General features: G+C 35.7%; 5 gene segments (V, D, J or C); all 5 read left to right on the top strand.

Moving 5' to 3' along the window:
• Positions 1–26,777: 26,777 nt before the first annotated feature.
• LOC141281969 (immunoglobulin heavy variable 3-48-like) lies at positions 26,778–27,864 on the top strand. The segment is given in 2 exon segments: positions 26,778–26,850; positions 27,551–27,864. Coding segments are annotated over 2 exon segments (387 nt in total).
• A 16,542-nt stretch (positions 27,865–44,406) lies between these two features.
• Positions 44,407–45,714, top strand: LOC135771013 (immunoglobulin heavy variable 3-11-like). The segment is given in 3 exon segments: positions 44,407–44,422; positions 44,496–44,621; positions 45,401–45,714. Coding segments are annotated over 3 exon segments (456 nt in total).
• A 940-nt stretch (positions 45,715–46,654) lies between these two features.
• Positions 46,655–47,844, top strand: LOC141281968 (immunoglobulin heavy variable 4-59-like). The segment is given in 3 exon segments: positions 46,655–46,700; positions 46,802–46,957; positions 47,672–47,844. Coding segments are annotated over 3 exon segments (375 nt in total).
• A 7,311-nt stretch (positions 47,845–55,155) lies between these two features.
• On the top strand, positions 55,156–55,576 carry LOC141281967 (Ig heavy chain V region 914-like). The segment is given in 2 exon segments: positions 55,156–55,174; positions 55,266–55,576. Coding segments are annotated over 2 exon segments (330 nt in total).
• A 10,400-nt stretch (positions 55,577–65,976) lies between these two features.
• Positions 65,977–66,984, top strand: LOC141281966 (immunoglobulin heavy variable 3-21-like). The segment is given in 2 exon segments: positions 65,977–66,049; positions 66,671–66,984. Coding segments are annotated over 2 exon segments (387 nt in total).
• Positions 66,985–72,089: the final 5,105 nt, after the last annotated feature.

Genomic DNA, 72,089 nt, shown 5'->3' with positions numbered 1-72,089 from the left:
TTTATCTCTCTGTTACACAAGCAGACTTTCTGTTAGTGAAAAACATACTTGTTGACATAATAAAATACATGCATTTTTTATTTAACTATTTAAAAACATACCGCATCTATAAATATAAGCCTTGTTTGTATCATTGCATTGTAAAAATGGCATTTAGTACTTTTTGTTATTCCTGTAGACTTTGTAAATCAATAAACTATAAGTTTGAAATATTTATGGATTGCATGATCTGGGGTGAACATACAAGGTGGATGATTTATAAAGACCAAAAGAGGGCTCCCTTTCTCTTTGAGATGAACCTGTTGAACACACCCACATGAGCAAATGCATCCTCAATGCAAAACTCACTTCACTCTTCTATATAAATGACTTATGAATGATTGTTTAATCTAGTTTAGATAAGAGAAAGGGAGAAGCCATGTTATTCATAAACTTTTTTCTGCTTTCGGTAACTGTAAACTGTGAGTGTATTTATATATTTGTATATTTAAAAATCACCAGAGTTTGGGTTTGTTATTATGTTGAAATTACAAAAATTTTATGTTACATATAATCATGTTGATGTAAATGTGGTTAATTAGATAAAGCAGTGATATTTTATGTCTCTGTGTTTAGGCATTTACTCTCAGGTGCTCACACAATCTGAACAGTCAGTAGTTGTGACTCCAGGCGGATCACATAAACTGACCTGTGCCTGCAGTGGATTCAGTGTGAGTGGCACTAGCATGTACTGGATCCGTCAGGCACCTGGGAAAGGACTTGAATGGATCATTTATTATTATTCAGATTCAAGTAAGAGCTCAGCTCAAGCAGTTCAGGGCAGATTCACAGCATCTAAAGACAGCTCCAATTTCTATCTGCATATGAATCAACTGAAGACAGAAGACACTGCAGTTTATTATTGTGCAAGAGGTGCACTGTGAAAACTTTAATACAGACAGCTGTTCCAAAACCATGTCAGCTGTTTAGATGCTGAAAAGGGATCAATGTCACGTGATGTAAGGACTTAAATGTATATAAGGCTTTGACCATGCATAGAAATGCAATAAACATGCCATTACTGTACTGTATGTAAATATCAGATACATTATTTGTTGCTCTTTATAACCTTTTTTATATTATACAATCAAGTAATGGACTGAGTTCTTTTCTTTCTAACAGAAGTCTGTTACATAATTATGATTTTATACTAAATTAGGGCTTCATCACAGTCATGTTCATTTATTTGATTAAAAATGCAATTATTTGATTTGTTAGTATGGCAAAGTTACGGATAAGGACACAGATTATTATAGACAAACAGACATTTTGATATCTTTTGCAGTTTTTAAGTTTTGAAAGATCATACAAAATATAATAAAGTTCATATCTCCTTACCAATTGCACAATCCACAAGAGAGCATCCAAGTCGTTGCCCAATATTTCAATATAAATGCAGGATTGTACAAATTCATTTTCCTTTAAATACTTATTAGTCCTATCATCAGTGATGTATCTCTGCACAAATCAACATCTCCACAATAATTAAGGCTAGCAATATGGAACATAATATCTTGGAATTTACAATAATGTGGTTGCTCAAAGTATGTTTTGAGTTTTAATTCTTAGCATATAATCTACACATCTACATAACTGGTTTAAACATTTTTATTTTGCAGATTGTTGGTGTCAGTCATTGATTCAGTCAGGAAAATCACACACATTGACCTGTACAGTGCAGAGTCGGCGCCAGACCATAACTAACATGGGGGCATGCGGCTTCCAATAGGGGGCACGTAATCAGAAACAATAACGTGCAAAAACAAGGCATAAAACATCAAATACAGTGCAAGCAAATATTCATACAACTGGTAGACTGTCAACTCATTCCCGTATAAAGTGCAGAAGATCACAAACTAATCAGTATATTACCATAATCACGTCGCAATTGCTGTTCATGGTCTATAGCCACACTTCACATTTAAGCTTACGTATATTAAAACAACGCTAACTTACCTTTTAAAAAAGCTGAAGGCTGCATGTGCAAACATTAAACTTCCTTAAAAGAGTGTCCTGTCCAGTAGATTTGAAAATTCCTCCTCAACCTTGTTGGATCAAATATCTGAGTTTGAGCCAACCGGTGTTTGCATGAAGTCAGATGGAGCAGGCAGTGCTGGTTCGTTCTAAATGTTCTAATATCCATATTTTACAAGATGCATAAAATTCCGCAAAAAACACGTTGCTAGTATCAAGTCACAATAATATGCTAAAGACGTAATGATGTACGAGACGCCGCAATGCAACCAATCAGAGAAACTGGTCTATTTTAATTTCAAAAAGCATATATCAACTATATTTTCCTTATTTGATAACATTAAAAGTCATGAAACATTCAATGTTTAATTTATTTAAATTATTCTTGATATATATATATTTAATTAATAAAAAACTGTGTAGGGGGGCACAAAAACCTCTTTAGGGGGGCATGGCCCACGAATGCCCCCCCTTGACGCCGGCCCTGCTGTACAGCCTCTGGCTTAGACTTTGATGACTGCTGGTTGGGCTGGAACAGACAAACATCAGGAAAAGGGCTGGAATGGGTTGCAGCTCTCAGAACAAATTTTACTCCAGTGTTGTTAAAGGAAGGTTCACCATCTTAAGAGACAACAGTAAAACGAAGGTGTATCTGCATATGATCAGTTTAAAGACCCACAGTGACTAAAGAGACTGCAGTGTTGTGCAAAAGCAATGCATGATCAACACACAATCTAAAGAAAATTACTGAAAAGGTGAAAATGATATTTAGAAGCCTCAGAGTAATAGAATCCTTTTTCGTGCAATGTATAAAAAATGTAGCCTATAAACTTGTGAAAAGTCAATTAGTCACATTATAATCTAAAAATAATTCATATATTGTACTACCATCTCTGTGCCTGTAACCATTACATATTTTCATTACATATTAAAGTCAAAAGGCACTAGATTAACCACAGAGAAAACGTTCACACTCCATGGTCTTAAAGAGTTTCGTTTAGAAAATATAGGTACAACCCTAACATAAAACTAACAGAAAAAACACTTGCATAGTGCCTGGCGTCACATGGGTTGGGTGAATTTGGCCCTTAATCTTTCAACATTTTTAAGGCTGATAATGGCTGCATAATGTTTTTAAAACATTGTATTTTATTTTGTGCTCGGCTATATTTTAAATAAGTAAGAAGGCACCATGTTTAAATAAATGCAGATGATAAACACTCTTCTTATCACTGTATGTAAAGCCATATTTTCCACAGAAATGTGTTTTTATCTGTGTCTGAGTAATGAAAGTGATGCCTCACTTGGTGTGTGTTTATAAAAGACAATTAGCTCATGCAGATGGGAGGAGAGATAAATGCAAAACTGTGATGTATTTTCTTCATAAGCCACAAAAGACGTTGATTTGTGTTTGCGCTTACTGACTATCAACAATGACAGCAATAATAAAGGCATTCTTGCTAACATTACTTTTACATGGTCAGTAAGAATTTGTTGAGCAATTTATATTTGCTCTGAAATTGCAATATTTTAATGTTTTTATTTGCTTATTTATTTTAATTCTGTTTTCATTCTTATTATCTTTTCAAACAGAGATTGATTGTCAAACCTACACTCAGTCTCAAGCTGTGGTTAAAAGACCTGATGAATCTTTTAAACTGATCTGCACCGCCTCAGGATTTACATTCAGCAGCAGCTGGGCAGCTGTGGTTAGACAGGCTCCTGGTAAAGGACTGGAATGGGTTGCAACTATTGGTACATCCAGCTCTCCAATCTATTATTCCCAGTCAGTTCAGGGAAGATTCACAGTGACCAGAGACGACTCCAGCAGTCAATTGTATCTACAGATGAACAGTCTAAAGACTGAAGACACAGCTGTGTATTACTGTACCAGAGACTCACAGTGAATGAGTTTAACGTCAAAGCAATACAAAAACCACTTCCTCATTTCAGAATAAAAATGCTGAAATACTATTTGAATAACAATAAAATTATTGGAAAACTAACTATATTTAATCTTTCACTTTTGGACTTCAGAGCTTGTGTCTGTTTTTAATTAAACTTTTATAGTCACTATGAGCTAAACATTTTCAATGCTTGATCTTCATTCTCCATATACTGCTATATTTCCATGGGGTGGCACTCTTGTCAAATAGTTGAAATTTTGGCTCTCTGAAGAGTCTCTGCGAACAGTGGCGGAGCTAGACTTTTAAAACTCGGGTGGCAAGGTATAATTTTAGGGGGTCAATATACAAAGTGTTCAATTACACTAAAAATAAATTATTTTCCACAAAATGTATATAGATTAAATTAAAGTTGTTTATTTTCCTAAATGTACACAATTATAGCCTATATGTATTAAGTATACAGCAAAATTAGAACAACTGGGATCTGTTTGGCCCTGATTTGCACCTGACTTTTGCTTCTTTAGAAAGAAGTTGGTAATATTGTTTTTCCTCTTCATTTTGTTGTCCCTAAAGGAAAACTTGGTTACACACCTCATGAAGAAACCAAAATTTCGAACAATTTGCTTGTTTTTATTTACCATAAGTACAACGTTACTAATCATACACATACACAGATCTGAGTATATTGAGGTCTATTTGACAACACAAGGAAAATTGCTTAAAGACATCTAGACATGTTATGTTAAGGGAGGAGGGAACGAGTTTCCGTAAACTTAAATGTAATGATGTAAATAGACTTCTGTCCCTAACATTAACTTAATGTTAGGGTTAGGGATGCACCGGTTGACCGGCCAGAGATTTTATAAGCTATGGAATGGCTTCAGATGACTTTTTGAAATTATAATCCAACCCTCTCAGACCCAAGTCACCCAAACTGACGTGAAAAAAGCGCGAGGCACCGAAAAGCGCGCTGTTACATCCCTGTACTATCTCCACGGTGGTTTTATTAAGTTGAATATGCTGCATTACACATGACAATATGAATAAGAATCCCTATGTCTGTGATTGTTGCTGAACATTTGCTAACGACATGTTTTTTATTGTTTTAAGCATCTTCACACAGGCGTGACAGTACTAGTCAGTTTCACAAGACTAGTAATGCTCATTGCAGCGTCTCCCTTACTTCCCGTTAAAACAGTACTATGTTTAATTTAATACCAATAAAAGCCGTACATACCAGCAAAACGCTTTTCATTGATCCTGTGTGTGCTGCTGGGTTATGTTTTGGAGCATAAAGGAGCTGCGTGTCAGCTTAACCAATAGGCTTGTTCGACTTCAAGCGGCACCTCAAGAATCGACAGCCGGATTACGTCAAAGTACCGTGAGAGCGATTCGCAAAATCATACGGAGGAGTTTGCTTTTAAGTCGCTCTCGTGGAACTTTGACTTCACCGGCTGTCGGTTCTTGCAGCGCCACATGAAGTCGAACAAGCAAGTGTAGCAGCGCATTCACGTCCGCAGGGAGATTTGAGAAATGTTCGTAAAAAGCAAACAGTGTAATGTTTTCAGCGGGGCAACAGGGGTGGCAAGGACTTTGTCTGGGGTGGCAACTCCGCCACTTTCTGCGAATTAATTTAGACTTTCTTGAGCAAAAATGTTTACAGTTTACAGTGACTTTTCAATCTGCATATTTAAATGAAATGTCTAAAAAACCATCTTAAGACACTTTAGAGTGTCTGTTCTCAGATCAGCTTATAAAATATGCTCTTACTTTACGCATAATTTAGCTTCTGTCATTTACAAGTCAATGTTTGTGTTTCTGGATGCCTTTGGTAAAATGCCAGAATTTGAAAGATCAAATAGGTGTTGTTTATCTCAAGGCCATTAATACATCATAGGCTTTATTTGTGTATTTTTAAAATAATTATTTGTTTCTGCACTGTGATCTGTAAATGATTCATATATGCTAAACTGTAAATAACAAACAATGGAATTCTTTATGTTCTTTAAAAGGTGTCAAAGATAAACAAAGAGAAAATCATTTCTTGATGGTTTCTCTGCAAGAAAAAACTGCATTATTGACCTTTACGGGAAACTTTAATTAGCTAATATAAAACTACACAACTATGCAAATGTCCTTAATTCTGTCATGTAAATTGAGGCCCAAAGCTACAGTATAATAAAGAGGTCTTAACACAACAGTTTACTGTTCAGAGTCACAGGACCCACTGGAGAGACTACTATAAGGATCATGTATATTATTGTGTTACTGATGATATTAGCTATTGCACCCAGTGAGTATATAAACACACATGTCTGTATATGAAGAGTTTGGTTCCAAAACGCAATAAATCCATTTTGACAAATTTCGGTAAAAACGTGTTTTCTATACCAAGAAAGTGACAAGATGAAAACCACTATTTTCTGTTACAAACTTTCACATAGCATCTTTAGGTTATAAAAACATAAGAAATTCAAATCCATAACTTGATTTTCAAAGATTTATTATAAAAACTAATTATTTTTTCCATAAAATGCAATAAATCCATGACAGTTTTTTTATTTCAAAATGCTATAAATCTATTAAATCAATGTATAAATGTGCATTCATCTTTACCATTTTATATTTATTTAGTTGACTAGTGGTATACAATGATTAAAAAATAAACATTAATGGCCTTAACCAAAACACTTACTTTGTTATATTAAGAACACATTGCTGCGGTTATATTTGACGTCGTCTCTTTACATTTTCACAGCGATCAGCTGTAAAATGTTTTGGTCCCGCTCGATTTTCGTTGACTTTGAGTAAAATAATGTAAAGTTTTCATAAGATCCTCTGGGGTCAATGTTTTAGCATGAGAAGCTTGATGCTGTCTGGAGAACAAGCAGCCGAGTGCCTCTCGCGGAAATTATTGGATGTTGATGGCTTACGTTTCTTTCCCGTCACAGAAAACCATCACAGGTTTAGCAATGCTATTAAAGTATTATTTTGTTTTGTTTGTGGATCACGAAGTACAAAGTAGATGAGGAAAAGTTAGGATTCCGTGTACTCAGCGGGCCGCCATGTTTGTTTACATTGCGTGAATGGTCCGCTGTAATATCAGGAATGGATTTATTGCGTTCTGTAAAAAAGGAGGAGTGGCGTTTGTCGCATTTTGGGAACAAAGGGAGAAAAGATGACAGAATATCACGGCGGGTATTGGATTTTGCGTAAAATTTATTATTTACTTTTAACTACTGACCTGATATAATACTGATTTTGGCAGTAACTCATTTTTTTCAAAAATGGCGTTTATTGCGTTTTGGAACCAAACTCTTCATATATATTGTATAATCAATAATACTGCAGTTCCACTTAATATAAACAGGGTTTTGAAGCAACAATGTATAATTCCTTTCACTTTCATAACTTATTTTATTAATGACAAGTTTTTAATTATTGTAGGTGCTAATTGTATTGAGTTGAATCAGCCTGCTGGCGTGATGGTGAAGCCTGGGGAATCGTTTTCTATCTCCTGTAAGATAACTGGATATTCTGCATCAGGAGGTGGCTGTACCAATTGGATTCGACATTCAACTGGAAAAGCATTGGAATGGATTGGCTGGTTCTGTAGCTCTGGCGATAGAGGCACCAGTGACACAATGAAGAATAAAATCAGTTTCACTGCTGATGTTTCAAGTAATACAGTGATCCTACAAGGCAAAAATTTTCAGACTGAGGACACAGCTGTATATTATTGTGCTCGTAACACACAGTGCCACAGACTGTCAAGGGACCTATACAATAATCCATACATTATCTGCACTGACAATTTAGAAGTGCACAAACTTAAATAAACCCATTGAAGAAACTAAACATGCTATCCCTACTGAACATAAAAACTAATTTTGGACAATTATATTTCTATAAATCCTGTGAAATATGTAATAGCTCACAAATCACTTTTACATTCGCAGAGGATCTTTTAAACTTGTACTATAGGTGAAAATGACCATTTATAAATATTTTCATTCTCTTTAAAATTCTAATCTTTAACATTTTAAAAGCTGGTGATCTGATAAATTATCCAAAATACTGACTTTTTACATATTTTACGTGCTCTGTTTTATTGTTTTTATAAATTAGTGAGGAGGCAGCGTGTTTCATGAATGCAGATGATAAACCATTTTGTTATCATTGTATATGAAGCAATATTTTCCAAATAAATGTGTTTCTATCTGTGTCTGAGTAAAAGATGTGATGCTTGGGTGTTTATAAAGGACAGTTAGATTATGCAGATGGGAGGAGGGTTTCATGCAAAACTGTAATGTATTTGTTTCATAAAAGTCACCAAATGTGTTTGTGCTTACTGACTTGTGGTTACTGTACAAGGTTTAACAATCAACAATGACAGTAATAATAAAGGCATTCTTGCTAACATTAATTTTACATGGTCAGTAAAAATGCCATATGCTGATCAGATTGTCTTTTGGAATGATTCTTGCTTTGCTTTATACTTCAGTGTTTTAATTTTATTCTGTTTATCTTTTCACACAGAGATTGATTGTCAAACCTACACTCAGTCTCAAGCTGTGGTTAAAAAACCCGGTGAATCCTTCAGATTGATCTGCACTGCCTCAGGATTTACATTCAGAGATTATCCCGCAAATGTGGTTCGACAGGCTCCTGGTAAAGGACTGGAGTGGATTGCATTCATCCATACAGGCAGCACTTCAATCTACTATTCCCAGTCAGTTCAGGGAAGATTCACAGTGACCAGAGACGACTCCAGCAGTCAACTGTATCTACAGATGAACGGACTAAAGGCTGAAGACACAGCTGTGTATTACTGTACTGTGAGTCACAGTGAATCAGTCCAATGTCAGTATAATACAAAAACAGTTCCCCATTCATGATGCAGATACTGCAAGACAAATATATAACTTATATTATATTGTAACATGGCTTAAATAGAAATAAAAAACCCATTTTATTTTATTACAGATTACATTTTGTATGTGTGCTTAAATGTTTCCTATCAGTATCATGGTCAGTACCAATTAAAATGCCATCATTTATATGCAGTGGGTCCTCAGATATACTGTTATTTTCCCATATGGTGACCCTCTTGTTAGTCAAACCACACCGGTTGTCAAAATAGTTAAGTCTAATAAAACACACACAACATAAACTTTTTCAGATTAACGCATTAATGCATGTATAGGACCTTATTGAAAATTTGTCTCAATAAAGCCAGTAAAAATCATAAATGCAGTGAATATAGAAACTTAACTGCACAAGGCAACGATAAATACAAATATACAAATAAAATCTGTTGTGAACGTGTCAATCAGAGACCACATGACCTATGACAATCTGGTCTTATTAATACTATGTCTTCTTAAATAATCCTCTATTTAAAATAATGCCAATGTCCTCTTCTATGCCAACAATAACTGATAATCAATAAAATTATCAAATACAATTAAATACTGTAGCTAAAGTAGTTGTGAATACTTGTGTTCAACGTCCTGGACAGCGAATATGGTTTGTATGCAAATTCTCCACCTGCTCTTTGTACAAAAGCAAAGTCTATGGGTCAGTAGGAGAAAGAAAAACTTCAAACATGTTCATCTCATCGGCTCTACTACTGCTGGCAGCAGCTACTTCCTGTGAGCTTCATTTGTGCTTTTAACATAATATTAATTTCATAACTGTTAACAGAGATTATTATTAATAACACATTCATTCGTTGTTTTTCACAGGTGGGGTTTTCTGTGTTGAGCTCACTCAACCTCCAGCTATGGTTGTAAAACCCCAAGAATCTTTCTCCATCTCCTGCACGATAACAGAATCAAGCTACTGCATTCACTGGATAAGACAACCAGCTGGAAAAGCACTGGAGTGGCTTGGATGGATCTGTAGTGGTGGTGGCACTATAATTAAAGATTCAGTAAAAAACAAGATCAGTTTTACACAGGACACTTCAAAAAACACAGTGTTTTTACAAGGAAGAAATTTTCAGCCAGAGGACACAGCTGTGTATTACTGTGCAAGATATTCACAGTGACAAAACAAACCACAGCTCAGTGCAAAAACATCTCATGATCACCTATCACTCTGTCCATCTGTTTATTCACTCAAAAAATGCTTATCTAGAGATTCTGTGGATATAATTTTTATCATTGCGTTTGCATACATATCTTTGAAGGAATTTACACAATTAATTTTGTTGTTTTGTTATAGGAGTTAATGAGAAATCTCCTATAAACCAAACGTGTTTTTTTATTTTGTAAAATAAAATGAGTCCACTGGCTCTTTCGGCAAGCATGACAAAATAATACCTTGAAAAAAATTCCCATTTCCATTTACTGTACAGTTTAATTTATAATAAATTAACTGTATATTTGCATGTACTGTATACTTAACCATTCTTTAAGGGGTAACAAAATAAAATCTGCGTGCAAAAAAACATTGTTTTGCATCTCTGCAAATCTCCACCCTTTCTCAAGTAAACATGAACACACAGTCATAATAAAAGGCTGTCTGAGTAAGAAGAGAAATAACAAACACATCCATAATCATGTGCTGTTTATCAGTATTGCTGATTCTGGCAGCTCTATTCTGTGAGTATAAAACTGAACATAATATACACATCATGACTAAGGTGTGATTCATTTAATTTCAGTGATATTTCTGTTTGTTCACAGCTGTTGAGTGCACTCAACTGGATCAACCTGCAGTCATTGTTATTAAACCTGGGGAAACATTTTCCATCCCCTGTAAGATTACTGGATATTCAGCCTCAGGTGGTGGCTACACAAACTGGATACGACACTCAAGCGGCAGATCGGTGGAATGGATCGGATGGTTTCATACTTCTAGTAGCAATGGTGTCAAAGATTCATTGAAGATTAAGATCAGTTTCTAAGCTGAATCCTCCAGCAACACAGTGTCCTTAACAGGAAAAAACTTAAAACAGCTGTGTATTATTGTGTTCGACACACACAGTGCCACAAACACACACAGAACCCATACATTAATCTCTCTGTTACACAAGCAACCTTTCTGTTAGTGAAAAACATACTTGTTGACATAATAAAAGACATGCATTTTTTTACTATTAAACTATATCAAAACATACTCTACTATCTATAAATATATAAAAACCTAGATGTTTGTATCATTGCATTGTAAAAATGGCATTGAGTATTATTCCTGTAGACTTTGTAAATCAATAAACTATAAGTTTGAAATATTTATGGATTGCATGATCTGGGGTGAACATCATACAAGGTGAATGATTTATAAACACCAAAAGAGGGCTCCCTTTCTCTTTGAGATGAACCAGTTTTGTTGAACACACCCACACGAGCAAATGCATCCTCAATGCAAAACTCACTTCACTCTTCTATATAAATGACTTATGAATGATTGTTTAATCTAGTTTAGATAAGAGAAAGGGAGAAGCCATGTTATTCATAAAGTTGTGTCTGCTTTCGGTAACTGTAAACTGTGAGTGTATTTATTTATTTGTATATTTAAAAATCACCAGAGATTGGGTTTGTTATTATGTTGAAATTACTAAAATGTTATGTAACATATAATCATGCTGATATAAATGTGGTTAATCAGATAAAGCAGTGATATTTTATGTCTCTGTGTTTAGGCATTTACTCTCAGGTGCTCACACAATCTGAACAGTCAGTAGTTGTGTCTCCAGGTGGATCACATAAACTGACCTGTGCCTGCAGTGGATTCAGTGTGAGTAGCTATAGGATGCACTGGATCCGTCAGGCACCTGGAAAAGGACTTGAATGGATTATGCATCATTATACAGACTCTGACAAAGGCTCAGCTCAGTCAGTTCAAGGCAGATTCACAGCATCTAAAGACAGCTCCAATTTTTATCTGCATATGAATCAACTGAAGACAGAAGACACTGCAGTTTATTATTGTGCAAGACACTCACTGTGCTTGATGTCTTACAGCCATTCTAACAAAAACCTGCAGTGAGATAAAGGGGCAAATGTCATTTTGTTTAAAATTTGGTATAATGGTATTTTTAAGTTTTATTTTATTTAATGCATTAGATTGTAAATCTGCTTTCTTTGTATTTCTTTTTATATTAAGTGTTAAATATATTTGGATTTCTTGTGCTGATTTTTTCCATACAGATGATGAATTAGACCGGAATAAATAAAAAACAAATGTTGGAATTTAAAATCCTAATACATTTTTTTTTATTGAAGAAACAATTATGCATCATTGTATTAAATTAATTTATTAATGTATTTTTAACTACATTTTAATGATTAAATAAATTATTTTTATTTGTACAGTGATTTATTATTGTATAATATAATATGATTAGTATAATAATTTCCTTGTTTGAAAAAACATCAATCATCCATAATAATGCTGAAGTTAAAGTCATACTAACAATCATTTCCCCAAATAAACACTAGCCTAATCCTAATAAAGGTAACACTTTACAAGCTAACATGAAGTAACAATGAACAATACTACTGCATTTATCTTAGTTCATGTTAATTTTAACATTTACAAAAAAGTATTAAAATCAAGCATTGTAACTGTTGACATTAATTAATGCACCATGAACTAACATGAACAATTGTATTAACATTAACTAACTTTAGTTAGTCTGCATTTTATAACATAAAATATGTTTGTATTTTTTTTTTAAAAAATTAATGCTTTAATAGTCAAATACTAAGTCACACAGTCCCTTTTGGTATTAAAATCTAAAAGGAAAAATAAATCTCAATTCAGTTGTTGGGTACATCAATGGACAAAAACAGGCCACATTTGCAGACAGGCAAACAGCTTAATAATACCTTATCTAGAGACCTCTTTCTGAACAAAACATTGCAGACAAAGAGTTTGTAGACTGAAACAGCTTTCCATCGCTTTGTCCTGCAAAAACAAGAAATACTGACATAAGAACGCTCTATTATAATTGATATGGTATACATCATTTGACACTGACAAAAATGTTCACTTTAAATGTGCTACATGTGACATTACTCACAGTTAAAATATCATTGGCATCAATCTGTTACAGATCATGCTGGTCAACCAGCTTTAGTTTTCATGGTTTACCAGCTAAACCAGAAGAAAACCAATTGAATAAGCAAAAACCAGACTGGGCCACCATTAACATTTAGGCAGGTTTAAGCTAGTCTCTCAAAAAGGCAGGCTTTCTATGCAAATGAACCTGACTTCCTTGTCATATTAGCACAACTACTTAAATTGGACTCATTTTTAGTCCGTTTTTATGAGCAGAATCACTAGATCAGCCTTAATTTAAGTCATGGTCACTTCATATCTTTTGCTATTGATGGCTGTCATCTCTTGTAAGTATCTTCTCTTATAGTTTAAACAAATAAAATCCAAGTGATTTATTAAATAATTTATGTCTATTCATAGGTATTGACTCGCAGGTTGTGCTCACACAATCTGAACAGCCAGTAGTTGTGTCTCCAGGTGGATCACATAAACTGACCTGTGCCTGCAGTGGATTCAGTGTGAGTGGCACTAGCATGTACTGGATCCGTCAGGCACCTGGAAAAGGACTTGAATGGATCATTTATTATCATTCAGATACATATAAGAGCTCAGCTCAAGCAGTTCAGGGCAGATTCACAGCATCCAAAGACAGCTCGAATCTTTATCTGCATATGAATCAACTAAAGACAGAAGACACAGCAGTTTATTATTGTGCAAGAGATGCACTGTGAAAACTTTAATACAGACAGCTGTTCCAAAACCATCAACAACGAGAGGAGTTTCCTTAGATGGATCAGCTGTTTAGATGCAGAAAAGAGATCAATGCCACGTGATGTAAGGACATAAATGCATATAAGGCTTTGAACATGCAAAGAAATGCAATAAACATGCCACTACTGTATGTAAATGTCAGATCCATCATTTGTTGCTCTTTATAGCATTCTATATATTAAACATTCAAGCAATGGACTGAGTACCTCATCTTTCTAATTGAGGTCTTTCTACTTCCTATTTGTGATTTTATTATACTTTATATAAATAATAAATTAGGGCTTCATCACAGTCATGTTCATTTATTTGATTAAAAATGCAATTATTTGATTTGTTAGTATGGCAAAGTTAAGTATAAGGACACAGATTATTATAGACAAACAGACATTTTGATATAGGATATCTAAAGTTTTTGAGTTTTGAAAGATCATACAAAATATAATAAAATTCATATCTCCTTACCAATTGCACAATCCACAAGAGAGCATCCAAGTCGTTGCCCAATATTTCAATATAAATGCGGGATTTTACAAATTAATTTTCCTTCAAATGCTTATACTGTAGTCCTATCATCAGTAATGTATCTCTGCACAAATCAACATCTCCACAATAATTAAGACTAGCAATATGGAACATAATGTCTTGGTATTTGTTACTGGTTACTCAAAGTACGTTTTGAGTTTTAAGGCTTAGCATATAAATCTACACAAGTAAATAAGTTAATTGTACTTTATCTGGTTTAAAAAAAAATATTTAGCAGATTATTGGTGTCAATCTGTGATCATTGAACCTGGAAAATCACACACATTGACCTGTACAGCCTCATGGTTAGACTTTGATGACCGCTGGTTGGGCTGGAACAAACAAACATCAGGAAAATGGCTGGAATGGGATGCAGCAATCAGTAGCTCCCAGACGAAATATCACTTCAGTGCCGTTGTAGGAAGGTTCACCATCTCCAGAGACAACAGTAAGAAGCAGCTGTATCGCGAGCTGTTTAAAGAGTGAAGACACTGCTGTGTATTACTGTGCCAGAGAGCCACAGTGACAAAAGAGACATGATCAACACACAATCTAAAGAAACTGACTGAAAAGGTGAAACATGACATTCAGAAGCCTCAGTGGAATAGAATCCTCTTTTGTGCAATGTACCAAAAACATGGCCTACTTAACTTGGGAAAAGTCAATAAGTCACAAATCTGGGGCTTCAGTCTAAAATAAATTCATACTGTATACTGTACTAATATATCTGTGCCTGTAACTGAGTGAGAAGTGAGAAGGCAACATGTTTAAATAAATGACAAACACTCTTGTTATCATTGTATGTAAAGCCATATTTTCAATGAAAGTGACACCTCACTTGGTGTGTGTTTATAAAAGACAATTAGCTCATGCAGATGGGAGGAGAAATAAATGCAAAACTGTGATGTATTTTCTTCATAAGCCACAAAAGATGTTGATTTGTGTTTGCACTTACTGACTATCAACAATGACAGCAATAATAAAGGCATTCTTGCTAACATTACTTTTACATGGTCAGTAAGAATTTGTTGAGCAATTAGTTTACTTTTGCTTTGCATTTATTTATATTTGCTTTGAAAATGCAATGTATTAAATGGGTTTATCTGTTTATTTTTATTTTAATTCTGTTTCCATTTGTTTAATTCTTTTTCTTTTTCCACACAGAGATTAATTGTCAAACCTTCACTCAGTCTCAAGCTGTGGTTAAAAGACCTGATGAATCTTTTAAACTGATCTGCACCGCCTCTGGATTTACATTCAGCAGCTCCTATGTAGCTGTGGTTCGACAGGCTCCTGGTAAAGGACTGGAGTGGATTGCATACATCGGTACATCCAGCTCTCCAATCTCTTATTCCCAGTCAGTTAAGGGAAGATTCACAGTGACCAGAGACGACTCCAGCAGTCAACTGTATCTACAGATGAACAGTCTGAAGACTGCAGACACAGCTGTGTATTACTGTGCCAGAGAGTCACTGTGAATCAGTCCAATGCCAGTATAATACAAAAACAGTTCCTCATTCATGCTTGATGTAGTTACTGCTAAACAAATACATTTAACATATATATTGTTATATATGCTTAATTGAAAAAAATTCCAATTCATCTTACATGCAATGTCTTCTTGTTTAATATATTTCTCTTCATTATCACTACCAGCTGAAAATGCCACAATTTATTTGCAGTCGGTTCACAGATATATTGTTTTATTTCCAAAAGGTGGCACTCTTGTTAGTCAAATGACCACACATGTCCATTCTTGGCCTACATAAACTAGTTAAGTCAAACATCACATAACATAAGCAATTCATTAAATATTCACCTAATTTAGGTATTAATGCATGTATATCATCTCAATGTAAAAAAGCTAATAATACAAATAATACTGTCTTCTCAAATTATCTTATCTAAAAGGGTTATGTCCTCTTCTTTACTAACAACAACAGATAACAAATATCTTGGCATATTTAAAAGTCAAACATCACATAGCATATGCATATATTAAAATGTTCACTTTTGTATTAATGCATCCCAATGTAAAGTGTTCTTAATCTACTTTCAAACCAGTATAATTCATGAATGCATGGAAAACATAAAGAAAACTGCAGAAGGCAACAATAAATACAAACATATGTCATATTGTGTATATAGGTTCATCAGACACTGGTTAGCCGACTTAAGACAATACGAAATCAAAGTGTATGATTACAAATAATACTGTCTTCTCAAATTATCTTATCTAAAAGGCTATCATCTCTCTAACAAAAACATATAACAAATAAAATAAATCAAACTAAAAAGCAAAAGTACTTGTGTTGAACATCCTAGAAAAGTTTTATAGCTGTATGCAAATTCAGCACCTGCTCTTTGTACAAAAGTGAAGTCTGTGGATCTGTAGGAGAAAGACGAATTCAGCCTAATAACAAACATGATCTTCTCATCGGCTCTACTACTGCTGGCAGCAGCTGCTTCCTGTAAGCTTTACTTACGCTTTTATAACACTAACATAAGATTAATTTCATAACTGTTAACAGAGATTATTATTAATAACACATTCATTCATTGTTTTTCTCAGGTGGGGTTTTCTGTGTTGAGCTCACTCAACCTCCAGCTATGGTTGTTAAACCCCAAGAATCTTTCTCCATCTCCTGCACTATTTCAGTATAAAGCTACTGCATTAACTGGATAAGACAACCAGATGGAAAAGCATTGGAGTGGCTTGGATATCTTTGTGATGGTGGTAGCACTAATATAAAAGATTCAATAAAAAACAAGATCAGATTTTCATAGTTGTGTTATAGATACATTTACCTAAAAACATTTACCTAAAAAACATTAGTCAGTTTGCTCTTTTAGCAAGTTTGACAAACTTAAACACTGAGAGAAATTTCTCCCCAATTGTTTTTGTCTCTCCAACCAGATGACCCCCAAAGTGGCTACATAAATCTCAGACTGCCCTTCAGACATCTCTCTACATGGATAAAAGATATCACCTACAATTTAATCTGTCAACGACTGAATTTCTCATTTTCCCAGCCACTCATAAAACCATAGTTTTGAATTGGTCAGAAATCTTAGGCTGATCATAAATGATCAGCTGACCTTTAAAAACAGCACAATCATACAGGTTTAAATTACATGACACCAGGAATATCAGACCTTTCCTAGCAGCGCATGCGACACAGCTTCATGTTTTGGCTTTTGTCATTTTTAAACTGAATAACTGCAATGTTCTTCTGGCCAGACTCCCAACGTGCTTTTTAAACCTTTGGAAATAAACTCAGCTGTGAGATTATTCTACAGATAGCTCAAAAGAGCCCACATTACACCCCTGTTTATCTGCACTGACTTCCGGTTTGCTACTTGCTACCCATCCAACTAAACTCTTCTACAAGTTTACCTCCCCTCCAGATGTCAGCAGGCAATAAATGAACAGCGCCTTGTGGTTCCATCTCATTTTTGTTTATGACATTTTTGTTCACTGTTCCTTGTTAAATTATCTTCTCAGTTACATCCAGACAGCCGAATCATTTACACTATATAGCTACAAAAAGTCCTAAGAAGAAAACACCCACTGAGCCAGCAAGAGCAGGGGCGGAAGATGGCTCATCGGCGGATAATCTGGTAATGAACACAGGAATGGAACAGATTACGAGATTGATGACACAGCCATGAAAACAGCTGGCAAAGGCAGCACTCAGACAAAAGGACATCGTGGGCCGAGTGCAGGAGGGGATGAGTGGTCTTGGCCTTTGGGCCAGTACACCAGTGTTGAGCAAGGCCTCTCCTCTCAGAGACGCAAGATGGTGGTCCAGGAGGAACATCAGGAGGAGGAAGCAAGAAGGTGCACCCAAGCTGTGGCACAGGCAAAGCAAGGTGGATGGCATGGGAAGGAGTGGAGAAGAGGAAGATCACCTGGAAAGAGCTGTGGGAGATGGAGACATTCAGGGCAAGCTTTACCATCAGGGCTGCCTACGATGTCCTGCCTTCTCCCGCAAAACTAAAACCAATGGTATGCCAAGGACCCTGCGTGCCCTCTATGCCCAAGTCTACCAACACTGAAGCACATCTTAGTGGGATGCAAGATCAGCCTCACCCAAGGCAGTTACAACTGGCGGCACATCCAGGTGCTGAAGTGTCTTGCTGCAGTGTTGGAAAGTCGATGGAGAAGTGTGAATTCCCTTCCTCCCCCATCATCCCAGTGGCAGCCAACCCCATTTGTTCAGGAGGGTGAGGGTCAAGCCAACCTCACCACCATAAGATCAGGCTCTGATCAGCTGGGCAGAGCACGGGAATGGAAACTGATGGCAGACTTCAACAAGAAATTCTGCTTCCCAGCTAAAATTGCAGCAACCAACCTGCGACCAGACCTTGTTCTGTGGTAAGCCTCACTCATAATTGTCTACATCATCGAGCTCACCGTGCCATAGGAGGGTGTGGTGGAGTAGGCCTATGAATGGAAAAGGAAGTGGAAGTAGGCTGCAGAGGGTTCGTAGCCACCTCAACATCCAGGCTACTCAGGGAGATGGGAGTGTGAGGAAAGGCCCAACTGCAGGCAGTCAAAGACCTCTCTGTGGCTACGGAAGAGGGAAGCCAGTGGCTGTGGGCGAAGAGAAAAGACGTTGCCTGGGTCTTCAAGTGAGTTGATTGCACCTAGGGAGTGAACCTGGGACACCGGGATTCACTGCTGAACCCTCTGGAGGTGTCATGGGCCTATCAGTGGAACATCCAGGAAGGAGGGCGTCCACTTGACAACCCGAAGGGTGCCATCACTCAACTGACCATCAGACGGAGTCTCAACGATGCCTCAAGTATTAGGGGTTACAACTTCAAGTTCTATACAATAGACCGGTGTTGTTGGTTAATTGCGCTAGATAGTTTCCCACCATTTGCCACTGAACCTGCATTAACGATGACAGTGGGGCCTCTGGCCTTAGTCAAATGGGTTGGCGTGCATGGTCGGGTTGCGGTGAGATTTTGGCGTTTTCTTGTGGTCTTGTGTATTGCGGCAAATAGTATGCCATACAGAACCGTTTGCCACTGAACCTGCATTAACAACGACAGTGGGGCTTCTGGTCTTAGTCACTTGTTACTTTTGACCCCCTGCTAACACTGTTGCATTATGTTGAAAATTTATATTATTCTAATTTGATAAAATTTTTATAATGTTCATATGGTTGACAAATGTTTTATGCTCAAATTTGTTAGTTTGTACTATCAGGTTGCCTTTGAAAATTTGATGAAACTGGAATTTAAAATAAAAATGTAATTTAATTATTTTTTGCAAAGATGAACATCAATGTTTGCAGTTGCATATTAACAACGTCATGAATATTTACTAAAAACACGTGTAACACAAAAATCAATCTTGTTCTGTTGTGTTATTTTTGACTCACCTGTGTGTTACTTTCGTCCCAGCTGACATGATCAAAAGTACAGTGCCACAAAGACATATGTATTAAAACATATCAAAATATAGAAGTATGTTTACATTAATGCATTATTCAGAAAATCTCTTGAGCACTGAATACTTTGTAAATCAGTTTACTTTTAATGAATTTATCTTAAGACCATCTGCTAAATGACATTTAGATCTGGTGTGAACCTAAGCAAACCAAAATATTGCAGACAGCAGAGGGCTCCATTTATCCCTATTTAAATAACAATTGAGGTGAACCACTTTTGTTTAAACACATCTACATAAGCAAATGCATCAATGCAAAGCTCATCTTCCTTCTCCCCTATATAAATAATCGTTTAATCTAAATTAGAAAAGAGGAAAGGGGGAGCAATGGTTTTCATAAAGCTTTTTTTGCTTTTGGTAGCTGTAAACAGTAAGTTTATTTACATTATATTGCATGTTGTTAATGGCAATTTAATAGATTTTTAAAGCAGTGATATTTTTGTCTCTGTGTTTAGGCATTTACTCTCAGGTTGTGCTCACACAATCTGAACAGCCAGTAGTTGTGTCTCCAGGTGGATCACATAAACTGACCTGTGCCTGCAGTGGATTTACTGTTCAGAGCACTAACTTGATCTGGATCCGTCAGGCACCTGGGAAAGGACTTGAATGGATCATTTATTATTATTCAGATTCAGATAAAAGCTCAGCTCAGTCAGTTCAGGGCAGATTCACGGCATCTAAAGACAGCTCGAATTTCTATCTGCATATGAATCAACTTAAGACAGAAGACACTGCAGTTTATTATTGTGCAAGACGTGCACTGTGAAAACTTTAATACAGACAGCTGTTCCAAAAGCTGTCATTGGGGAGGTACCATTTCAAAAATACACATTTGCATCTAAAGAGTTCCTATTAGTATCTCAAAAAAAGAAAGAAAACCATGTATACATACCATATACAGTGCACAGCATAAATGAGTACACCCCCTTTGAAAATTAAGATTTTTGTCAATTTGTTAGTAAATATGAGACCAGTTTGCTTTCTTTTTTACAAAACAGTTTAATGAAACATTTACTTTAATTAAAGGTATTGCGGAGGATTTTCTTTTTCCAGGTGGATCATCAAGACTATTGGTCCTCCTAGTTGTCAATCAGGAGTGTTGTGCAATTGCATTTTTTTAAAAAGTGGAGAAAGCGGTTCTTTTCTAAAATTCGAGAAACTCCTCCGCTATACCTTTAACTAAAGAGTAAAAGTCACTGACCATCTTTACGACACAAAAATAACTAATTTAAATCAAATGGGGTGATGCAAAAATGAGTACACCCTGTTGAATATGTTAGCAAAAAAATTAAATAAAGTGTAATTAACAGGAATTCACTAGAAAATTATGAATATAATTAATCATCACACAGGTGGCCACAGGATAACTGGCAATTGAGGGTGGTATTTAAGAGAGAAAATCCACTTTCATGTAATAGTGACAGAATGGCACGATATGGTAAATAAATGTCTCAAGACATGAGAAATAAAATCATTTCTTTGCACAAAATGGTCAATGTTTCAAGATAATTATTTAAACATTGCTTATAAGTTTGAATACTGTCACGAAAGGGTTCCAAAAATTAAAAAAGGATGGACTTGTGAGAAGCTCTCTGCGATCTCCAGGACGTTTACTGAAGTTAACACATTGTCAAGCAGGGCTGGACTGGGACAAATATTCGGCCCTGGCATTTTGGCCCAAACCGGCCCACACTACATACACTGCAAAAAATGATTTTCAAGAAAAAAAATTCTTAGTATTTTTGTCTTGTTTTCAGTAAAAATATCTAAAAATTCAAAAATTAAGATGCTTTTTCTTGAAGAACAAAACGACCCAAGAAAATAAGTCTAGTTTTTGACCAAAAATATCAAATGTAAGTGATTTTGTGCATAAAACAAGCAAAACAATCTGCCAATGGGGTAAGCAAAAATGTCTTGAACATTTTTCTTAAACACTAAATGCAAGAAAAATTTGCTTACCCCATTGGCAGATTTTTTTGCTTGTTTTATGCACAAAATCACTTAAATTTAAAAATTTTGGTCTAAAAACTAGACTTATTTTCTTGGGTCATTTTGCTAATAAAGAAAAACCATCTTATTTTAAGAATGTTTAGATATTTTTACTGAAAACAAGACAAAAATACTAAGAATTTTTTTTCTTGAAAATAATTTTTGCAGTGTATAATTACAAATACCACCCATCTTTGCATGCCTTTAAATATGTATAGCAACTCCAATTCCACAAGAGCACTAAACCCAATTAATAGCAGGTAGAAAAGAGTGAAAGTTGACAAACTCCTCTAGAACGTGTTATTTATTAATGCAATAAAACTGTATAATCCACACTTATGAAGCCTAAAACAAGCTTCATGCAATTGGCAAAATTTGCCATTGGATTGCTGACTTATTACAAAATACAAGTGCTGCTTACATTAATATTGAAAACTGATCTCCTGGATTGTTTGATTTTGCTTGAAGAGAAATGATACGTTTTGAAACAGACAATCAACGAAAAATCTACGAATCAGATACACTCGTAGCGACAGAGCAAAGAGTGCAATTCTTTTATTGCAGCTTTATCAACATAATTTTGTGTTTTTGACTCAATTGCTCAATTTTATTGCAGCTTTATCAAGAGGTATCCATCTAAACTTGTGTTTTGAAAGCAGTTCTGCTTACCGCAGGCACTACACTCACTTCTCCCTCGTCTCTCTCTCCTTCTCCTCACTGACACTTTGCATGCTGGTGCTGACAGTGCCACCACCGCCACCATCATCATCACCAGCGACGCGAGTTGAAGGTCCTGCTGCCGCAGAAAACATTTGTGTTTTTTAACACATTTTGCAGCGTCTGCCTGAAGAGCCTGCTTCTTTGTGTCGCGCAGTTTTTCTGCGCCTCCCTTGCGTTTTCTCTCTCTCTCTCTCTCTCTCTCTCTCTCTCTCTCTCTGTTTTGACACGTGAACTGACCGACGATGCACGCTCGCTTGCACAGAGACCAAAGCGGTGATTGGGCCAGCTTAATGTCATTAAAAAAAAATAACCAATGGGCTACTGCTTAAATGTGAGAGGGCCGGTCTATCTAGGAAAAGAAAGGATGATGACTGTGCTGGTCAGTCATTGGGCCAGCTTAATGTCGTTTAAAAAAAAATAACCAATGGGCTGCTGCTTAAATGTCAGTGGGCCGGTCTGTCTAGAAAAAAAAGACGCTAACTGGGCTGCTCAGACAAATATAGTATGAGATGTATCGGCCCAAAAAGTACGTCGGCCCACCGGGAAACTGCCCGGTTTGCCAGATGGCCAGTCCGCCCCTGTTGTCAAGAGTGTTCTGTGATAAGGGATGTTGAAAAAAAATCATCATGCAAGTTCAGCACAGTTGGCAAAATCATTAGAAAGTCAATCTGTGGTGTTTCCTGTGACACCACACGACGGAGGTATAGTGCAAAGGAGAGGCATGCATGGCTCTCATTCATAGAGAAAGCCACTAGAGCCAGTGCACAAAAAGCCTTTTAGTGACTATCACTCTTATATTAAGAAACACAAATGTTTTATAAAACTGGTGTGTAAAAATACAGCAAAATGGTCTCATATTTACTAACATATGGAGAAAAATCGTAATTTTCAAAGGGGGTGTACTCATTTATGCGGTGCACTGTACAAACTGCAGAAAAGCATTTCACTATTTTAAGTTGAGATCCAAAATTTCATTGCACAATTGGTTTTTATAGTCTTTTTTACATTAAACATTCAAGTAATAATGGACTGAGCTCTCTTCTTTTTAACAAGATCAATTACCACCCCACATTGGAAATAAGTGCATGATAACAAAATATGTGGAAGAACATTGCTAGAATATAAATATTATATTCTACACTGTAAAAAAAATCAGTAGAAATTACAAGGGTATTGCAGCTGGGTTGACGGTAATTTACCGTAGATTTAAATTTATGTTATTTACTGGCAAGAGTTTGTTCAAAGTTGAATACATTTTAAATATTAACAAGTCTTTATGTTTACAGAATAACAGCCTCATGCAAAGCATTCTGGGAACCAGAAATCATCATCAAACTTTTTCTGTTTTTTGCTTCAGATTTTGTTTCCCAGAATGTTTTTCTTGATGCTGTTTTTCTAGTTTTATTCTGTAAAGACAAAGACTTGTAAATGTTTAATGTTCACTTAACTTTGAACAAATGTTGCCAGCAATAACATAAATATAAATCTACGGTAAGTTACCGGCAACCCAGCTGCAAATTTCTACGGATTTTTTTACAGTGTAAAAGGTAGCGCCTGGATACTGAATTTCTAATGAAATCTTTTAATAACAGTACTGACTAAAGTTTACAATTAAAATGGTTTCACTATAAATGCATTAAATTGTAAATTAAAAACATACAAAAAATGTCCATATAATAAGTGATAGTGAATAACGAACAAAGATAGAATGAAAGTGAAGAAGAAAGAGAGGCGACGGGACGCTTGGCCGGATGGCCAGAACCCCAGAGCTCAGCCCAAAGGAAGAAAATAGACAGAGCATATTCAACTTTCCCTTATCTTTTCCTTGACCATGTGACTAAACCCAACTTGATACAATCAATTTGACCAGTTAGAAAACCACCTTGAACCACCACTGTGTGGATAAACAACTCTTTCAAAAGACATTGATCACCTAAATGAGCACAATAATGCAAATTATACCTTATGGGAAGGAAGCGGGTGTTGTAACAGAGTAATAAATTCCTTCATTTACTTGACTCTAAAAGATGCAATTATTTAATTTCTTAATATGGCAATGTTAGGAATTATGACACAGAAAATTGTACATAATACTGTTATCTTTTGCAGTTTTTGAGTTTTAAAAGATCATACAAAATATAATAAAATTAATATTTCTTAACCAGTGCTGATGCACAAGAGGGCATCCAATCATTATTCAAGTTAATATTTAGAGGTCGGGATTATACAAATTAATTTTCCTTCAAATGCTTATAGTCCTATTAGCAGTGATGAATCTCTGCACAGATCAACATCTCCACAATAATTAAGCAATATGGAGCATGATATTTTGGGATTTACAATAATGTTACTGGTTGCTCAAAGTACGTTTTGAGTTTTAAGGCTTTGCATATAAATCTACACAAGTGAATCAGTTAATTGTATTTTATCTTGTTTAGTTGTTTTATTTTGCAGATTGTTGGTGTCAATCATTGATTCAGTCAGAATCTGTGATCATTGAACCTGGAAAATCACACACATGGACCTGTACAGCCTCTGGCTTAGACTTTGATGACCGCTGGTTGGGCTGGAACAAACAAACATCAGGAAAAGGGCTGGAATGGGTTGCAGCAATCAGCAGCTCCCATACTAAATATTACTCCAGTGCTGTTAAAGGAAGGTTCACCATCTCCAGAGACAACAGTAAGAAGCAGGTGTATCTATGGGCAGTTTAAAGAAGGAAGACACTGCTGTGTATTACTGTGCCAGAGAGCCACAGTGACAAAACAGACTGCAGTGTTGTGCAAAAAACAGTCCAGACAGTATGAATAAACTTTCACATGAAATTGTGTACTGTAACTACTGAGCCTGAAAATTTATTATTGGCACTTTTACTCAGTTCAGTTTATATAACATCTGGCTGATGATGGATTATGTTAACTCAACTTAACACACATGTACAGTACTGTAGTATGATAACTGATTATGCTTTCAAGAATTAGACCATGAATAAATATACAGAAGAAAGATGTATATCACTGAAAATACGGTCACTTTGCTCATAAATCAAATATTTGGCCCTGTGTTTTTCTTGCGTCTACTGTCATTTTGTACGTTATACTAATGGCTTACTGTACAACGCAGATGCAAATTTTAGGGAGTGTCAGTATCTCACCTACTCTCAAAAGATAATAAACTGATCCTCATTTAAGGTTTGTCCTTAGTGACTGAACCTTTGTAATACAGCATAATTTGATCTGTTTTACTGTGTAGACTGTTAATATTGACAATCTTGTTGCAGTAATGGAAATACTACAGTATGGGATTCTGCTGATGATTATTACATGTGAGAAATCACCACATAATTGTATTATTATTGTGATATATCACTGTTGTACAGTATATTATCTAACATTCATTGATCATGTTTTTCAGATGTTAGTGGTCAGTCATTGACATCTTCTGAATCTGTGATGAAGAAACCTGGAGAATCAGTCACTCTGTCCTGTACTGTGTCTGGATTCTCTATGGGCTACGCCATGCACTGGATCCATCAGAAACCACAGAGAGGACTGGAATGGATCGGACGAATTGATGGTGGCACTGGCACTGGCACTATTTTTGCTCAGTCTCTTCAGGGTCAATTCTCCATAACTAAAGACACCAGCAAAAACACACTGTACCTGCAGATAAAAAGCCTAAAGGCTGAGGACACAGCTGTGTATTATTGTGCAAGAGACTCACAGTTAGACAGAGGACTGAAGTGCTGCACAAAAACTGATCATGCTACAGTATCTCTACATGAAAACTCTCAAATCTCAGAAAACCAAATTTGTGTTGCAGTGTACTTTAAATAATAAAAAAAATTAAATGTATGACTTATTTCACACAATACATGAACGATACACAATCTAATGAAACTGACTGAAAAGGTGAAAAGGTTTATTTTGAAGACTCTGTGTAATGTTCCAAAAACGTAGCCTACAAAACTTTTGAGAAAAGCAAAGTCACGGATCTCTGGCTAAAATGCATACTATACATATACTGTACTTCCATCTCTGTGCTTGTAATCATTAATACATATTTTCATCAACTTTTAAATTCAAACGGCTCCATTTTAACAATCTATGCACATATTTGATATAAGACAATATTCTTAATGCACATTACACCAAAAACACCTATGACCTAAAAGAATACAGTAAGTGCAACCATTTTGGACCATGCATCTGGTGCACCAGCTGCTCTTTCCATCATTAAACTAACAGGAGTGGATATAAGCAAGCCCTAAGTGCATCTGCGCCATACGCTTCAGAACCTGTATTTATAATAAAGCCCATTTACTTTTGACCAGGTTTTAGTTGGGCAATGGCACAATTATTATTAATTGTCTCAAAATAGCAATGCACCAACAATCGTATATAAACACACCTCGTTCTCAGACCAGCACACCCATGGGCAAACTGATGGGTGCAAGTGCATTTGCTACAGTACTCAAACAATGTGCTGCTGGATGTGAAAATCATAACTGCGTCAGGCTGAAACTAGCCTAAAAAACACTTGATTCGTGCCTGGAGTCACATGCGCCCGGTGTTTGATGGGCCCTAAATTTTTCAACATGTTAAAGGCTGCTGATCTGATGAATTAATGTGCTAAACGTTTTCTTTTCACTTTGTGCTCTGCTTTGCTATTTTAGGCAACATGTTTAAAATAAATGCAGCTGATAATCCCTCTTGTCATCAATGTATGAGAAGCCATATTTTCCACAGACATCTGTTTCTATCTGTGTCTGAGTAATGAAAGTGGCGCCTCGGTGTGTGTTTATAAAAGCCAATTAGCTCATGCAGATGGGAGGAGAGATAAATGCAAAACTGGGATGTATTTTCTTTATAAGCCACAAAAGTCGATTTGTGTTTGCGCTTACTGACTTGTAGTTACTGGTTTGAACAATCAACAATGACAGCAATAATAAAGGCATTCTTGCTAACAATACTTTTACATGGTCAGTAAAAATGCCATTTGTTGAGCAGTTTGCTTACAATTTTTTTTTTGCTTTGCAAGTATTTATATTTGCTTAATGAAATCAATGTTTTAATTCTGTTTATCTGTTTACTTTTATTTGAATTCTTTTTTAATTCTGTTTAATTCTGTTAATTCTTTTTATCTTTTCAAACAGAGATTGATTGTCAAACCTTCACTCAGTCTCAAGCTGTGGTTAAAAGACCTGATGAATCTTTTAAACTGATCTGCACCGCCTCTGGATTTACATTCAGCAGCTATAGGGCAGCTGTGGTTAGACAGGCTCCTGGTAAAGGACTGGAGTGGATTGCATACATCAGTACATCCAGCAATCCAATCTACTATTCCCAGTCAGTTCAGGGAAGATTCACAGTGACCAGAGACGACTCCAGCAGTCAACTGTATCTACAGATGAACAGTCTAAAGACTGAAGACACAGCTGTGTATTACTGTGCCAGAGAGTCACTGTGAATCAGTCCAGTGTCAGTATCATACAAAAACAGTTCCTCATTCATGTTTGATAGTTACTGCTAAACAGACATATTTAACTTATATAGTATTGTTATATATGCTTCAAACCCAATTCATATTACAGATGACATTCAATGTTTACTTGTTTAAAATGTTTGTCATCATTATCAATGTCACTATACCAGCTGAAAAAGTCACAATTAATCTGATGTCAGTCCACAGATATATTGTTTTATCCAAAATGTTGATAGTCAAATGAAAATGTTTGATTACAAATAATACTGTCTTCTCAAATTATCTTATCTAAAATGCTTTCATCTCTCTAACAACAAAAAATAACAAATAAAATAAATACAATTTAAAAGCAAATGTACTTGTGTTGAACATCCTGTAAAATTGTTATGGCTGTATGCAAATTCACCACTTTGAACAGAAGCGAAGTCTGTGGATCTGTAAAAGAAAGACAAATTCAGCCTTATAACAAACATGATCTTCTCATCGGCTCTACTACTGCTGGAAGCAGCTGATTCCTGTAAGCTTTACTCATTTTATATTAATAACACATTCATTTATTGTTTTCCTCAGGTGCTTTTCTGTGTTGAACTCACTCAACCTCCAACTATGGTTGTTAAACATCAAGAATCTTTCTCCATCTCCTGCACGATTTCAATATCAAGCTACTGCATTCACTGGATAAGACAACCAGCTGGAAAAGCACTGACACAGCTTCATGTTCTGACTTTTGTCATTTTTAGACTGCATAACTGCAATGCTTTTCTGGTCTCAACCTGTGCTTAACCTCTGGAAAACTTTGCTCATATTTACTACTTAAAAGTTGGGACATAATACAGCAGTTAAATTCCTGGAAAGTGTTTAGATTTCTCCAGGACTAGGCCTTAAATCTCTAACTACATGTAGGTTGTTTCTACAAACAAACCTTACAATAAACATTACTGGTGTGCATCTAAAGATAAAACAATGGCATTCATATACTTTAAGATATGTCCGCGCAAGATGTTTTCAGATAAGACAGCTCATGCGTTTTAGTCTAGGACTAAGCTTAACCTCTTAAGCAGAGATTTGGCCTACCCTACAAAAGCTTCCCATACCCACATGCAGAGGTGTACATACTAAAGTTTGGTATCATTATACAGGAAACCCTTTGTCTGAATTATAAGTCTGAATTTGAAGGTGTATAACTCTCTTTGTTTGATTCCAGCAAATGTCAGCTTACAGAGGGAAAATGAAGTTTTTCTCTATCATAATTTGTGCAAAAGTTCTTCTATTCCAACTCAAGGGGGGAAAAATACCCTTTTGTATTTAATATTCGCCTAAAATATTTGAATTGTCCCTATAACCACATACAGTGGAATAAATGCAATGTCTTTATATCATTTTACAGAAAACCCTTTGAAGTTACATAAAAAGCATGCTGTTTGTGACAAATGTTGTTATTTATGTTGTTTTTCATTTGATGAACCACCAAATTTTCTTTGAAAGTGGATACTCTGGTTCTGTGTGCTCTAGCAGACTGCAGACAATTCTGGTTGCTACCAGCAGCAGGCAGGAATCACCCCTCAAAAAAGGTCTCTTTAGCATGTCGAATTCAAAAGTTATTCTTATTTTACTAAAGGGTGTGAAAATACATTTTTCATATAAAAATACTTTTTGTACTGCAAATGCACTGAAAATTTCCACCCCTTCTTTGGTAACAAAAATATACTGTACAGTCAAAATAAAAGGCTGTCTGAGTCAGTAGAGAAAAATACAAACAGTATTGCTGATTCTGGCAGCTCTATTCTGTGAGTATAAAACTCAACATAATATACACATCATGACTAAGGTGTGATTCATTTAATTTCAGTGATAATTCTGTTTGTTCACAGCTGTTGAGTGCATTCATGGATCAACCTGCAGTCATTGTAATTAAACCTGGGGAAACATTTTCCATCCCCTGTAAGATTACTGGATATTCAGCCTCAGGTGGTGGCTACACAAACTGGATACGACACTCAAGCGGCAGATCGATGGAATGGATCGGATGGTTTTATTCTTCTAGTAGCAATGGTGTCAAAGATTCATTGAAGAATAAGATCAGTTTCTCAGCTGAATCCTCCAGCAACACAGTGTCCTTAACAGGAAAAACTTTTTGACAATTTGTAAAAAAGTTTTATTTGTTGAAATAATTTATTTTATTTGATATTCTATTCATGTTAAGACTATCTACTTAATGACATTTATATCTGGTGTGAACCTTAGTAAAACTTAATTATTGCAGACACCAGAGGGCTCACTTTCTATTTAAATAACTACTGAGGTGAACCACTTTGTTTGAACACATCTACATAAGCAAATGCATCAATGCAAAGCTCATCTTCCTTCTCTATATAAATAATTGTTTAATCTAAATTAGAAAATAGGAAAGGAGGAGCAATGGTTTTCATAAAACTTTTTTTGCTTTTGGTAGCTGTAAACAGTAAGTTTATTTACAGTTTATTGCATGTTGTTAATGGCAATTGAATAGATTTTTAAAGCAGTGATATTTTTGTCTCTGTGTTTAGGCATTTACTCTCAGGTTGTGCTCACACAGTCTGAACAGTCAATAGTTGTGTCTCCAGGTGGATCACATAAACTGACCTGTGCCTGCAGTGGATTCAGTGTGAGTGGCTATAGCATGTACTGGATCCGTCAGGCACCTGGGAAAGGACTTGAATGGATCATTTATTATTATTCAGATTCAAATAAGAGCTCAGCTCAAACAGTTCAGGGCAGATTCACAGCATCTAAAGACAACTCGAATTTATATCTGCATATGAATCAACTGAAGAAAGAAGACACTGCAGTTTATTATTGTGCAAGAGGTGCACTGTGAAAACTTTAATACAGACAGCTGTTCCAAAACCATCAACAATGAGGAGGAGTCAAACTATGTAGTCAGAAAAAAATGTCAAACTATGGCCCTAGCTGGCAATGTGGTGGTACCATTACATATTTGCACCTAAAAAGTGCATATTACTTACTCAACAATACATATTGGTATGTATACATACAGTATCTGTCTAAATTGTGCTTATTTCTATTTTAAAGGGTGACAGCCTGAAATATTTTTTCTGGCAGTGCAGATAGTTTCTTACGCTGGAGCTGCATCCCGAGAAGGGGTAGGGGCCACTAAAGTGATGTAAGGACTTAAATGCAAATAAAGCTTGCATAGTTACATGAAATGCAAAAAAATCATATCACTCTGTAACGGTCAGACCCATTACTTCATTACAGTTGCTTTTAATAGCCTTCTTTACAGTACAATATACATTCAACTATAATGAACTGCTCTCTTCTTTCTAACAGAGGTCTTTCTAGTACTGTACATTACATTTGTGATTTACTGTATATGCACTCTTGAAGTGGGACTTCATCACAGTGACGATTCATTGGTTTGATTATATGGGAGGATTCACTACAGTGGTTCAGGCTGTGGGAATCCTAAAATGATTGGTGTAAAACTGTGTATTTCTCATCAATTACCACCCTTCTGCTCAGTGGTGGCGTTTCACAAAAAAAAATTCATTGTACAAGAAAGGCCATTCTCAAATAACGAATTTATGAACCCATATTATATGTACTCCACTAACCTGTACAAAATCATACTAAGATTGCACGGATGTACACTTACAGACAAAAATACGGAAGCAACAAATGAAAAACAAAAATAAAAACTGAAAATCATGGTTGTTTAATAATGCTTTTAAAATGTTGTAATTCTTAACTAAGTGCAACTTCAGCAAAAGATAAACTAAAACAAAATAATATCAAAACAAAACATACTGTGACCTTCCTTCAGAAATCTAATCATGACAACCGCCAATAAACACTTAATAAATACACAATAAAGACTTTGAAATGATGTGACAGAGCACAACTCCAACTAAGACTAAAACACTAAATAAAACTCCTATTTAAACAGGGCTAAATGCAAAAGTGTAATTTGTTTGGTCATGCAGTTTTTATTGCCATATTCAAAAAAGTGCTCAAATAATTAAAACAATTCACTTTGACTGCGCTACAATTTCCCAGTGTAAGAGAACATGTTTATTTATTCACAGAGAACAAATCATACTACTTCTGGAATAATGTATGCACTATGCATATCTCGAGTGTGGGGGAGAACCGAGTCTGCTTGAATGTTAAAACAAAAAAGGATTTTATACTTGCGAAAAATAAAGATTATAACAGCAGCGGTCATCATGAGACCTCCTGCAGGGGGAACCCCACTATTATAGATTGTGTTCGACTTCAAGCTGCGCTGCAAGAACGACAGGCTGATGACATCAAAGTATCGCAAGGGTGAGTCAAGAAGTCATCGAAAGAGTTTGCTTTCAAAAAACTTTGATGTCATCCGCCTGTCAGTTCCTGTGTTATAGCATGAAGTCGAACACATGTGTAAATAATTTCTGATGGCCAGAACCCCAGAGCTCAGCCCAAAGGAAGAAAATAGACAGAGCATATTCAACTTTCCCTTATCTTTTCTTTGACCATGTGTATAAACCCAACTTGATACAATCAATTTGACTAGTTAGAAAACCACCTTAAACCACCACTGTATGGATAAACAACTCTGTCAAACGTCTTTGATCACCTAAATGAGCACAATAATGCAAATTATACCTTATGGGAAGAAACGGGCATTGTGACAGAGTAATAAATTCCTTAATTTACTCGACTCACAATAACACAATACTGTTATCTTTTGCTGTTTTTGAGATTTGAACGATTATACAAAATATAATAAAATTAATATTTCTTCACCAATGTTGATGCACAAGAGAGCATCAAAGTCATTACTCAAGTCGATATTTAGAGGCGGGATTATACAAATGTTCAGTAGTATGAAAACTGATTATGCTTTCAAGAATTAGACCATGAATAAATATACAGAAGAAAGATGTATATCACTGAAAATATGGTAACTTTGCTCGTAAATAAAATATTTGACCCTGTGTTTTTCTTGTGTCTACTGTCATTTGGTGGTTGTACTGCATACTAATGGCTTACTGTACAACGCAGATGCAAATTTTAGGGAGTGTCAGTATCTCACCTACTCTCAAAAGATAATAAACTGATCCCTCATTTGAGGTTTGTCCTTAGTGACTGAACCTTTTTCAATACAGTGTAATACAAGTTTTACTGTGTTAGACTGTTCATTTTGACAATCTTGTTGCAGTAATGGAAATACTACAGTATGGGATTCTGCTGATGATTATTTCATGTGAGAAATTCCCACATTATTGTATTATTATTGTGATCTAACTGTTCTACAATATATTATCTAACATTCATTTTGGCATGTTTTCTCAGATGTTAGTGGTCAGTCATTGACATCTTCTGAATCTGTGATAAAGAAACCTGGAGAATCAGTCACTCTGTCCTGTACTGTGTCTGGATTCTCTATGAGCAGCTACTGGACGCACTGGGTCCGTCAGAAACCACAGAGAGGACTTGAATGGATCGGAGGAATTGATAGTGGCACTGGCACTTATTTTGCTCAGTCTCTTCAGGGTCAATTCTCCATTACTAAAGACACCAGCAAAAACACACTGTACCTGCAGATAAAAAGCCTAAAGGCTGAGGACACAGCTGTGTATTATTGTGCAAGAGACTCACAGTTAGACAGAAGACTGAAGTGCTGCACAAAAACTACACTCTAAAAATGTCTGGGTTATTTTTGACACAAAAGGTAAATATTGGACAGAACACATGCTGGTTTAAAACTTATCCCATACTGGTTAAAAATAACTCAATGTATATATATCATCATCACTATTATGGGAAACGGGTAAAGCAGTGATTACAGGGAAAATAATATCATACTCATCATACAAGAAAAAGCAACAACAGCAATTAGAAACTACTCTGGAACAAAAAATTAAACAACTTAATGATACTTATTCTTCTAACCACAGTGAAACAATACTATGCGAACTGAATAAACTTAAAGCTCTACTGTGTACTTTATTGAGTTAATTCTTAACAAAAACCCATGTTTTCTTTCAAAAGTATGTGCTCATTCATGTGTAATTACTTCCCACCCACTAATGAAAGTATTCTCGTAAGTGTAGAATCTGCTATTTAAAATGCATACCGTCGAAGCGCTCTCTGGCTGAATCCATGTTGTGCCTCCATCTTTGAAATACATTCGCCGAAGAGGGACATTCCTGAAATTCAAGCTCCGCCTTTCGCGCTTTCACTCTACACTCACGCTGGCTGCTGGCTGAAGCCTTCGGAGGTTGCATGTGTAGGCGCTATACGTCATCAAGACAGTCTTATTTCAGAATATTAACAATTATAAAGCTGACAATTATTCTTAGTTAATTGTAAATTGATGTAATATGCGTATGACTTGCGAATGTAATGCTCAGTTGATTTAAATAAACCAGGCTTGATGACGTATCCAGCCTGTTTCGGATTTTACAACAACCGCACACCGTGATGAACCTGCGATCTAATGCTTTGATTTGAAAGCCTGTTGAAGACATATTCTCGAGGACATTAAAACAAATCGCCAAGGATGCGAAACGGGGATTTTAAACGACAACGTGACAGGAAAAACATCAAGACCAAAGTCACTATTGGAGTTAGTTTTCCAAGATGGGGCTCACTGAAGTTGCACTTTCTATATTCTCCACAGGTAATTCAGCATATTCGTTTACATCTATACAGTCCATGTTGTAAACTTGAAGTTTTATAGTTCCTTGGCTAACTTTAGCATGATTATGCATAACACTTGTTAGTGTAAACATGCATGTGGTTTAATGTGTTCAAACAGACACACGCCGTCTCTCCGCCCATTTATGTAATCTGAGGTACTGAGATAAATGTTTTTCATCTTTTCTGACCTCTAGCACAAACACACGGTGACAGCGCTATTTTTAGCCTTTCATTGATAAAAGTGTCTGATCTGCGCGTCTTTCGTTTCATTTTACAAGCGTGTGAAAGTTGCGCGATCTTTTTTCACCAATATGAGAGAAAGCTCTTACATATACACGGACATGTTACGTTTACTTAAAACATAAGCATTGTACTCTGACATAATGTCTGACATAATACTCTGATAAAAGCGTCTGATCTGCGCGTATTTCGTTTCATTTTACAAGCGTGTGAAAGTTGCGCGATCTTTTTTCACCAATATGAGAGAAAGCTCTTACATATACACGGACATGTAACGTTTACTTAAAACATAAGCATTGTACTTTGACATAATATTAATTCGCGTCCATTTAAACCCGTCATGGTTGCTTTTTGTATGTGATTTTAAGCGGACATATCATGACAATCAGACTTTTTTCATGTTAAACATAAATCTGTGTGCTTTGATGGATCACAGGCAAAGGACATTGCAAATTGTTCATTTTTTTCTCATTGCTTTTGCTTTGTAGCTACTGGAAGCCATGTTAACCTTGGCATGACACGGCCGGGCCACCGTACGAGTTAAAACGCTTTCCGAATTGGGGGGGCTAGAAAGTATTATTCAGTTGCTTGTCATAAAGACTTTCACCGCTAGATGGGAGTAGATCTTACACAGTGGAGCTTTAATAAAACACACACAACATAAACTTTTTCAGATTAACGCATTAATGCATGTATAGGACCTTATTGAAAATTTGTCTCAATAAAGCCAGTAAAAATCATAAATGCAGTGAATATAGAAACTTAACTGCACAAGGCAACGATAAATACAAATATAAAAATAAAATCTGTTGTGAACGTGTCAATCAGAGACCACATGACCTATGACAATCTGGTCTTATTAATACTATGTCTTCTTAAATAATCCTCTATTTAAAATAATGCCAATGTTCTCTTCTATGCCAACAATAACTGATAATCAATAAAATTATCAAATACAATTAAATACTGTAGCTAAAGCAGTTGTGAATACTTGTGTTCAACGTCCTGGACAGCGAATATGGTTTGTATGCAAATTCTCCACCTGCTCTTTGTACAAAAGCAAAGTCTATGGGTCAGTAGGAGAAAGAAAAACTTCAAACATGTTCATCTCATCGGCTCTACTACTGCTGGCAGCAGCTGCTTCCTGTGAGCTTCATTTGTGCTTTTAACATAATATTAATTTCATAACTGTTAACAGAGATTATTATTAATAACACATTCATTCATTGTTTTTCACAGGTGGGGTTTTCTGTGTTGAGCTCACTCAACCTCCAGCTATGGTTGTTAAACCTCAAGAATCTTTCTCCATCTCCTGCACGATAACAGAATCAAGCTACTGCATTCACTGGATAAGACAACCAGCTGGAAAAGCACTGGAGTGGCTTGGATGGATCTGTAGTGGTGGTGACATTAAAATTAAAGATTCAGTAAAAAACAAGATCAGTTTTACACAGGACACTTCAAAAAACACAGTGTTTTTACAAGGAAGAAATTTTCAGCCTGAAGACACAGCTGTGTATTACTGTGCAAGATATTCACAGTGACAAAACAAACCACAGCTCAGTGCAAAAACATCTCATGATCACCTATCACTCTGTCCATCTGTTTATTCACTCAAACAATGCTTATCTAGAAATTAAAGTTCTGTGGATATAATTTTTATCATTGCGTTTGCATACATATCTTTGAAGGAATTTACAGAATTAATTTTGTTGTTTGGTTATAGGAGTTAATGAGAAATCTCCTATAAACCAAACGTGTTTTTTATTTTGTAAAATAAAATGAGTCCACTGGCTCTTTCGGCAAGCATGACAAAATAATAACTTGAAAGAAATTCCCATTTCCATTTACTGTACAGTATAATAAATTAACTGTATATTTGCATGTACTGTATATTTAACCATTCTTTAAGGGGTAACAAAAGAAAATCTGCGTGCAAAAAAACATTGTTTTGCATCTCTGCAAATCTCCACCCTTTCTCAAGTAAACATGAACACACAGTCATAATAAAAGGCTGTCTGAGTCAGAAGAGAAATAACAAACACATCCATAATCATGTGCTGTTTATCAGTATTGCTGATTCTGGCAGCTCTATTCTGTGAGTATAAAACTCAAAATAATATACACATCATGACTGAGGTGTGATTCATTTAATTTCAGTGATATTTCTGTTTGTTCACAGCTGTTGAGTGCATTCAACTGGATCAACCTGCAGTCATTGTAATTAAACCTGGGGAAACATTTTCCATCCCCTGTAAGATTACTGGATATTCAGCATCAGGTGGTGGCTACACAAACTGGATACGACACTCAAGCGGCAAAGCGATGGAATGGATCGGATGGTTTCATACTTCTAGTAGCAATGGTGTCAAAGATTCATTGAAGAATAAGATCAGTTTCTCAGCTGAATCCTCCAGCAACACAGTGTCCTTAACAGGAAAAAAACTTTAACACTGAGGACACAGCTGTGTATTATTGTGCTCAACACACAGTGCCACAAACACACACAGAACCCATACATTAATCTCTCTGTTACACAAGCAAACTTTCTGTTAGTGAAAAACATATTTGTTGACATAATAAAAGACATGCATTTTTTACTATTAAACTATATCAAAACATACTCTACTATCTATAAATATATAAAAGCCTAGATGTTTGTATCATTGCATTGTAAAAATGGCATTGAGTACTTTTTGATATTCCTGTAGACTTTGTAAATCAATAAACTATAAGTTTGAAATATTTATGGATTTCATGATCTGGGGTGAACATCATACAAGGTGGATGATTTATAAACACCAAAAGAGGGCTCCCTTTCTCTTTGAGATGAACCAGTTTTGTTGAACACACCCACACGAGCAAATGCATCCTCAATGCAAAACTCACTTCACTCTTCTATATAAATGACTTATGAATGATTGTTTAATCTAGTTTAGATAAGAGAAAGGGAGAAGCCATGTTATTCATAAAGTTGTGTCTGCTTTCGGTAACTGTAAACTGTGAGTGTATTTATTTATTTGTATATTTAAAAATCACCAGAGATTGGGTTTGTTATAATGTTGAAATTACTAAAATGTTATGTAACATATAATCATGCTGATGTAAATGTGGTTAATCAGATAAAGCAGTGATATTTTATGTCTCTGTGTTTAGGCATTTACTCTCAGGTGCTCACACAATCTGAACAGTCAGTAGTTGTGACTCCAGGTGGATCACATAAACTGACCTGTGCCTGCAGTGGATTCAGTGTGAGTAGCTATAGGATGCACTGGATCCGTCAGGCACCTGGAAAAGGACTTGAATGGATTATGCATCATTATACAGACTCTGACAAAGGCTCAGCTCAGTCAGTTCAAGGCAGATTCACAGCATCTAAAGACAGCTCCAATTTCTATCTGCATATGAATTAACTGAAGACAGAAGACACTGCAGTTTATTATTGTGCAAGAGACTCACTGTGCTTGATGTCTTACAGCCATTCTAACAAAAACCTGCAGTGAGATAAAGGAGCAAATGTCATTGTGTTTAAAATTTGGTATTTTTAAGTTTTATTTTATTTAATGCATTAGATTGTAAATCTGCTTTCTTTGTATTTCTTTTTATATTAAGTGTTAAATATATTTGGATTTCTTGTGCTGATTTTATTACATACAGATGAGGAATTAGACCGGAATAAATAAAAAACAAATGTTGGAATTTAAAATCCTAATACATTTTTTTTAATGAAGAAACAATTGTGCATCATTGTATTAAATTAATTTATTAATGTATTTTTAACTACATTTTAATGATTAAATAAATTATTTTTATTTTTACAGGGATTTATTATTGTATAATATAATATGATTAGTATCATAATTTCCTTGTTTGAAAAAACATCAATCATCCATAATAATGTTGAAGTTAAAGTCATACTAACAATCATTTCCCCAAATAAACACTAGCCTAATCCTAATAAAGGTAACACTTTACAAGCTAACATGAAGTAACAATGAACAATACTACTGCATTTATCTTAGTTCATGTTAATTTTAACATTTACAAAAAAAGTATTAAAATCAAGTATTGTAACTGTTTACATTAATTAATGCACCATGAACTAACATGAACAAGTGTATTAACATTAACTAACTTTAGTTAGTCTGCATTTTATAACATAAAATATGTTTGTATTTAAAAAAAAATTAAATGCTTTAATAGTCAAATACTAAGTCACACAGGCCCTTTTGGTATTAAAATCTAAAAGGAAAAATAAATCTCAATTCAGTTGTAGGGTACATCAATGGACCAACAGGTCACATTGGCAGACAGGCAAACAGCTTAATAATACCTTATCTAGAGACCACTTTCTGAACAAAACATTGCAGACAAAGAGTTTGTAGACTGAAACAACATTCCATCGCTTTGTCCTGCAAAAACAAGAAATACTGACATAACAACGCTATATTATAATTGATATGGTATACATCATTTGACACTGAAACAAATGTTCACTTTAAATGTGCTACATGTGACATTACTCACAGTTAAAATATCATTGGCATCAATCTGTTACAAATCATGCTGGTCAACCAGCTTTAGTTTTCATGTTTTACCAGCTAAACCAGAAGAAAACCAATTCAATGAGCAAAAACCAGACTGGACCACCATTAACATTTAGGCAGGTTTAAGCTAGTCTCTCAAAAAGGCAGGCTTTCTATGCAAATGAACCTGACTTCTTTGTCATATTAGCACAACTACTTGAATTGGACTCATTTTTAGTCAGTTTTTATGAGCAGAATCACTAGATCAGCCTTAATTTAAGTCATGGTTTTGTTTGTTTGTTTGTTTGTTTTTATTTGGATCCCCATTAGCTTCAGCATAAGCTAAAAGCTATTCTTCCTGGGGTCCTATAAACTTTTCGTGTGACAATACATTTATACATCACATAATTACATATATACATTACACACATCACTTCACATTACTCACATTTAAAATAAACATTTGACACAACAACAAAAAAAAAAAAAAAAAAAAAAAAAAAAATGAAAATAAAACTCCGAATAGATCTAAATCAAAAATTAAATAACAAGTGACCTCTACGGTCTACCAAAATCTCTCCAATTAATATTAAATCTTGAATTGTTTTTGAAGATAATATTTCTTAGATGATATTTTAAACCCATGATAAGTATTTTGTTGTTTCATAGCATTTGGGAGAGAATTACATTCACACATAGCTCTGTACCTAACTGAACGTCGAATTGATTCAGTCTTCACTATAGGCAGAATAAAACTACCCTCTATCGCATGCCTTGTTGAATAATGATGTATATCAGTACTAAAGGATAATTTTGTATATAAGGTAACCGGTGTTTTATTCATTATAACTTTATATAAAAAACACATAAGAGAATACACAAATCTGTTTTTAACTTTAAACCATAAAAGGCTTTCATGCATTTTATCAACATTAGATCTAAACCCACAAGAAAGAGCCACACGTGCTGCTTTATTTTGAATCACTTGTAATTTTTTTATATTAGTTGTTGAAGTACTAGACCAAACCACAGAGCAGTAATCAAGGTGTGAAAAAAACAAAGCATCAATTACTTGTTTAATAGTCTGTGGTGTAAAATATTTTGCACACCTTTTAATAACAGACAGTGTATTTCCCATTTTAATTAATAATTTCTGAACATACATATCCCAACACAATCTACTATCTATTATTACTCCCAAAAGTTTAGCCTCTTCTCTTTGCTCTACAGGTTTTTGGTCTATACTAAGTTTAAGTTTTGGTTTAGAAAACAAGGAATAAGAAGTTCCAACCAGTAAACAATTAGTTTTAGATACATTAAGAATCAATTTGTTACTTTTTATCCAATCCACCACAGATTGTAACTCTCTTTGTAATTTTGTATTCAAATCCCCAATATCAGTTTCTGCTAAATATATAGTTGAGTCATCAGCAAACATTGATATGCTTGCTTTATCTAAAACAGATGGAAGATCATTGGTAAAAATTGTATAAAGGAGCGGCCCAAGACAACTTCCTTGAGGCACGCCATGTTCCACAACCCTTACATTTGAAAAACTTCCATTAAAATAAACTAATTGTCTTCTGTCCCTCAAATAACTTTCCATCCATAACAGTGCAGTTTGTGAAAAACCATAATATTCAAGTTTTTTTAACAGTAAGTCGTGGTCAATTATATCAAATGCTGCAGTGAAATCAAGCATTACAACACCTATTATTTTCCTCTCCTCTAAATCATTAAACCAATCATCAACCATTTGAGTCAGAGCGGTGGCTGTCGAGTGTTTTTCTCTATATGCATGCTGAAAATTTGTAATTAAATCATTATTTAAAAAATAAGACTGAATCTGTTCATAAACTATCCTCTCCATTATTTTACCAAGAATTGGTAATAAACTTATCGGTCTACTATTTGATCCAGAGAAAGACATTTTTTTATTTTTAGGTATTGGTACAACTTTACATATTTTCCAAGATTGCAAACATATATTCTCCATAAAGCACATGTTAATTACATGAGCAATAATAGGAGCAATAATCGTAATTATGGGTTTAAGCAATTTATGTTCAAGATAATCAACACCAGGTGGTTTATCTTTACAATTCATCAAAAGCAATTCCACTTTAGAATCACTAACTTTCTTAAATTTAAAGCTGCATGTTTTACCTTCCATCATTTTATTTATCAGTCTTTTTGATAAGTCAATCTTGTGTGGCTGTACAGTGTTTTTGAGATTATTTATTTTATTTATAAAAAAATCATTAAGATGATTCGCTATATCACTTGGTTTAGTTAAAAATTCACCTTCATTTTCTAAATAAGCTGGAGTTGATTTATTATTTCCTCTTAATATATTATTCAATGTATTCCATAATTGTTTACTATCATTTTTAATTTCAGCAATTTTTTTATTATAATACAGTTTCTTTTTCTTCTTATTTAACTTAGTTACAAAATTTCTAAATTTACAATATATCTGCCAATCCGATTTAAGTTTAGATATAATTGCTACTTGTTTAGCTTGATCTCTTTCTTTCATAAGATCTTTTAATTCTTGATCCAACCACGGGGTGTTAACATTTCGAACAGTAAATTTTTTTATTGGTGCATGATTTTCTACAATTGTCATAAAAATTTTGTCAAAAAGCTGAAATGCTTTCTCTGGATCTTTTTGTAAAATTACCTCTGACCAATTTGCATTTCTAACATCATCTTCATATTGTAATTGATTAAATCTTTTAAATGACCTTTTCATTATTACTTTTGGACCCAATTTAGGAACTTTTGTTTTCCTTACAATTACAATAAGATTATGGTCACTACAACCAATTTGCACAGATAGTCCCTTTGAGCAAAGTTCTGATCTATTTATAAACATGTGATCAATACAGGTAGCTGATTGAGTACCATCACTTTTAATACATATTCTAGTCGATTTATTAATTACCTGTGTTAATCCACATGTCATTGCTGTGCTCATTAATTTTATTTTCCTAGGACAATTCAAAGAATTCCAGTCTATATTAAAGTCACCCATTAAGTAAGTTTCCAGATTCATACTGCTTACATAATCTATCATATTACATATTTTGTCCAAATACTCACTATTCACATTTGGAGGTCTATAACAACATCCTATAAGTATTGGCTTTAGATATTTCAAATTCATTTTTAACCAAATTACTTCAATACCAGAATACATTAAATCTGGCATCACTTTGACAGGTATATGATGTTGAATATAAATAGCAACTCCTCCTCCATATTTATTCCTGTCATTCCTGAAAATGCTGTATCCATCAATCATTAAAGTTGCATCATCAAATGTCGAATCTAAATGAGTTTCAGACACTGCCAATATGTGCAAATTATTTTGTTGCAGTATATTTGTTAAATCACTTATTTTATTTCTTAAACTGCATATATTAATATGGGCAATTTTAAGACCTTTCTTTGGCAATTTATGTAATGTATCAAGGATCACTGTATTTCTTTGAATTCATACTATTAGATTCTATGTCGGAGCAAAACAATTTACAAAAAACAACTAAATTATACCACATATCTACATTCATACACATAAATTCAAACATACAAATTTGTATTGCCACTCTAATTGTCAAGGTTGCAATATTAGTGAGCTGAACTCCTCTTGACTTTCATTTCCTTAACATAAACTATAACAATGTGTCATATCTTAGTGTAAATTATAAAATAATTTATCTGACTTGCTTATAATGCCATAACTTAATCCAAATTTAACAATCCTTAGAACGACACAATTATATTTTAGTTTTCCACTGCATTTCTAATTAGTCAACAAATTATTTCCGCATATTTAAACATTTGAACATTCAGTGATGGATAATCAACATAATATATAGGCTATGGAATCAGTAGTTATACAATATATTATCTCCTCACATTTATGTCCATATACCCATAATTAAATCTTCTAAATATATATCCGGCAGTTCTCAATTCAGTTCAATTAATCATACCTTCATCTGATGCATTTGTTTCTGTTACGAAATCCATACTTAAATGCCAGACAACGTCGGTCGAATCACTTGATTATAGTAGATCTCTCCTGATTCCAGATCTTGAAAATATTTTGTGTCTCCATTAAATGTTGTAATCAATGTCGCAGGATAAATCAGTCCATGTTTTATTCCTGCCTGATGTAGTTTCATTCTTAACTCTTTAAACTGCGCTCTTCTTTTGGACACTTCTGCGGTTAAATCTGGAAAGATTTTAACATTCATCCCTTTGAAATGAAGGACTTTTTCTTGCTTTACTATTTGTAGAATCGCCTCTTTCGCCGCATACCTCTGCATCCTGACGATCATCGGCCTTGAACCATGTTTTGTGACAGGCCCCACTCTATGTGCCGTTTCCACCTCGAGTTTATACGGCAGGTTTTTATCTTTAAATACCTCATTGAAAAAAGACTCCATGAATTCAGTGGGTTTTCCTTTTTCCATATCTTTCTCCAGACCAAATACTCGTAAATTAAATCTTCGGCTGTAACTCTCCAATTTTTCAGTTTTATCCCTCAGTTCTTTGTTTTCTCTCTGGAGAGTTTTACACACGCGCTCCGCTTCATTCATTCTGTCATGCATGCCCGACAGACCCGACTCCACATCAACAAGTTTATCTTTACAATCCTTCAGTCCGAGTTTTAATTCATCAAACTGTGGTTGTAATTTATTCATTGCTTCGTTTATTTCTTCTTTTATTATTGCACGGATCAAGGCAGCTAATTCCACTTTATTTACTTGCGCGGCGTTATTTTCCATTTTACTCTCAGCTGATCCTCTCCCAGCTGTAACAGGTGAGGTAGCAGCAGGACTGGAGGTAACAAGCTGTACTCTTTTCCTCGGCATTCAGTTATCCTTTTCTTTCTTCTTATTATAATGATTTTCTTAACATCAGTAATTCTTCATCAGGAGAACTAAGAAAACTTTCGAACCTTTAAATTTAATTTCGAGGAGATCAGCGTCCCTGGTGTTTCACACGCTCACTCTCTGCAACCGGACATGACCATTTGGTCACTTTCTATCTCTTGCTATTGATGGCTGTCATCTCTTGTAAGTATCTTCTCTTATAGTGTAAACAAATAAAATCTAAGTGATTTATTAAATAATTTATGTCTATTCATAGGTATTGACTCGCAGGTTGTGCTCACACAATCTGAACAGTCAGTAGTTGTGACTCCAGGTGGATCACATAAACTGACCTGTGCCTGCAGTGGATTTACTGTTCAGAGCACTAACATGTACTGGATCCGTCAGGCACCTGGAAAAGGACTTGAATGGATCATATCATTCAGATTCATATAAGAGCTCAGCTCAAGCAGTTCAGGGCAGATTCACAGCATCTAAAGACAACTCGAATCTTTATCTGCATATGAATCAACTGAAGACAGAAGACACAGCAGTTTATTATTGTGCAAGAGATGCACTGTGAAAACTTTAATACAGACAGCTGTTCCAAAACCATCAACAACGAGAGGAGTTTCCTTAAATGGATCAATACAAATACATGGCCTACTTAACTTGGGAAAAGTCAATAAGTCACAAATCTGTGGCTTCAGTCTAAAATAAATTAATATACTGTACTAATATATCTGTGCCTGTAACTGAGTGAGAAGTGAGAAGGCAACATGTTTAAATAAATGACAAACACTCTTGTTATCATTGTATGTAAAGCCATATTTTCAATGAAAGTGACACCTCACTTGGTGTGTGTTTATAAAAGACAATTAGCTCATGCAGATGGGAGGAGAAATAAATGCAAAACTGGGATGTATTTTCTTTATAAGCCACAAAAAAGACGTTGATTTGTGTTTGCACTTACTGACTATCAACAATGACAGCAATAATAAAGGCATTCTTGCTAACATTACTTTTACATGGTCAGTAAGAATTTGTTGAGCAATTAGTTTACTTTTGCTTTGCATTTATTTATATTTGCTTTGAAAATGCAATGTATTAAATGGGTTTATCTGTTTATTTTTATTTTAATTCTGTTTCCATTTGTTTAATTCTTTTTCTTTTTCCACACAGAGATTAATTGTCAAACCTTCACTCAGTCTCAAGCTGTGGTTAAAAGACCTGATGAATCTTTTAAACTGATCTGCACCGCCTCTGGATTTACATTCAGCAGCTACTATGTAGCTGTGGTTAGACAGGCTCCTGGTAAAGGACTGGAGTGGATTGCATACATTGGTACATCCAGCTCTCCAATCTACTATTCCCAGTCAGTTCAGGGAAGATTTATAGTGTCCAGAGACGACTCCAGCAGTCAACTGTATTTACAGATGAACAGTCTGAAGACTGAAGACACAGCTGTGTATTACTGTGCCAGAGATTCACTGTGAATCAGTCCAATGCCAATACAATACAAAAACAGTTCTTCATTCATGCTTGATGTAGTTACTGCTAAACAAATACATTTAACATATATATTGTTATATATGCTTAATTGGAAAAAATTCCAATTCATCTTACATGCAATGTCTTCTTGTTTAATATATTTCTCTTCAGTGTCATTATCACTACCAGCTGAAAATGCCATAATTTATTTGCAGTCGGTTCACAGATATATTGTATTTTTCCAAAAGGTGGCCCTCTTGTTAGTCAATTTACCACACATGTCCATTCCTGGCCTATATAAACTAGTTAAGTCAAACATCACATAACATAAGCAATTCATTAAATATTCACCTAATTTAGGTATTAATGCATGTATATCATCTCAATGTAAAAAAGCTAATAATACAAATAATACTGTCTTCTCAAATTATCTTATCTAAAAGGGTTATGTCCTCTTCTTTACTAACAACAACAGATAACAAATATCTTGGCATATTTAAAAGTCAAACATCACATAGCATATGCATATATTAAAATTTTCACTTTTGTATTAATGCATCCCAATGTAAAGTGTTCTTAATCTACTTTCAAACCAGTATAATTCATGAATGCATGGAAAACATAAAGATAACTGCACAAGGCAACAATAGATACAAACATATGTCATATTGTGTATATAGGTTCATTAGACACTTGGTTAGCCGACTTAAGACAATACGAAATCAAAATGTATAATTACAAATAATACTGTCTTCTCAAATCTTATCTAAAAGGCTATCATAAAACAAATAACAAATAAAATAAATGAAACTAAAAAGCAAAAGTACTTGTGTTAAACATCCTAGAAAAGTTTTATGGCTGTATGCAAATTCAGCACCTGCTCTTTGTACAAAAGTGAAGTCTGTGGATATGTAGGAGAAAGACGAATTCAGCCTAATAACAAACATGATCTTCTCATCGGCTCTACTACTGCTGGCAGCAGCTGCTTCCTGTAAGTTTCATTAACGCTTTTATCACACTAACATAAGATTAATTTCATAACTGTTAACAGAGATTATTATTAATAACACATTCATTCATTGTTTTTCTCAGGTGGGGTTTTCTGTGTTGAGCTCACTCAACCTCCAGCTATGGTTGTTAAACCTCAAGAATCTTTCTCCATCTCCTGCACGATTTCAGTATCAAGCTACTGCATTAACTGGATAAGACAACCAGCTGGAAAAGCACTGGAGTGGCTTGGATATCTTTGTAGTGGTGGTGGCACTAATATAAAAGATTCAATAAAAAACAAGATCAGTTTTACACAGGACACTTCAAAAAACACAGTGTTTTTACAAGGAAGAAATTTTCAGCCTGAAGACACAGCTGTGTATTACTGTGCAAGATATTCACAGTGACAAAAAAAACCACAGCTCAGTGCAAAAACATCTCATGATCACCTATCACTCTGTCTATCTGTTTATTCACACACACATCCCACATGCTTATCTATAGATTAAATGTAGATTTTCATAGTTGTGTTATAGATACATTTACCTAAAAACATTTACCTAAAAAACATTAGTCAGTTTGCTCTTTTAGCAAGTTTGACAAACTTAAACACTGAGAGAAATTTCTCCCCAATTGTTTTTGTCTCTCCAACCAGATGACCCCCAAAGTAGCTACATGAATCTCAGACTGCCCTTCAGAAATCTCTACATGGATAAAAGATATCAGCTACAATTTAGTCACGACTGAATTTCTCATTTTCCCAGCCACTCATAAAACCATAGCTTTGAATTGGTCTGAAATCTTAGGCTGATCATAAATGATCAGCTGACCTTTAAAAACAGCACAATCATACAGGTTTAAATTACATGACACCAGGAATATCAGACCTTTCCTAGCAGCGCATGCGACACAGCTTCATGTTTTGGCTTTTGTCATTTTTAAACTGAATAACTGCAATGTCTTTCTGGCCAGACTACAAGCCTGAAAATATACCAGGGTGCCTAAAGATAGGTCAACAGGGAAGCAGCATCGACAACTACTTTCTGAGAAGCGGGCCGAGTAAGTCGACAGAAGTTCAGCAACAGGACACACACCACAGTCTGCAGGACATCAACACCCCTGCCCCTAAACCCAACCCATCATGACCAACTGCAGAACTTCAGGGGCGAAGGCCATTAGTCGAGTGACAAAAAGCCTGCAACAAGACAATGTGGAAGGAGGCCAACACTATCTCTGCAACATACTGGAAGGGATCAGAGACACAGCCATGAAAACAGCTGGCAAAAGCAGCACTCAGACAAAAGGACATCGTGGGCCGAGCGCAGGAGGGGATGAGTGGTCTTGGCCTTGGGGCCAGTACACCAGTGTTGAGCAAGGCCTCTCCTCTCAGAGATGCAAGATGGTGGTCCAGGAGGTACATCAGGATGAGGAAGCAAGAAGGTGCACCCAAGCTGTGGCACAGGCAAAGCAAGGTGGATGGCATGGGAAGGAGTGGAGAAGAGGAAGATCTCCTGGAAAGAGCTGTGGGAGATGGAGGCATTCACGGCAAACTTTACCATCAGGACTGCCATGGTATGCCAAGGACCCTGCGTGCCCTCTATGCCCAAGTCTAGCAACACTGAAGCACATCTTAGTGGGATGCAAGATCAGCCTCACCCAAGGCAGTTACAACTGGCGGCACAACCAGGTGCTTAAGTGTCTTCCTGCAGTGTTGGAAAGTCGATGGAGAAGTGTGAATTCCCTTCCTCCCACATCATCCCAGTGGCAGCCAACACCATTTGTTCAGGAGGGTGAGGGTCAAGCCAACCTCACCACCATAAGATCAGGCTCTGGTCAGCTGGGCAGAGCACGGGACTGGAAACTGATGGCAAACTTGAACAAGAAATTCTGCTTCCCAGCTAAAATTGCAGCAACCAACCTGCGACCAGACCTTGTTCTGTGGTAAGCCTCACTCAAGATTGTCTACATCATCGAGCTCACCGTGCCATAGGAGGGTGCGGTGGAGTAGGCCTATGAATGGAAAAGGAAGTGGAAGTAGGCTGCAGAGGGTTCGTAGCCACCTCAACATCCACGCTACTCAGGGAGATGGGAGTGTGAGGAAAGGCCCACCTGCAGGCAGTCAAAGACCTCTCTGTGGCTACAGAAGAGGGAAGCCAGTGGCTGTGGGTAAAGAGAAAAGACGTTGCCTGGGTCTTCAAGTGAGTTGATGGCACCTAGGGATTGAACCTGGGACACTGGGATTCACTGCTGAACCCTCTGGAGGTGTCATGGGCCTATCAGCGGAACATCCAGGACGACAACAGTGGGGCCTCTGGCCTTAGTCAAACGGGTTGGCGTGCATGGTCGGGTTGCGGTGAGATTTTGGCGTTTTTTTGTGGTCTTGTGTATTGCGGCAAATAGTATGCCATACAGAACCGTTTGCCACTAAACCTGCATTAACAACGACAGTGGGGCTTCTGGTCTTAGTCACTTGTTACTTTTGTCCCCCTGCTAACACTGTTGCATTATGTTGAAAATTTATATTATTCTAATATGATTTAATTTAATTTCTATAGTGTTCATATGGTTGACAAATGTTTTATGCTAAAAAATGTAAGTTTGTACTATCAGGTTGCCTTTGAAAATTTTTTGAAACTGGAATTTAAAATAAAAATGTAATTTAATTATTTTTTTGCAAAGATAAACATCAATGTTTGCAGTTGCATATTAACAAGGTCATAGTCATGTATATTTACAAAAAACACATGTAACACAGAAATCAATCTTGTTCTGTTGTGTTATTTTTGACCCACCTGTGTGTTACTTTCGTCCCAGCTGACATGATCAAAAGTACAGTGCCACAAACACATATGTATTAAAACATATCAAAATATAGAAGTATGTTTACATTAATTCATTATTCAGAAAATCTCTTGAGCACTGAATACTTTGTAAATCAATTTACTTTTAATGAATTTATCTTAAGACCATCTGCTAAATGACATTTGGATCTGGTGTGAACCTAAGCAAACCAAAATATTGCAGACAGCAGAGGGCTCCCTTTATCCCTATTTAAATAGAGGTGAACCACTTTTGTTTAAACACATCTACATAAGCAAATGCATCAATGCAAAGCTCATCTTCCTTCTCCCCTATATAAATAATCGTTTAATCTAAATTAGAAAAGATGAAAGAAGGAGCAATGATTTTCATAAAGCTTTTTTTGCTTTTGGTAGCTGTAAACAGTAAGTTTATTTACAGTATATTGCATGTTGTTAATGGCAATTTAATAGATTTTTAAAGCAGTGATATTTTTGTCTCTGTGTTTAGGCATTTACTCTCAGGTTGTGCTCACACAATCTGAACAGCCAGTAGTTGTGTCTCCAGGTGGATCACATAAACTGACCTGTGCCTGCAGTGGATTTACTGTTCAGAGCACTAACTTGATCTGGATCCGTCAGGCACCTGGGAAAGGACTTGAATGGATCATTTATTATTATTCAGATACAGATAAGAGCTCAGCTCAGTCAGTTCAGGGCAGATTCACAGCATCTAAAGACAGCTCAAATTTCTATCTGCATATGAATCAACTGAAGACAGAAGACACTGCAGTTTATTATTGTGCAAGACGTGCACTGTGAAAACTTTAATACAGACAGCTGTTCCAAAACCTGTCACTGGGGAGGTACCATTTCAAAAATACACATTTGCATCTAAAGAGTTCATATTAGTATCTCAAAAAAAGAAAGAAAACCATGTATACATACCATATACAGTGCACAGCATAAATGAGTACACCCCCTTTGAAAATTAAGATTTTTCTCCATTTGTTAGTAAATATGAGACCAATTTGCTTTCTTTTTTACAAAACAGTTTTATTAAACAATTACTTTAATTAAAAGTATTGTGGAGGATTTTCTTTTTCCAGGTGGATCATCAAGACTATTGATCCTCCTAGTTGTCAATCAGGAGTGTTGTGCAATTGCATTTTTTTAAAAAGTGGAGAAAGCGGTTCTTTTCTAAAATTCGAGAAACTCCTCCACTATACCTTTAACTAAAGAGTAAAAGTCACTGACCATCTTTACGACACAAAAATAACTAATTTAAATCAAATGGGGTGATGCAAAAATGAGTACACCCTGATGAATATGTTAGCAAAAAAATTAAATAAAGTGTAATTAACAGGAATTCACTAGAAAATTATGAATATAATTAATCATCACACAGGTGGCCACAGGATAACTGGCAATTGAGGGTGGTATTTAAGAGAGAAAATCCACTTTCATGTAATAGTGACAGAATAGCACGATATGGTAAATAAATGTCTCAAGACATGAGAAATAAAATCATTTCTTTGCACAAAATGGTCAATGTTTCAAGATAATTAGTTAAACATTGCTAATAAGTTTGAATACTGTCACCAAAGGGTTCCAAAAATTAAAAAAGGATGGACTTGTGAGAAGCTCTCTGCAATCTCCAGGACATTTACTGAAGTTAACACCTTGTCAAGAGTGTTCTGTGATAAGGGATGTTGAAAAAAATCATCATGCAAGTTCAGCACAGTTGGCTAAATCAATAGAAAGTCAATCTGGAGTGTTTCCTCTGTGACACCACACGACGGAGGTATAGTGCAAAGGACAGCCATGCATGGCTGTCATTCATAGAGAAAGCCACTAGAGCCAATGCACAAAAAGCCTTTTAGAGCTCATTTATTGAGAAAGGTAAAGACTATTGGATCTCTAGCTCTCTACACTTTGGAGTAATGAGACAAAGATGAATCTTTGTGGTTCTGAGGTGTTCCAAACTGTATGGTGTGGCAAAGGTGAGGAGTACAATAAAAAAAATGCATGGTACCAAAAGTAAAGCATGGTGTTGGCAGTGTTCTTCTGTGGGCTTGCATGAGTGCTGCAGGTGTCTGAGAGTTGAATTTTATAGACGGCATCATGAATACACAGATGTACTGTGAAATACTTAAAGAGAAGATGCTACAATCACTCTGTGCCGTTGGTCACCGGGCAATCTTTTAACATGATTGTGACCCAAAACACACATCTAAGGTCACTTATTCATTTTAGAAGAAGCACAGGGTAAAATTGATTCAGACCTCAATCCAGGTTGAGATATGGGGAGTTCTAAAAAGACAAGCAGAACGTTATTTTCCATCCAGGATCTGAAAGAGGTTATTGTTCGGAGAATAAAAGATGTGACTGTATGTTGTCAACTTCTTTATTCAATGTCTAGAAAAATTTGTGCTGTTTTTTTTTAAAGAATGGAGGCCATACAAAATACTAGATTGCTTTTTTAAAAGAATTTTTGTAGGGTGTACTCTTTTTTGCATCACCTCATTTGATTTAAATGTGTTATTTTTCGTATCCTTAAGGTGGTAAGTGACTTTCACTCTTATATTAAGAAACACAAATGTTTTATAAAACTGGTGTGTAAAAATACAGCAAAATGGTCTCATATTTACTAACATATGGAGAAAAATCTTAATTTTCAAAGGGGGTGTACTCATTTATGCTGTGCACTGTACATACTGCAGAAAAGCATTTCACTATTTTAAGTTGAGATCCAAAATTTCATTGCACAATTGGTTTTTATAGTCTTTTTTACATTAAACATTCAAGTAATAATGGACTGAGCTCTCTTCTTTCTAACAAGATCAATTACCACCCCACATTGGAAATAAGTGCATGATAACAAAATATGTGGAAGAACATTGCTAGAATATAAATAATATATTCTACACTGTAAAAAAAAAAAAATCAGTAGAAATTACAATGGTATTGCAGCTGGGTTGATGGTAAATTACCGTAGATTTAAATTTAAGTTATTTACTGGAAAGAGTTTGTTCAAAGTTGAATACATTTTAAATATTAACAAGTCTTTATGTTTACAGAATAACAGCCTCATGCAAAGCATTCTGGGAACCAGAAATCATCATCAAACTTTTTCTGTTTTTTGCTTCAGATTTTGTTTCCCAGAATGTTTTGCTTGATGCTGTTTTTCTAGTTTTATTCTGTAAAGACAAAGACTTGTAAATGTTTAATGTTTATTTAACTTTGAACAAATGTTGCCAGCAATAACATAAATTTAAATCTACGGTAAGTTACCGGGAACCCAGCTGCAAATTTCTACGGATTTTTTTTACAGTGTAAAAGGTAGCGCCTGGATACTGAATTTCTAATGAAATCTTTTAATAACAGTAGCCTACTGACTAAAGTTTACAATTAAAATGGTTTCACTATAAATGCATTAAATTGTAAATTAAAAACATACAAAAAATGTCCATACAATAAGTGATAGTGAATAACGAACAAAGAAAGAACGAAAGTGGAGAAGAAAGAGAGGCGACGGGACGCTTGGCCGGATGGCCAGAACCCCAGAGCTCAGCCCAAAGGAAGAAAATAGACAGAGCATATTCAACTTTCCCTTATCTTTTCCTTGACCATGTGACTAAACCCAACTTGATACAATCAATTTGACCAGTAAGAAAACCACCTTGAACCACCACTGTGTGGATAAACAACTCTTTCAAAAGACATTGATCACCTAAATGAGCACAATAATGCAAATTATACCTTATGGGAAGGAAGCGGGTGTTGTGACCAGTGTTGGGAGTAACGCATTACAAAATATAATATATTACAGTAATATATTAGTTTTTGCTGTAACGCAGTAATATAACGCATTACTAATAAAATTTTGGTAATATTTTACTCGTTACAGTCTTAGTAACGAGCGCGTTACAACAATGCATTTCAAAAATAGACGTGTAATTTTTTTTTTTTTTTTTTTTGACCAATGCGCGCGACCAGCATCCACACAGGAAAAAGCTGCGGGTAAAATAGTAATGGCTGCGTCCCAAACAGCATACTTCCATACTATATAGTAGGCGAAAATCACTACTTCTCGTACTCTTTGCCTACTATATAGTATGGAAGTAGGCGGTTTGGGACGCAGCGTATGTCTGTTTCCAGGTGCTGTATGTCCAGCATGTTCATTTTTACTTTAATTTTGTATTTGACGCGTTTCTTAAAGAGCCGAATCTGGGAAGTCCGCGGCTGTATAAGCATTGACTAAAGTGGTCGCAATCAGGTCCGGTAGCGCCGCACACGCAAAATTCTGCGAATGAGAGCACTAAGTAAAAGCAACAGAAAGTTTCTATCGGTCTCCTGTGCTGCTTGAACCTTAGAAGTAAAGAGACTTTTAGAAATCTTGCCAGTAAAATCCATTTCACCACACCAGCAATGACAAGATAAGCTAACGTTATGGTTACAGTCCATATACATAATAGATTGCTAGGCTATTCCTATGCTATCTACAGTTTTTATTACAAACAGCAACCTAAACTACAACATAACATAAATGTAGACTTAAACATGGTTATTTAAATAGTACATTGAAACATCACTGGTTAAAGTGTTTACCAGCCTTTGTATGGGAGCCTATATTCATTGTTTGGCAAAAAGCAGTGTTCCTCTGCTTGTCTGTGTTGTATTAAGCAATTATGTTAACCTACATGTAATCCTTATATTGTACTGAAATGAGCTGTATGCCTTGAGGCCTGATCCTCCAATAGCACTTTTTTGATAAGTTGTGTCAACCCAGTGCATGCCAGGTTTGTGCTGTGAATCTGAATTAAAAGTGAATTAAAGAATAGAAATGAAAAGCGGATGAGTGTCTTGCCATGTTATTAGTCTATAGGTTGCATTAGTGGGCTCTAACTTTATTGTGTTTGGTATGTGTACCATCATTTACCAGACTTTTACCAGATCATTTGTCCATGTTTATGACTCTTGACAGTCATTGTTACTGTTTTTTTGCCATAAGTCTTCACTGTGCCTATTCAATGCTCGAGGGCCAACACATAACTTCTAGATCTATAAGCATCAATAAACTACATTTTAACATTTTATAATGCCACGTCATACTTCTGTTATTTTGATGAAAGTAACTCAAAAGTAACGCAAAAGTAGTGTAACTCATTACAGTTCAGAGACAGTAATACTGTAATGTAACTAATTACTTTCAAATGACAGTAATTTGTAATATATAATGTATTACACTTTGGAAGTAACTTGCCCAACACTGGTTGTGACAGAGTAATAAATTCCTTAATTTACTTGACTCTAAAAGATGCAATTATTTAATTTCTTAATATGGCAATGTTACGAATTATGACACAGAAAATTTTACACACTACTTATATACTTATATACTGTGATCTTTTGCAGTTTTTGAGTTTTAAAAGATCATACAAAATATAATAAAATTTATATTTCTTAACCAGTGCTGATGCACAAGAGGGCATCCAAGTCATTATTCAAGTTAATATTTAGAGGCGGGATTATACAAATTAATTTTCCTTCAAATGCTTATAGTCCTATTAGCAGTGATGAATCTCTGCACAGATCAACATCTCCACAATAATTAAGACTAGCAATATGGAGCATGATATTTTGGGATTTACAATAATGTTACTGGTTGCTCAAAGTACGTTTTGAGTTTTAAGGCTTTGCATATAAATCTACACAAGTGAATCAGTTAATTGTATTTTATCTTGTTTATTTGTTTTATTTTGCAGATTGTTGGTGTCGATCATTGATTCAGTCAGAATCAGTGATCATTGAACCTGGAAAATCACACACATTGACCTGTACAGCCTCTGACTTAGACTTTGATGACCGCTGGTTGGGCTGGAACAAACAAACATCAGGAAAAGGGCTGGAATGGGTTGCAGCAATCAGTAGCTCCCATACTAAATATTACTCCAGTGCTGTTGAAGGAAGGTTCACCATCTCCAGAGACAACAGTAAGAAGCAGGTGTATCTGCATATGGGCAGTTTAAAGAAGGAAGACACTGCTGTGTATTACTGTGCCAGAGAGCCACAGTGACAAAAGAGACTGCAGTGTTGTGCAAAAAACAGTCCAGCAGTATAAATAAACTTTCACAAGAAATTGTGTACTGTAACTACTGAGCCTGAAAATGTATTATTGGCACTTTTACTCAGTTCAGTTTATATAACATCTGGCTGATGATGGATTATGTTATTGAAGTTTATTACCCTCCCGTTAACTCAACTTGACACACATGTACAGTAGTATGATAACTGATTATGCTTTCAAGAATTAAACCATGAATAAATATACAGAAGAAAGATGTATATCACTAAAAATACGGTCACTTTGCTCGTACATCAAATATTTGGCCCTGTGTTTTTCTTGTGTCTACTTTCATTTGGTGGTTGTACTGCATACTAATGGCTTACTGTACAACGCAGATGCAAATTTTAGGGAGGGTCAGTATCTCACCTACTCTCAAAAGATAATAAAATGAACTCTCATTTGAGGTTTGTCCTTAGTGACTGAACCTTTTTCAATACAGTGTAATTTGATCTGTTTTACTGTGTAGACTGTTCATTTTGACAATCTTGTTGCAGTAATGGAAATACTACAGTATGGGATTCTGCTGATGATTATTTCATGTGAGAAATTCCCACAATATTGTATTATTATTGTGATGTCAGTGTTGTACAGTATATTATCTAACATTCATAACATTCATGTTTTTCAGATGTTAGTGGTCAGTCATTGACATCTTCTGAATCTGTGATGAAGAAACCTGGAGAATCAGTCACTCTGTCCTGTACTGTGTCTGGATTCTCTATGGGCTACGCCATGCACTGGATCCGTCAGAAACCACAGAGAGGACTGGAATGGATCGGGCTAATTGATGGTGGCACTGGCACTATTTTTGCTCAGTCTCTTCAGGGTCAATTCTCCATTACTAAAGACACCAGCAAAAACATACTGTACCTGCAGATAAAAAGCCTAAAGGCTGAGGACACAGCTGTGTATTATTGTGCAAGAGACTCACAGTAAGACAGAAGACTGAAGTGCTGCACAAAAACTGATCATGCTACAGTATCTCTACATGAAAACTCTCAAATCTCAGACAATCAAATTTGTGTTGCAGTGTACTGTATACTTCAGCTAACAGCACTTACTCTGTGTAATGTACCAAAAACGTAGCCTACAAAACTTTTGAGAAAAGCAAAGTCACGGATCTCTGGCTAAATGCATACTATACATATACTGTACTACCATCTCTGTGCTTGTAATCATTAATACATATTTTCATCAACTTTTAAATTCAAAGGGCTCCATTTTAACAATCTATGCACATATTTGATATAAGACAATATTCTTAATGCACATTACACCAAAAACACCTATGACCTAAAAGAATACAGTAAGTGCAACCCTTTTGGACCATGCATCTGGTGCACCAGCTGCTCTTTCCATCATTAAACTAACAGGAGTGGATATAAGCAAGCCCTAAGTGCATCTGCGCCATACGCTTCAGAACCTGTATTTATAATAAAGCCCATTTACTTTTAACCAGGTTTTAGTTGGGCAATGGCACAATAATTATTAGTTGTCTCAAAATAGCAATGCACCAACAATCGTATATAAACACACCTCGTTCTCAGACCAGCACACCCATAGGCAAACTGATGGGTGCAAGTGCATTTGCTACAGTACTCAAACAATGTGCTGCTGGATGTGAAAATCATAACTGCGTCAGGCTGAAACTAGCCTAAAAAACACTTGATTCGTGCCTGGAGTCACATGCGCCCAGTGTTTGATGGGCCCTACATTTTTCAACATGTCAAAGGCTGGTGATCTGATGAATTAATGTGCTAAACGTTTTCTTTTTGCTTTGTGCTCTGCTTTGCTATTTTAGGCAACATGATTTAGTTAAATGCAGCTGATAAACCCTCTTGTAATCAATGTATGAGAAGCCATATTTTCCACAGACATCTGTTTCTATCTGTGTCTGAGTAATGAAAGTGACGCCTCACTTGCTGTGTGTTTATAAAAGGCAATTAGCTCATGCAGATGGGAGGAGAGATAAATGCAAAACTGGGATGTATTTTCTTTATAAGCCACAAAAGTCAATTTGTGTTTGCGCTTACTGACTTGTAGTTACTGGTTTGAACAATCAACAATGACAGCAATAATAAAGGCATTCTTGCTAACATTACTTTTACATGGTCAGTAAAAATGCCATTTGTTGAGCAGTTTGCTTACAATTTTTTTTTGCTTTGCAAGTATTTATATTTGCTTAATGAAATCAATGTTTTAATTCTGTTTATCTGTTTAATTTTATTTGAATTCTTTTTTAATTCTGTTTTAATTCTTTTTATCTTTTCAAACAGAGATTGATTGTCAAACCTTCACTCAGTCTCAAGCTGTGGTTAAAAGACCTGATGAATCTTTTAAACTGATCTGCACCGCCTCTGGATTTACATTCAGCAGCTACTATGCAGCTGTGGTTAGACAGGCTCCTGGTAAAGGACTGGAGTGGATTGCATTCATCAGTACATCCAGCACTCCAATCTACTATTCCCAGTCAGTTCAGGGAAGATTCACAGTGACCAGAGACGACTCCAGCAGTCAACTGTATCTACAGATGAACAGTCTAAAGGCTGAAGACACAGCTGTGTATTACTGTGCCAGAGAGTCACTGTGAATCAGTCCAGTGTCAGTATAATACAAAAACAGTTCCTCATTCATGTTTGATAGTTACTGCTAAACAGACATATTTAACTTATATAGTATTGTTATATGCTTCAAACCCAATTTATATTACACATGACATTCAATGTTTACTTGTTTAAAATGTTTGTCATCATTTTCAATGTCACTATACCAGCTGAAAAAGTCACAATTAATCTGATGTCAGTCCACAGATATATTGTTTTATCCAAAATTTTGATAGTCAAATGAAAACGTTTGATTACAAATAATACTGTCTTTTCAAATTATCTTATCTAAAATGCTTTCATCTCTCTAACAACAAAAAATAACAAATAAAATAAATACAATTGAAAGCAAATGTACTTGTGTTGAACATCCTGTAAAATTGTTATGGCTGTATGCAAATTCACCACCTGCTCTTTGAACAGAAGCGAAGTCTGTGGATCTGTAAAAGAAAAACAAATTCAGCCTAATAACAAACATGATCTTCTCATCGGCTCTACTACTGCTGGCAGCAGCTGATTCCTGTAAGCTTTACTCATTTTATATTAATAACACATTCATTTATTGTTTTAATAATAATAATAATAATAATAATGCTATGGTTGTTAAACCTCAAGAATCTTTCTCCATCTCCTGCACGATTTCAGTATCAAGCTACTGCATTCACTGGATAAGACAACCAGCTGGAAAAACACTGACACAGCTTCATGTTCTGACTTTTGTCATGTTTAGACTGGATAACTGCAATGCTCTTCTGGTCTCAACCTGTGCTTAACCTCTGGAAAACTTTGCTCATATTTACTACTTAAAAGTTGGGACATAATACAGCAGTTAAATTCCTGGAAAGTGTTAAGATTACTCCAGGACTAGGCCTTAAATCTCTAACTACATTTAGGTTGTTTCTACACACAAACCTTACAATAAACATTACTGGTGTGCATCTAAAGATAAAACAATGGCATTCATATACTTAAAGATGTCCGCGCAAGATGTTTTCAGATAAGACAGCTCATGCGTTTTAGTCATGGGTTTAGGGTAAGAACAACTTTTTGTTATATAAAAATGACACCCTAACCCAAACCCCAACTCTAACCCCAACTCCAAGCGACCATGGCTTAAATATATACAAAAACATAGAGAAACCTGTATATTAAATAACCTACTTAAACAAATCTGAAATCTAACCCTAAACCCAAGCGAAATGGTTTGAAAAACAGAAAACAAATGAGAAAACAATAAATAAAACGACATGAAACGATTCGCCATATAAGTGAATGGGAAGGACTGGCGTATCATATGCACGCAAAATCGGAATTTGGCGTATCTATTGCACGATAATCACACTGCGTGTCATTTGTACGCATCTTGGTGAGAACGGGTAGGTTTTAGTCTAGGACTAAGCTTAACCTCTTAAGCAGAGATTTGGCCTACCCTACAAAAGCCCACATGCAGAGGTGTACATACAAAAGTTTGGTATCATTATACAGGAAACCCTTTGTCTGAATTATAAGTTAACTCTCTTTGTTTGATTCCAGCAAATGTCAGCTTACAGAGGGAAAATGAATTTTTTCTCTATCATAATTTGTTCAAAAGTTATTCTATTCCAACTCAAGGGGGGAAAAATACCCTTTTGTATTTAATATTCGCCTAAAATATTTGAATTGTCCCTATAACCACATACAGTGGAATAAATGCAATGTCTTTATATCATTTTACAGAAAACCCTTTGAAGTTACATAAAAAGCATGCTGTTTGTGACAAATATTGTTATTTATGTTGTTTTTCATTTGATGAACCACCAAATTTTCTTATTTGTGTGTTATAAACACTATCTTTGAAAGTGGATACTCTGGATCTGTGTGCTCTACTGCAGACAATTCTGGTTGTTACCAGCAGCAGGCAGGAATCACCCCTCAAAAAAGTCTCTTTAGCATGTCGAATTCAAAAGTTATTCTTATTTTACTGAAGGGTGTGAAAATACATTTTTCATATAAAAATACTTTTTGTACTGCAAATGCACTGCAAATTTCCACCCCTTCTTTGGTAACAAAAACATACTGTACAGTCATAATAAAAGGCTGTCTGAGTCAGTAGAGAAAAATACAAACACATCCATAATCATGTGCTGTTTATCAGTATTGCTGATTCTGGCAGCTCTATTCTGTGAGTATAAAACTGAACATAATATACACATCATGACTAATGTTAATTTCAGTGATATTTCTGTTTGTTCACAGCTGTTGAGTGCATTCAACTAGATCAACCTGCAGTCATTGTTATTAAACCTGGGGAAACATTTTCCATCCCCTGTAAGATTACTGGATATTCAGCCTCAGGTGGTGGCTACACAAACTGGATACGACACTCAAGCGGCAGATCGATGGAATGGATCGGATGGTTTTATTCTTCTAGTAGCAATGGTGTCAAAGATTCATTGAAGAATAAGATCAGTTTCTCAGCTGAATCCTCCAGCAACACAGTGTCCTTAACAGGAAAAACTTTTTGACAATTTGTAAAAATGTTTTATTTGTTGACATAATTTATTTTATTTGATATTTAATTCATGTTAAGACTATCTACTTAATGACATTTATATCTGGTGTGAACCTTAGTAAAACTTAATTATTGCAGACACCAGAGGGCTCCCTTTCTATTTAAATAACAACTGAGGTGAACTACTTTTGTTTGAACACATCTACATAAGCAAATCGTCAATGCAAAGCTCATCTTCCTTCTCCTCTATATAAATAATTGTTTAATCTAAACTTGAAAAGAGGAAAGGAGGAGCAATGGTTTTCATAAAGCTTTTTTTGCTTTTGGTAGCTGTAAACAGTAAGTTTATTTACAGTATATTGCATGTTGTTAATGGCAATTGAATAGATTTTTAAAGCAGTGATATTTTTGTCTCTGTGTTTAGGCATTTACTCTCAGGTTGTGCTCACACAGTCTGAACAGTCAGTAGTTGTGTCTCCAGGTGGATCACATAAACTGACCTGTGCCTGCAGTGGATTTACTGTTCAGAGCACTAACATGTTCTGGATCCGTCAGGCACCTGGGAAAGGACTTGAATGGATCATTTATTATTATTCAGATACAGATAAGAGCTCAGCTCAGTCAGTTCAGGGCAGATTCACAGCATCTAAAGACAGCTCGAATTTCTATCTTCATATGAATCAACTGAAGACAGAAGACACTGCAGTTTATTATTGTGCAAGATATGCACTGTGAAAACTTTAATACAGACAGCTGTTCCAAAACCATCAACAATGAGGAGGAGTCAAACTATGTAGTCAGAAAAAAATGTCAAACTATGGCCCTAGCTGGCAATGTGGTGGTACCATTACATATTTGCACCTAAAAAGTGCATATTACTTACTCAACAATACATATTGGTATGTATACATACAGTATCTGTCTAAATTGTGCTTATTACTATTTTAAAGGGTGACAGCCTGAAATATTTTTTCTGGCAGTGCAGATAGTTTCTTATGCTGGAGCTGCATCCTGAGAAGGGGTCAGGCCACAAAAGTAATGTAAGGACTTACATGCAAATAAATAGGGCTGGGCAAATCGATTTTTCGATTAATCATTTTTTTAAACGTGGTCGATTCAGAATCGATTCTCAAAGAGCAGAATCGATTTTTTTTCTTTCATATTTATTTCTGCAAACATTGAATGAAAGATTAACATTAATAGAATTACTAGTCTTCTTCACTAGATGTCACCCTCTTTTTTGTGTAGCGCATGTTACCAAGGAGCAAGAGGCAAGCCTGTCATTCATTCATTCAGTGCTTAAAATAGCGGTTTCAGGTGCTTCATCAATTTTATTAGTTACCCACTTGTAACCTGCTGTTCACTGTTCTTTTTATTAATATAGTATTTGTATTAAATCTATATTCATTGAATCGAGAATCGAAATCGAATCGATTTGGTAGCTTGTGAATCGAAATCGAATCGAGCTGCAAAATCTGAATCGATACCCAGCCCTACAAATAAAGCTAGCATAGTTTAAATAAAATGCAAAAAAATCATATTACTCTGTAAAGTTCAGACCCATCACTTCATTGCACATTTGCATTTAATAGCCTTCTTTACAGTACAATATACATTCAACTAATAATGGACTGCTTTCTTCTTTCTAACAGAGGTTGTTTTTGTACTGTACATTACATTTGGGATTTACTGTATATGCACTCTTGATGTAGGACTTCATCACAGTGACAATTCGTTGATTTGATTATATGGGAGGATTCACTACAGTGGTTCAGGCTGTGGGAATCCTAAAATGATTGCTGTAAAACTGTGTATTTCTCATCAATTACCACCCTTCTGCTCAGTGGCGGCCTTTCACAAAAACTTAGGGTATGGCGAAATTTCATCGTACAAGAAGGCCATTCTCAAATAACGAATTTATGAACCCACATTATATGTACTTCACCAACCTGTACAAAATCATACTAAGATTGCACGGATGTACACTTACAGACAAAAATACGGAAGCAACAAATGAAAAACAAAAATAAAAACTGAAAATCATGGTTGTTTAATAATGCTTTTAAAATGTTGTAATTCTTAACTAAGTGCAACTCCAGCAAAAGATAAACTAAAACAAGATAATATCAAAACAAAACATACTGTGACCTTCCTTCAGAAATCTTGTCATGACAACCGCCAATAAACACTTAATAAACACACAATAAAGACTTTGAAATGATGTGACAGAGCACAACTCCAACTAAGACTAAAACACTAAATAAACTCCTATTAAAACAGGGCTAAATGCAAAAGTGTTATTTTTTTGGTCATGCAGTTTTTATTGCCATATTCAAAAAAAGTGCTCAAATAATTAAAACAATTCACTTTGACTGCGCTACAATTTCCCAGTGTAAAAGAACATGTTTATTTATTCACAGAGAACAAATCATACTACTTCTGGAATAATGTATGCAATATGCATATCTCGAGTGTGGGGGAGAACCGAGTCTGCTTGAATGTTAAAACCAAAAAGGATTTTATACTGGCGAAAAATAAAGATTATAACAGCAGCGGTCATCATGAGACCTCCTGCAGGGGGAACCCCACTATTATAGATTGTGTTCGACTTCAAGCTGCGCTGCAAGAACGACAGGCTGATGACATCAAAGTATCGAAAGGGTGAGTCAAGAAGTCATCGAAAAAGTTTGCTTTCGAAAAACTTTGATGTCATCCGCCTGTCAGTTCCTGTGTTATAGCATGAAGTCGAACACATATGTAAATAATTTCTGATGGCCAGAACCCCAGAGCTCAGCCCAAAGGAAGAAAATAGACAGAGCATATTCAACTTTCCCTTATCTTTTCTTTGACCATGTGTATAAACCCAACTTGATACAATCAATTTGACTAGTTAGAAAACCACCTTAAACCACCACTGTATGGATAAACAACTCTGTCAAACGTCTTTGATCACCTAAATGAGCACAATGATGCAAATTATACCTTATGGGAAGAAACGGGCGTTGTGACAGAGTAATAAATTCCTTAATTAACTCGACTCACAATAACACAATACTGTTATCTTTTGCAGTTTTTGAGTTTTGAAAGATTATACAAAATATAATAAAACTAATATTTCTTCACCAATGTTGATGCACAAGAGGGCATCAAAGTCATTACTCAAGTCGATATTTAGAGGCGGGATTATACAAATGTTCAGTAGTATGAAAACTGATTATGCTATCAAGAATTAGACCATGAATAAATATACAGAAGAAAGATGAATATCACTGAAAATATGGTAACTTTGCTCGTAAATAAAATATTTGACCCTGTGTTTTTCTTGTGTCTACTGTCATTTGGTGGTTGTACTGCATACTAATGGCTTACTGTACAACGCAGATGCAAATTTTAGGGAGTGTCAGTAGCTCACCTACTCTCAAAAGATAATAAACTGATCCCTCATTTGAGGTTTCTCCTTAGTGACTGAATCTTTTTCAATACAGTGTAATTTGATCTGTTTTACTGTGTAGACTGTTAATTTTGACAATCTTGTTGCAGTAATGGAAATACTACAGTATGGGATTCTGCTGATGATTATTTCATGTGAGAAATTCCCACATTATTGTATTATTATTGTGATGTCAGTGTTGTACAGTATATTATCTAACATTCATAACATTCATGTTTTTCAGATGTTAGTGGTCAGTCATTGACATCTTCTGAATCTGTGGTGAAGAAACCTGGAGAATCAGTCACTCTGTCCTGTACTGTGTCTGGATTACATTTAAGCACTTACCACATGCACTGGATCCGTCAGAAACCACAGAGAGGACTGGAATGGATCGGAGGAATTGATAGTGGCACTGGCACTTATTTTGCTCAGTCTCTTGAGGGTCAATTCTCCATTACTAAAGACACCAGCAAAAACACACTGTACCTGCAGATAAAAAGCCTAAAGGCTGAGGACACAGCTGTGTTTTATTGTGCAAGAGAGTCACTGTTAGACACAAGACTAAAGTGCTGCACAAAAACTACACTCTAAAAATGTCTGGGTTATTTTTGACACAAAATAGGTAAATATTGGACAGAACACATGCTGGTTTAAAACTTATCCCATACTGGGTTAAAAATAACCCAATGTTGGGATGTTTTTATGAAACCATGGATTATAGTAACCCAACAGTTGAGTTAAAACAACCCAGCTTTGGTAAATTTTAACCCAGCGGTGTGCTCTGTCCAATATTTACCTATTATGTGTCAAAAATAACCCAGCCATTTTAGAGTGTAAACATGATATCTCTACATGAAAACTTTGAAATCTTTGGACAATCAAATTTGTGTTACTGTGTAGCCTACTGTATACTTCGGCTCACAGCACCTTAAATAAAAAAATACATTTATGACTTATTTTACACAATACATGATCGATACACAATCTAATGACATTGACTGAAAAGGTGAAAATTTTTATTTTGAAGACTCTGTGTAATGCATTCATATATTGTGCTACCATCTCTGTGCCTTTAACCATTAATACATATTTTTATCAACTTTTATAGTCAAAGGGGCCCATTTTAACAATCTATGCACATATTCTACATAAGCCAATATTCTTAATGCACGTTACACTAAAAAAAACCTATGACTTATTAAAGAATTCATTAGATGCAACCCTTTTGGACCATGCCTCTGGCGCACCAAGGGCCTCATTTATAAAATGCTGCGTAGAAACCATCCTACATTTGATCTTACGATCATTTATCACAAATGTGTATGTGTGATTCACAAACCGAACTTACGCACAGAAAATATGCGTACCCCTTTCTTTCATATGTGAAATTTGATTGATGATCTTGAACTTGTGCGCAGCCGAGCAGTTTCAGATCTCCGCTTTTAAACGATGCATAATAAATGTAATTGACGTATAAAAGAGCACATATCAATGTTTAAATCCTTTACGAGCATCAAGACAGACTTATATTTCCAAAAACTTGCAGCAAAAGTGCGTACGTCTCCTCAGACCCTGACGTGGCGCTAAGCACTTTTCCACGTCAAAGACAGTTTGCACTTTACGATCAAATCTGTGCGTATGCACGCTTTATAAATGAAGCCCCAGTTGCTCTTTCCATCGTTAAACTAACAGAAGAGGACATGAACATGCCCTAAGTGCACCTACGCCATACGCTTCAGACCATGCGTTTACATAGTTAAAATAGAGCCCAAGGTTTTAATTGGTCAATGGCGCAATCATTTTTAGTTGCCTCAAAATAGCAATGCACCAACAATCGTATATAAACACGCCTCGTTCTCAGACCAGCACACCCATGGGCAAACTGATGGGTGCAAGTGCATTTGCTTCTCAAACAATGTGCTCCTGAATGTGAAAATCATAACTGCGTCAGGCTGAAACTAGCATAAAAAACACTTGATTCGTGCCTGGAGTCACATGCGCCTGTATGATGGGCCCTAAATTTTTCAACATGTTAAAGGCTGGTGATCTGATGAATTAATGTGCTAAACGTTTTCTTTTCACTTTGTGCTCTGCTTTGGTATTTAGGCAACATGTTTTACATAAATGCAGATGATAAACCCTCTTGTTATGGGAAGCCATATTTTCCACAGACATCTGTTTCTATCTGTGTCTGAGTAATAAAAGTGATGCCTCAGTTGTTGTGTGTGTTTATAAAAAACAATTAGCTCATGCAGATGGGAGGAGAGATAAATGCAAAACTGGGATGTTTTTTCTTCATAAACCACAAAAGTCGATTTGTGTTTGCGCTTACTGACTTGTGGTTACTGGTTTGAACAATCAACAATGACAACAACAATAAAGGCACTCTTGCTAACATTACTTTTACATGGTCAGTAAGAATATATTATTTATATTTGCTTTTTTTTAAAAAATAATTGTTTTAATTCTGTTTATCTGTTTACTTTTATTTTAATTCTTTTTATCTTTTCAAACAGATATTAATTGTCAAACCTTCACTCAGTCTCAAGCTGTGGTTAAAAGACCTGATGAATCTTTTAAACTGATCTGCACCGCCTCTGGATTTACATTCAGCAGCAATGCTGTAGCTGTGGTTCGACAGGCTCCTGGTAAAGGACTGGAGTGGATTGCATTCATCCATACAGGCAGTTCTCATATCTACTATTCCCAGTCAGTTCAGGGAAGATTCACAGTGACCAGAGACGACTCCAGCAGTCAACTGTATCTACAGATGAACAGTCTAAAGGCTGAAGACACAGCTGTGTATTACTGTGCCAGAGAGTCACTGTGAATCAGTCCAGTATCAGTATAATACAAAAACAGTTCCTCATTCATGTTTGATAGTTACTGCTAAACAAATACATTTAATGCATATAGTATATTATATATAGGCTATTGTTATATGCTTCAAATCCAATTAATATTACAGATGACATACAATGTTTAGTTGTTTAAAATGTTTGTCATCATTATTATTGTCACTACCAGCTGAAAAAGCCATAATTAATCTAACGTCAGTCCACAGATATATTGTTTTATCCAACATTTTTAAATGTCAAACATCACATATGCATTTAATTAAAATTTCACTCCATTTATAAATGCATCTCAATGTAAAACAAGTAATACTGTCTTCTCAAATTATCTTATCTAAAATGCCATCATCTCTCTAACAACAACAGATAAAAAAGAAAATAAATTAAAGCAAAAGTACTTGTGAAACGTTTTATGGCTGTATGCAAATTCAGCACCTGCTCTTTGTACAAAAGTGAAGTCTGTGGATCTGTAGGAGAAAGACGAATTCAGCTTAATACCAAACATGATCTTCTCATCGGCTCTACTACTGCTGGCAGCAGCTGATTCCTGTAAGCTTTACTTACGCTTTTATAACACTAACATAAGATTAATTTCATAACTGTGTATTAATTATTATCAATAACACATTCATTCATTAATTGTTATCCTCAGGTGGGGTTTTCTGTGTTGAGCTCACTCAACCTCCAGCTATGGTTGTTAAACCTCAAGAATCTTTCTCCATCTCCTGTACGATTTCAGTATCAAGCTACTGCATTAACTGGATAAGACAACCAGCTGGAAAAGCACTGGAGTGGCTTGGATATCTTTGTAGTAGTGGTGGCAATGATATAAAAGATTCAATTAAAAAACAAGATCAGTTTTACACAGGAAACTTCAAAAAACACAGTGTTTTTACAAGGAAGAAATGTTCAGCCTGAGGACACAGCTGTGTATTACTGTGCAGTGAATCACAGTGACAAAACAAACCACAGCTCAGTGCAAAAACATCTCATGATCACCTATCACTCTGTCTATCTGTTTATTCACACATACATCCCACATGCTTATTTATTACATTTGGAGAAATGTATCTAAAGGACATTTTACAAAAAAGGTCCATTGGCTTTTTTAGCAAGTACTGTATGACAAACTTAAACACTGAAAGAAATTCCCATTTCCATGTCTCCCCATCAAATTTTCCCTCCAAGCAGATGATCCCACATTACACTCCAAGCATTTTGGGTTGAAACAACCCAGCATGGGTTAAATTACAACCCAGCGTCGCTTTTTGACCCAACACTGGGTTGAAAATAACACAGAGTGTAGCTGCACGAATCTCAGACTGCCCTTCAGACATCTCTACATGGATGAAAGAAATCACCTGCAACTTAATTTGGCAAAGACTGAATTTCACATTTCCCCAGCCACTCTGTCAGGAGCAATGGTTTTCTTAAAGCTTTTTTTGCTTTTGGTAGCTGTAAACAGTAAGTTTTTTTTTACAGTATGTTGCATGCTCAACGATAGCAGCCCAAAGGAAGAAAAGAGACAGAGCATATTCAACTTTCCCTTATCTTTTCCCTGACCATGTGAATAAACCCTTCTTGATACAGTCAAATTGACCAGTCAGAAAACCATCTTAAACCACCACTGCATGAATAAACAACTCTCTTTGATCACCTAAGTGAGCACAATAATGCAAACAGTGGCGGAGCTAGACTTTTAAAACAGGGGTGGCAAAGGGGTGGCGAGGTATTATTTTGGGGGGTCAATATACAAAGTGTTCAAGTACACTGTATATAGATTAAATTAAAGTTGTTTATTTTCCAAAATGTACACAATTATATATGTATTAAGTATACAGCAAAAATAGAACAACTGGGATCTGTTTGGACCTGATCTGCACCTGACTTTTGCTTCTTTAGAAAGAAGTTGGTAATATCGTCCCTATAGTTACACACCTCATGAAGAAACCAACATTTTGAACAATTTGCTTGTTATTGTTTACCATAAGTACACCGTTACTAATAATACAAATATTAAAATAATACACTACGACAAAATCTGAGTATATTGAGGTCTAGCCTATTTGACAACACAAGGAAAATTGCTTACAGACATCTAGACATGTTATGTTAAGGGAGGAGGGAACTAGTTTCCGTTAACTTTAATGTACTTATGTAAATAGACTTCTGTCCCTCACATTAAGCTATGGAATGGCTTCAGATGACTTTGTGAAATTATAATCCAACCCTCTCAGACCCAAGTCACCCAAACTGACGTTTAAAAAGCGTGAGGCGCCGAAAAGCGCGCTGTTTACAACCCTGTTCTATATCCACGGTCGTTTTATTAAGTTCAATATGCTGCATTACACGTGACAATATGAATAAGCCTACTCGATTGTTGCTGAACATTTGCTAACGACAAGTTTTTTATTGTTTTAAGCATCTTCACGCAGGCGTGACAGTATTAGTCAGTTTCACAAGACTAGTAATGCTCATTGAAGTATTAATGCTAAGCACTACAGTGCAATGTCTTCCTTACTTCCCGTTAAAACAGTACTTCGTTTAATTTAATACCAATAAAAGCCGTACATACCAGCAAAACGCTCTTCATCGATCATGTGCGTGTTGGCGCGTTATGTTTTGGAGTACGAAGGAGCTGCGTGTCACTCAGCTTAACCAATAGGCTTGTTCGACGTCATGCGGCGCCGCGAGAATAGACAGCTGCATTACGTCAAAGTACCGCGAGAGTGATTCGCGAAATCATACGGAGGAGTTTGCTTTTAAATCGCTCTCGCGGAACTTTGACATCATCCGGCAGTCGGTTCTTGCGGCGCCGCATGAAGTCGAACAAGCGTAATGAAAAGATAGCAGCAACACCACGCTTGTACGTGCTGCGTAGGATGCATTCACGTCCGCTGGGAGATTTGAGAAATGTTCGTTAAAATCAAACAAAGTAATGTTTTCAGCGGGGTGGCAACAGGGGTGGCAAGGACTTCGTCTGGGGTGGCAATTGCCACCCCAAATAGCCCTCTGGCTCCGCCACTGAATGCAAATAGGGAAACGATATGGGAAAGTTGAATGTGCTCTGTCTATTTTCTTCCTTTGGGCTGCTCTCTTTGAGCTCTGGGGATCTGCCCATCACGCCAAGCGTCCTGTCGCCTCTCTTTCTTCTTCACTTTTGTTCTTTTTTTTTCACCATCACTTATTGTATGGAAATGTATTGTACGTGTTTTACATAATTTACTATTTCATGCATAAAGTGGAACCATTTTAAGTGTAAACTATTTTGCCTTTATTATACAGTCTTGTTCAAAATAATAGCAGTACAATGTGACTAACCAGAATAATCAAGGTTTTTAGTATATTTTTTATTGCTACGTGGCAAACAAGTTACCAGTAGGTTCAGTAGATTCTCAGAAAACAAATGAGACCCAGCATTCATGATATGCACGCTCTTAAGGCTGTGCAATTGGGCAATTAGTTGAAAGGGGTGTGTTCAAAAAAATAGCAGTGTGGCATTCAATCACTGAGGTCATCAATTTTGTGAAGAAACAGGTGTGAATCAGGTGGCCCCTATTTAAGAATGAAGCCAACACTTGTTGAACATGCATTTGAAAGCTGAGGAAAATGGGTCGTTCAAGACATTGTTCAGAAGAACAGCGTACTTTGATTAAAAAGTTGATTGGAGAGGGGAAAACTTATAAAGAGGTGCAAAATGATAGGCTGTTCAGCTAAAATGATCTCCAATGCCTTAAAATGGAAAGCAAAACCAGAGAGACGTGGAAGAAAACGGAAGACAACCATCAAAATGGATAGAAGAATAACCAGAATGGCAAAGGTCAGCCAAAGATCACCTCCAGGATGATCAAAGACAGTCTGGAGTTACCTGTAAGTACTGTGACAGTTAGAAGACGTCTGTGTGAAGCTAATCTATTTTCAAGAATCCCCCGCAAAGTCCCTCTGTTAAAAAAAAAGGCATGTGCAGAAGAGGTTACAATTTGCCAAAGAACACGTCAACTGGCCTAAAGAGAAATGGAGGAACATTTTGTGGACTGATGAGAGTAAAATTTTCCTTTTGGGTCCAAGGGCCACAGGCAGTTTGTGAGACGACCCCCAAACTCTGAATTCAAGCCACAGTACACAGTGAAGCATGGAGGTGCAAGCATCATGATATGGGCATGTTTCTCCTACTATGGTGTTGGGCCTATTTATCGCATACCAGGGATCATGGATCAGTTTGCATATGTTAAAATACTTGAAGAGGTCATGTTGCCCTATGCTGAAGAGGACATGCCCTTGAAATGGTTGTTTCAACAAGACAATGACCCAAAACACACTAGTAAACGGGCAAAGTCTTGGTTCCAAACCAACAAAATTAATGTTATGGAGTGGCCAGCCCAATCTCCAGACCTTAATCCAATTGAGAACTTGTGGGGTGATATCAAAAATGCTGTTTCTGAAGCAAAACCAAGAAATGTAAATGAATTGTGGAATGTTGTTAAAGAATCATGGAGTGGAATAACAGCTGAGAGGTGCCACAAGTTGGTTGACTCCATGCCACACAGATGTCAAGCAGTTTTAAAAAACTGTGGTCATACAACTAAATATTAGTTTAGTGATTCACAGGATTGCTAAATCCCAGAAAAAAAAATGTTTGTACAAAATAGTTTTGAGTTTGTACAGTCAAAGGTAGACACTGCTATTTTTTTGAACACACCCCTTTCAACTAATTGCCCAATTGCACAGCCTTAAGAGCGTGCATATCATGAATGCTGGGTCTTGTTTGTTTTCTGAGAATCTACTGAACCTACTGGTAACTTGTTTGCCACGTAGCAATAAAAAATATACTAAAAACCTTGATTATTCTGGTTAGTCACATTGTACTGCTATTATTTTGAACAAGACTGTACATATGATGTGAAAAACAAGAAGGGCATAGCTATATATGAATTTAACGTGAAAAGCGCGGTTGTTGCGGTTACTTGTCATCCATGCGGTTAAGCTTCTCAGTAAGGATTGTGGTTACTGCGACAGCCCTAATAGCATCTAGATTTTTTCCATTTCAAACAAAAGAGCTAAAAAAAAAAACAAAAATTAT

This window comes from Paramisgurnus dabryanus, chromosome 3, assembly GCF_030506205.2.
Source record: "Paramisgurnus dabryanus chromosome 3, PD_genome_1.1, whole genome shotgun sequence".
In the NCBI taxonomy this organism is placed as follows: domain Eukaryota; kingdom Metazoa; phylum Chordata; class Actinopteri; order Cypriniformes; family Cobitidae; genus Paramisgurnus; species Paramisgurnus dabryanus.
This window is presented reverse-complemented; position numbering and strand designations above follow the sequence as displayed.